At 38.2% G+C, this 72089-nt stretch overlaps 1 protein-coding gene across 1 annotated transcript; it reads left to right on the plus strand.

The window, feature by feature from the left end:
* The first annotated feature begins 4771 nt into the window (after nucleotides 1-4771).
* SLCO4C1 (solute carrier organic anion transporter family member 4C1) lies at nucleotides 4772-38198 on the plus strand. The gene is made up of 13 exons (XM_075078401.1): nucleotides 4772-5089; nucleotides 10302-10565; nucleotides 17138-17332; nucleotides 19985-20081; nucleotides 20910-21031; nucleotides 22419-22534; nucleotides 22834-22978; nucleotides 24866-25061; nucleotides 29385-29538; nucleotides 31897-32084; nucleotides 34131-34195; nucleotides 36034-36171; nucleotides 37301-38198. Exons 1-13 carry the CDS (start codon nucleotides 4849-4851, stop codon nucleotides 37423-37425), a joined length of 2046 nt encoding a protein of 681 aa, XP_074934502.1. The 5' UTR covers nucleotides 4772-4848; the 3' UTR covers nucleotides 37426-38198.
* The last annotated feature ends 33891 nt before the right edge of the window (nucleotides 38199-72089 follow it).

Raw genomic sequence — 72089 nt, forward strand, 5'->3', positions numbered from 1 at the left:
TAAAAGATTATGGCATTGAAATAAAAACAGGTGATGCCTTGAGTTTTCACACTGAGGCGTATTCATTAGACAGTTTAACAAATCATGGGAATAACTATAGGAATTAACTGTAGGGTATCCAGTTTAACCCACTAGCTACCACTAACCAAGTAAACAAACCTGCATACTCTTAAATATATTTCACTGCAGGATAAGTTGGTTAGACTTCCAAGGATGAAAATGGCACAAAAGTAAGAATAGAAGATCCATTACTAAAGTCTTAATAAAGATAATAATTCAAGAAAATGTCTCCTTTGTCATATATTCAAAACAGGAAAAAAGTTGATGTTGCTGCTTACACTGGTGGCAGAATTAGGCACAGGGCAGATAAGAGCTACATTACCTTAACAGAGATAAAGACTCTAAACAAGCAGAGAGGTTAATTCTGTGTTGGCAGAAGCACATGACTACATGAGGTACAATGTAGTTTAGAGATACCTTGAGGTAGTTCCGATCCTACAGCAGAAGAGTACACAGCTGTAGGTTTGCTTTGTTCATTTTCAAAAGAATAAATATGTTCAAAAAGAAACAAAACCAAATCACTATGCATAAATAACTAGAAAACTACACACAGACAATCAAAATGCTTTTTTACATTGTTTCCAAAACAAACATATCATCAGGACTTAAATGGAAATAAGTTTTTAATAGAAATATGAAACAATGAAGACAGTAAAGAAAAAAGATAACTAATGTATCCTGGTTCTGGAAGCCAAGCAGGCAGGCTAATTTCTACTCTGTTATGACTCCATCTGGCTGCTAACATGTCCCAGTCCACATGCCTCTTCAAAACAGGGAAATATACTTGGCAGAGTTGTTCACTGCATCTTTAAATACCATAAAGTAGACAAAATTTCAAGGCCTAAGACTTTTCTTCACTGAAAAAAAAGCAGACACAAAGGAAGATTCTTCATTAAAAAGTTTTTTCACAAATTCCTTTGAGTGAATTCTGATCTAGGCCAAATAACAGAAAATTATGTGGAGAGAGCTACCATAGTAGAGATAAAATAATCCACAGAGGAGAAGGATTTTATTCAGAGTGCCAAAGTATCAGAAATGAAGCTGTAGAAGAATCTGACATCTAAAACTTTCAGCAAACGCTGAAAAGCTGTCTGGAAAAATGTGTTGTAAGGATCCCAGGTAATCTCTCCATTTTATTTTATATCTTGGAAAGTCAAAGGGAGTATTGTACTGACAAAATATTGTGCCATGTTTCTGAGAGATAATCTTTTTACAAAGTGAGAGTGGGTCTGTGCACCACTTGGCCTTTAAATGAGAGGGGATGGCTTTGAGATGCTTTAAAAAAATATTTTAAATATACATATTTTTTGCCTTATCTGCCTTATCTGATGGCAAAACCTCATTCACTTTCGAAATTCAGAGAATGGCGGTTGTCAAACGTTTTAAAATACAACTCTATTTCTTAAGGAATCCACAGGTCTTATCTAGCATTCCTACAGTAGGTTTACGTCTGATCAAAAATGCGACACACCATGACACCATGCAACAGGAGAACTCCTACGACTTCTGAGACTGCAGCTGTAGCTGATCAAATACAACACTGTGAAGTTAGAAGAGGGTTACATTTTATAATGCTTCCACAAATTTAGCAGTTTTTAAAAAATACTTGTTCGTCTCTCTGCAAGGTATTCCAGTATGAATTTTATTATATTCTTCTCAGTTAACCATCAGTTTTTTTCCTACAATATAGTTTCCTGTTCCCACTTTACAGGAACTCTGGATCAGAAAAAGAACTCCTAGTTAATCAGTCCTCATGCCCTTATCCTAGTCATAATTCATATAAGCTCCATCTAAAGTTTTAGAATTCACTAAATCCATTAGAAGTTTGTTCCAAAACTCTCCTCTACTGAAGATTAAAAGCCTTCCAACTTCTAAGAGAAAATTAATTATGGTCAGTTGGCTCATTTGTTCTCAGATTTTCTGTTGCCTATTGTCCTTCTTGTGGTTGCTTACTATTTCATGGAGCGCTTCACTTTGCTAGATTGAACAAGCCTGTTTCTTTCAATTCTCTGTTGGAAAATAAGCTTCTCTAGCAATCTTTCTGCACATTTCCCCCCTTAAAAGTGATTTCTGGAAAGTTGAGGATCCAAGTGGTACAGAGTATGGCAGATAACAGCTTGTAGAACAACTTCAGTAGGTGTCCATTAGCTCTAACAGCAATACACACATAAACTGTAGGTCACTTTTGCCTTCTCCTTGAGCAACTTCCATCTAGTCCAACAGATTACTCACCTCACAGTCTATTACCATTTTTATCTGAGCACTGTAAATACTTTCTAGTTGTATTTTGCCATTTTCAGGTAGGTTGTGTATCCAGTCTTGAATGTCAGGAATTTAAACTCCTTTAATAACTTTAAGTAATGTCGCATATTGATGCAGTTTATAAAAGCTGGTCGGACCTACTGCATTTCCCAGTAAATTGCTTGTTGAGGAAAAACGGTGTCACTCAGGGGACATAACCAGTGCAAAAATATACCATATTTTATTCCCTTTCTCTCCCTGTCCCTGTAGCTTTCTCCTAAATTCTGTATTCTGCTAGCATGGTACATACTCTTGAGAGTTCACTTCTACTTAATTCCCTGGATTATTCAATTCTCTGTTTAATTCCAAGACTAGGCTTAGACCAGACATCACAATGCTACCCTCCCCAATTTTCTAAAAAACTGTTGTTGAACAACAGTTGAATACACTATTTTTCATAGCGAGCTCCACTCACTTCTCTTTTTCCCTTCCCTTCTGTCACCTTCCTGTGATGATAAAACCAAAACCATCAGTTGGGAGGGTAACAACTAAATGAAGATAACAAACTTAGCTGACCTGGCAGATCAAGGGAGGTTTTTATGTCTCAGCAGTATAATAATATAGCAAGTTCATGGATTATTGTTACTACTCTAGCATGTGAGCACTTTAGCTGAGATCAGGGTATTATTTCAAATGACATGTCCTACTTTATTTTAATTAGGGGAAATGAAAAAAATCAATAAAATTCAGACAAACACAGGCAAAAGAAGACTTTATTAATATGCTATTCCTGAAACAGGTTAGTGTGCCAGTTGGCCCGATATATCTTGATAACTGGTTGAGGAAAAACCATTCCAGACTATAGCCTGAAAGAATAATAGTAAGCTAATTTCAGGGTCTGGGTGCTGTCCATAACCAGCAGAGGAATGCTTCACCAGGGAGCAGCTATCTGGGCACCTGCAGGCGCAGGACTGTCACTGCTGGGTGTGGGGCTGGGGCAGCACCTGGACTCCGAGGTGGCTGAGGTGGGGGGTGGGGAAGGGCCAACTGCAGGGAAGCCCATGGCCCTCTAGCTCCAGCCATCACCCACTGGCCCTGCAAGCTGCAGCAGCAGCAGGAGCAGCCGATTTCAGATCTGCAATTTATCTATACAAATATACAGACATATACTCCTCCTTTTTTTTTTTTTTTTTTTCTTTTCTTTCCAGGAGGTCATCTCCATGTAGTTTCTGTGCTGCTGCTGAATACTCAAAATGTGGACCTCTTTCAGAAGACCTGTGACACCAGGGGATGAGAGGATGGTTAGGAATTCAGGAGGATGCCCTGGCTTTCACTGTGAACCGAAAGCCACTGCTGACGTCTCCAGTTTCAGTCTTATTTTACTTGTCTCTAAAACACTTTTGGCTCTTGAAAGGGGAAGGACTTTTCAGGCCAAACCAGTACTGCCCAGAGATTAACACTAGTGATGATGGTGAGTTGATCCCTGGACTCCGTCCCAGCTGCTCTTGTCCAGATGAGTAAAATAATTCCCACTATGTGCAAACAAAGTTGGTACTTCCTTGTACACTTGACAAATTTTCATGGTTGATGTCTGCAACTGAGTAACTTGTTCAATGACTGGAAGCTCCTGTAGGTGGAAATTTCCTGTGGTACATTAGGGGAATAGTATTTCCAAAGGATGACTTTTGCAAATGTGAAGGTGGTTGGTTTTTGTTTTTTTTTTTTAGTTGGAAATGGGTTTCCACACCCAAGCGAGTCATGTGCCAACTCACTTGCCTAAAGTGGGAAAGTACCGTATCTGGAAAAACATCCCTTTCACTTTTTCCAGCACTTGTAAAGAACCTTTTGAACTTCGCAGTTTCTCGTAAGAAACGCTTATGAGGACTTTTTGTCAGGTGCTTGATTTTTTTATTATTTGCTCCCGAGCCAGCGTTGCTAGGCGAGATGGACGTGCCATGTGCGCTGCCGCGGCCGCTGCCGCCGCCGGGTGCGCGCCGCCGGCGCTCGCTGACCTCCCACGCGCGGCTCGGCCCCGTGGGCGGCGGGCTCCCACCGCTCGCTAACTGGAAGTTTAAAGCAGAACTCGATGCGGACGCACGAGCTTGCGACAGCGCGCAACCCAGCCCGCGCCGCGCCCCGGGCTCGCCCGCCCGACGTTAACGTTAATGGCTGCTATTAACGTTACGCGGCTCCCGGCGCGGGGGACCTTCCCCCGGCAGCAGCCCGGCGGGGCGGGAGGCCGCTTCACCGAGCGGCCGAGGGGCAGGTGCGGGCGGCGGCAGCTCCTTCGCCCGGCGGGCTAGCAGGCGACATCACCGGCGCGGACCTCTCGCCGGGCGGCGGGGACGGCGGGACACGGCCTCAGCGGCCCGGGCGGGGCGCGGCGGGGCGGGGCGAGGCGGGCCGCCCTCCTCGGGAGGAGGGGGAAAGCGCCGCCACCTGCCCCCGTCGGGGCCGGGCCGCCCGCCCTGGGGGTACTTACGGGAGCGTCGCGCCCGGGCGCCGCTGGCAGTCGGGGCTGGGCAGTGGTGGCAGCCTTTCAGCGCCATGAAGGGTGGCGGTATCGAGAACCCGGTGTTTGAGCCACCCAGTCCCGACCTCGGCCGGCAGCGCCAAGCAAGCCCCGCCGGGGCAGGTGCCGGCGTCCCGGCGGTGCCTGAGCCTGAGCCTGAGCCTGAGCTTGAGGAGGGGCCCTGCGGGTGGGGCCGCTGCACCCCTAAGGCTCTGCAGCTCTGCAACAACCCCGAGGGCTACCTGGCTGCCTACAGCCTCCTGGCTATCTTCCAAGGTAACCTGTCCCCACCACCTCGCCGTGAACCGCAGGCCTGCAGCCCCCCTCTCTGCTGTCCATGCGGGACCCGGCCCCTGCAGGCCTACCCCTGCCCTGGGCACATCCTGCTCCCCATCTTGGGGTGGCGGGGGCAGCCAGGTGGGAGCCTGGGCTGGCGAAGGCAGGAGAAGAGTTGCGGTGGTTTGGGTGGTGAGTGAGGGGAGGCAGGGTTCCGTTGCTGAAGAGTTACAGTAGTTCTTTTGCTACTGAAAGAAGGTACCTTGTTGCCCTGGATAGGGAAGTTGCTCCTACAGCTCTGTGTTTCACCCTCTTCCTCCTTTTCTTCTTTTCCTGCCTACCTTTCTGACCATTGATGAGTCCATTGTCCCATCAGCTCTGTGCTTCATGCTGTTGTCTGTGCTGTGTCCCCTTTGCTCACAAGGAAGTGGTGCTTCATATGTGCCTCACAGGTTGAGGCATATGATCCATGGAATGGAGCACATGGTGTAAACCAATAGACAAAACGGTAGTGCTCTAGCATGTACTTTGTTACCTGCCTGCCAATTAAAAATGTGCATTGGCATGGTTGGGTTGGACTTTGGGTTATTAAGATGGCTTTAAAAAAATCTGTTTTTTTTTTTTTCTGTGGATTGCAGTACAGCTATCATTGTAATGCTTAACCTTGGGGGTAGTCTGTTTGCTCTTGATTTCTGTTATTCAGCTTCTTGCCCACATTTTTGGTTTTCTGTAACAAGATTTGTTGGGGCCTTGGCAAGCCTTAGGCTTAGAAGGTGGTAATAATAGCTGAGGGGGAGGGGAAGCATTAATGTACCAAATTTACAAACCTGAGGTTTGTAAAGCTCAGATATTTGTCTGTCAGATGGAGCTATTGAATTACTGTTCAGAACCTTTCAACTTTATTGGACTAGCTAGAAAAGAAAACTGTGTTTCCTGAAAAATTATGAGGCCTTAAAGCTCATCCTTGTTGCTCATAAAGAATGAGACTGCGGCAGAGGGGTGGGGGAGATGTAGAAGAAGAGATGCAGTGCTAGAGGAGCAGGCAGCCTGTGCCAAAGACATGTGGGATATGGATGGCTGCATTCCTGCCTGGCACCACACTCAGGTAATGGGGCTGGTCTGAGGAGAACTGAGAAGGAAGTTCTGCTTAAAACCTAGAAGGATCTGACTGCTTTTTGTGTTGCTTAGAAAATCCTTAGAACTAATGTCTCTTAGTATATGTTTCCTTGAACTCTTTTGATTTCGATGTGTTTAGGATCTGGCATACGTGTGTTGTGTTACAAAAGTTTTCTAGAGCGTTTTGGGCAGAGCCTGTGCTGTGTTATTTGAAAGGCCATGTTCCAGCTGGTAGGACCAGGAGGTGATTACTGTTGCAGTTGTCCTGCGGTTAGCTGAAATTTATTTTTCGCAAACAGAGTAAAATAAATGGAGGGGTAGAAGAACTTCTTACATAGCAGATTTCAATTGCAGCTGAGCAGTAGAAGACTTTTGGATCATGCATATATATTTCCGTAGCTTAAGAATATGGATAGGCAATCAAAAATGCCCTGAAGGTGACACTGAAAGGCTTCAGATTATATTACACTAGAGAAAGCGCCTTGAGTATTTCCACCACTTCTAAATTTGCTATAGGAATATTTATTAAAATCCAGTTTGCTGTGCTGATCTGATCGTCTGCTCAGCTGAATAATGAATTCAGTATAATTTAAATTTTATCTCTTTTTAGCAGTATGGAGAGGTTCTTAATCATAAAAAAGTCTTGTAAGAATAAGACAGAGGTCCCCTTAGGATGCTACAGGTGTTAATTATGCTATGGGTGTTGATTGTGCCACTTATCCAGGTCTTGGTCCTGTTATCTGACTGTATGGCAGACCTTAGAGAGGTACCTATCTAATCTAATTCAGATTTAGGGCATTAATATAAGGAAACTTCTGATGCTTTGTTTTGAAAGCTGATGTAGGGATGGCTATTAACCTTGTGGCATTCTTAATGATGTGTTATCTAGGTTTTCTGAACAAGGACCTTTCCTTTGGCTAGATCATAGAAAGGAAATTGGGTACTGAAGACTCAAGTTGTAACTGTTTTTTGAGAAGCAGAAGAAACAAAAATCATTTTCAGAGAAGAAATTCAGTGCTGTATGTGAAACCTTGCAAAAATATTTAGGTCTTGCAGCTGTAGATGCAACTGGGATTTTGGAGTTGTGTGAGCTACTACTGTACTCTAGCTTTGGGTCTAATTATTTATTTAACCTCTGAATTACAGAAACCATCGCTGAGGAAGATAAAATATATCTGTAAAGCTTGATAATGCTAATGTCCTTCTAGGAGAGTTTATTTCCTAATGCACTGAAGAATAATGAAGTCATCCTTAATGCACTTTTGATGTATGTAAGTTGTTGTATTAGACTTTTCACAAAATGAGTGAACATAGTAGGTAGTTACCTGCAGTGACCTGGTACATATGTGTAGGTTCCTGTATGTGTGTATCTAACTGAAGGCATATGTCTATTAGGTTATTTTCTAGCTGCCCTAGAAAAGAGGTTATTGTTATCATTAGCACCTGATTTTCTGTATTTCTGCTTTTCAGACAATTCCAGGTGAAACTTAACTCTTCATTTCTGGCTGTTTCTATTTCAAGTCCATGTGAAACCTGTATTTCCAGAGCAGAAAAGACTTCTTTGCGTAGAACACAGTTACATGACTAATACCTGCTCTGTGTATGGCACTTAGAGTTGCATAAATGTATGATTGCATCTTGTAATACAATAACCGGATATGCTGCAGTTCATAGCTATAGTAGTAAACAAGGTAGAAGTTATCCCACTATTTTGAGTATAGTGACTATAATGATAAGTGTGTCATTGCGTATGACACAATACAATGAGTATTATACTCAGTAATAATTTTGTTAAGCAAAACACCAGAAGCACTGTTTGAGACTGGCCCAGCCTAATCTGTGTGGAAGCTTTGGATAGCACTAATATTTTATACCCTGATTAGGTTTGTTACTGGAAGGACTTTTAAGTATTTTTGTTTGTTTTGTTGGTTTTTTTTTTATTTGTGTGTCTGCAATCCACAGCTTTAAAGCCACCATACTTAGAACAACTATAGAGCACCATTTTTGTTAAATGGATGAAGAAAAAATACTTGCATTTTGTTAGAGCAAATGAAGTTGGCTTATGATTAATCTGGATTTTGTGGGTCAGTACACACTGTACCTAAACTTCTAACAGAACATGGCAGGACAATAAGGTGTTGGATTAAAATAGTTAAAAAAAACCTTTTATACTAGTATTTAAGTGTCGAGAAGTCCTTTAGAATTCGTTTTTCAGATTGAGTTAGTATCAGCCAGGTTCTATCTTTCCTGAAAAGACTTCAGCGATTAATCCCTAGATGATGGTATTGGAGAAGTTATGCTGCCATTCATCACATCTACACTTTTACAGATGGAATCTAATTATACAATAAAATTAACTGCAAGGTTTTACAACTTTTAGGGTGTAAGTTAAAGGTGGCAACTTAAACTACAGGTAAAACATGACATCTTCTAGTTCTGTAACCAATTTGCCACATAGCACACCTACTTCAGGTGAATATTTTAAGGCCTTAGTAAATGTTTGAAGTGCTGGCAAATGGGAAAAACTTGTTTGCTCATTCCTTCATGCTGGTATTGTTCTTTGGTCAATGTTCCTTAAGAAGAAAAGAAGAAAGCTGCCAAATGTATAAATAATAGCAGTGGAGTAACACCTGAATACTACTGTTATTCCCATATGAATTTAAATATGGTGGTCAGACTGACAGGTGAAATTGTCTTCCTTAATAAAGAGGCCATAGTAGGATATTAGAAAATTAAGGCTATGCCAAGAGCTTCCTCCTTATAGAAAGCTGAAGTGTTTAGTTATGGTGGAGATTGCACTGATAAGAAAACAGCTGTTTGATCACAGCACTCCAGGCAGATCCAGTAAGTTCAACCTGTGTAGTTGCATTTGTGGATGGTGCAGTGCTTGTTGAAAACTAACTTAAATCCTTTGCTTTCCCCAGCCATCTGTTCTTCTGTTCTGTTCTTGGTATGACAGCAGAGAATCATGTTTGAATTTGAGAAAGAGGAAGGATAACTTTAGGGCCCGTGTCATGAGATACTCATCAGTCATCTGTGAGGTTACAAAACTGTCTTATTTACAACTGCGTGTGACTCCAAGACTTGCTAACTTTTTTCCTGGGTATATATTTTACTATGGGTACAGTTTAATTAGACTACCATGAAGTTATCTGACACTGTGATGAAGTGCAGCTATTATGTCACTTGTAACAGAATCTATTTTGGGACTGTTAAAAGTAAAGTCCTATAAGTTTACTTGGCGTTTCTCATACAAACGGAATGCGAGGCAGGATGGGAGATTCAAGTTAGTATCTAGAAAAAACACTTTTGTAAAAATGGACAGCATGTATAAGCATGCACTGGTAATTGCAGCTGACTTGCATCTACTTTTGGATCAGTTTTTTGAAGTTGGCCTGTGCCTAAGTAGGGCAGCTCATGCAAGGCCTTTTCTCCAGGTTGTCTGATACTTCTGCTTCAGGGAACTTCAAGTTCAGAGGGCAAACTTTTTTCTGGTTAAAGTAAATAGCATCAGTTGCTCTGAAACAGTTGCAAAGTATTTTTAAATAGTTTTACACTCTTTTATGTTATAGGGAAGGATGGCTGTTCAAAAGTCTGCTTGTATATTCCCTTTGTGATGGCAGGGAGGAAGTGATGCCTTTTTGACAACCATGATTTAAAAGCTATGTCCTGAAATTGATTCAGTCGTAGCTTGTATTCCAATGCAAGTCATTACCTTGACTAATTTCCTTTTGATACAGTATCTTATGAGACGGTAGGCATTGTGTTTGAAATATGTGCTTCAAATGGAACCTGGAACCTTAATACATGAGCAGTGTTTAAGGCATGGTATTTTGCTGGCTTACTGCTTAGAGTGTTGAATCTTTACATGGTAGAGAACAAAATTGAATAGGTCTCTTCAGTTTGGCTGGCTTAAGTTGACACCGTGTCAATCCACTGTATACCTGGATTTTAAGATAATAAATACCTTAAAATGTAGTGTGGTAAATATATTCATTTTAACCCTTCCATCACAAAATGGTAAGTTTACCCTTATGACTCTATCAAATTAACGGATCTTTGACTAATTATCTCTTCTTTTTGTTTTGTTTTGTAGGTATTGTGGTAAATGGCCTGATTAACATTAGTATTTCAACAATTGAGAAGCGTTATGAGTTGAACAGTTCCCTCACTGGCTTAATCTCTGCAAGCTATGACATTGCTTTTTGTATATTGTCACTGTTCGTATCTTTCTTTGGAGAAAGAGGACACAAACCACGATGGCTTGCTTTCTCAGCCTTTATGCTAGGATTGGGCTCACTTGTATTTTCCTTACCACATTTCAGTAGTGGAAAATACCACTATGGAGCTAAACTTGAGGGTAAGCTTATACTTATGTTTGAAAGTTTTGTTGTTTTTTTTTTTAAAATCTCTGTAGTGATGTGCTGCAACTCTTAATTCGGTACAACATAGTTAATATCTGTTAAGGCCCTAAAAATAGAGTATTATCTCTAACATTGAAAATAAAATGATTCTGTGAAATCTGTAAGTTCAAGAGCTGTCTCTCTACACAGTGAACTTTTTTTCAGAAAACACTGGGTGTCAGTAACAATTCTTTTTCATAAGCAACATTTGAATAACATGCTTTTTGACTTGAATTGATGAATGCAATTAAGATTCAGCAAAATGGTCTGGCATTTCTTTGTGAATAGGAATGAAAGTCAGGTCAGTGATGTAGTATAAATGTTAAAGGAAAGCTTTTAGACTTATTGTCTTTTTGAAAGGTGACTGCATATTGCAGTTCTTTTGGCCTTTGAACTATTAATGTCATCTTGAGTAATTCATTAACAAGTTTCACTAAGTCCTTCTAAAATGTTGATTAGAACTTGTGGGTTTCTTTGAAATAAAGAGGGAACAAGCAGTACTGAAATCGCAGGAGTAGCCAGCTCTCAGATCTTCCATATCTTTTTTTCATAAAACAAGACTTTTAAGTACATCCAGATATCTCTAAAGCAGGGTGACTTAATTTTTTAGGATTGCCTTAATTGTTATTGCAGTGTTTAATCAGATTTATGCCTTCAGTGACTAAGTATATTAGGGCTTACAGGAAAAATTTGTAGCTATTAAGCAATCTGATGGAAGGTTCTCAGTCTTCTGGTTGTTGATTCTCAAATTAGTTTTTAAGTGATAGTCAAGTCAGACACTTCTATGAGCTGTCCAGACATTGACCATTAGTTAAATACTTTTGGTATATTGTTTGCTATCTAATAAATGAGGATATGAGGCAGAAGTTAATTGACCTTTTTACTGAACAAGGCCAAAAGAAAAAACTCTTCAGTGTTTGGAGGTTATGAGCAGATGATTACTTGTTACCCCTTAGCAGAGGGGCAACAGTTTATTTGCTCCCGGCTCTATTACAGTCACATTTGTCTACAATTTCAGTTTCAGTATTACCTTCCCTACTTCACTAGTATGAAAGGGAAGCTGAATTTAATACAAAGAATGTTCCAACATGATTGTAGTTTCTTTTTTTAATGAAACAAGATACTGACAGGGTGGGAGTGTGAAGGGAGATGGTCAACTATTGCAAATGATCTCTCCCCCTCTTACCAAATTTGGTTGAAATTTCAAAGAATCTGCTTCTGTTTCATCAAACATCTGCCACTTCATCTGCCATTAAAGATGCTGTAGGTGTTGATACCTTATTAAGGCTCTTGTTCTACATGGAATTTTGAAATCTAAAAGCTGTAGGGAAAATTTTAAGCAGAATGTGTGCTTTCCTCTCCATGGCACTGTAAGCTGATTGAATTCATGCTGTTTTCACAGAATGGTAGGGGTTGGAAGGGACTTCTGGAGGTCATCTTGTCCAACCCCCCTGCTTGAGCAGGCAAACCTAGAGCAGGGGTACAGGAACACACCCAGGCAGGTTTTGAATGTCTCCAGGGAAGGAGACTCCACACCCTCCCTGGACAGCCTGTTCCACTGCTCTGTCACCCTCACAGGAAAGATTTTCTCATGTTTAAGTGGAACTCCCTGTGTTCCAGCTTGTGCCCATTGCCCCTTGTCCTGTCATTGGGCACCACTGAAAAGAGTCCAGTCCCATTGTCCTGACAATGGGACTGGACCCTTTAGATATTTATAGGTGTTATTTATAGATATTGATGAAATCCTCCCTCAGACTTGCTCGAGCAGTTTTAACTGCTGTAATGCAGGTACCTATACTTTGACTGCGGTGAACAGATTTAAGGACTTAAGCTGACTTAAACAAAACAATACCAAAGGTAAATGACTACAGAGTGCATGGAATATCTGCACCATGACAGACTCAATGTAAACCTGCAGGTGTTGTGTAACGGCATCCTTTAACAGTTAACCACAGTACATGATTTTATAGGATGTCTGATCTAGCTAGTGCTGATGTTGATGAAGCATCTTGACTATACATTTAGTTGCAGAATTTACAGCACCACACCCCCAAAAAACCTTCCTTATTGCTTATTTGGATGAGTAGTTTATAGAGATTTTAATGTATTGACGGTAAACTCTTATTTGATGCTCTGTATTAAAATTTACCACCTAATTTACTTTTGAACTGTTCCTAGTTGGTTGGTTGATTGTTTATGTTCATCTGCTATATATAAGTACAGTGAGTTTTACCTGCAGGACAACTTCAAAGTATAGTTCAGTGCAATATTTAATATGGCTGCCAGGTTAATTAACAGGTCTAGCCTGGAATACAAAATACATCTAGCCTCAAGTATAAGGCTTAGAGGCTTGGTGGAAGTTACCATTTTACCTTGAGATATTAACTTACTTTTAATCTGAGTATATACACATCCTACCCTACAAAATAGGATGGAATTATTTATCATAACACTCTTTAGAAAAAGTTTAACCCATTTCATATTGAAAAAGTAGCTGGCCAATAGTCTACCTATTTACAAAAACTTTTAGCCACAGCAAACATGTCTCGTCTAATCTCCAGAACAGCTTCAGACTCAAATTTGTAACATAGATGTAATGAGGTATTTGTTAACTTCTTTAGGTTACACAGGGGCTTCACTGTCTCATCTGGCTCTGGTATTTGTAGTCAGCAACTCCATCTAGTGGTTTGTCTGTAATGAATCTATTCTGTATTCGGTTATATATAAAAAGTACAGAGGACTGTAAAAAATGCAGATGCTATAAGCAACGTACTTTTCAAGTTCTGCATCAGATCTTATGGAAGCATTTAAATTTGTGAATGATGCCTGTCACAGCAAATATGAAATACGGATTTTTCACTTGACACAAGGAAGATAACTTTATTGTGAGGTCAGTCAAGTATTGGAACATTACCCAGAAAGACTGTGCAGTCTGAATCTCTGGGGCTTTTCAAGACCCTTCTGAGTAAAGACCTGAGCAACTTGGTCTGCATTTGGTTTTGACAATGTTTGGATTAGGAGGTTGAACTACATGACTCCCTGATGCCTCTACCAACCTGAATTATTCTGTGAGTTTCTTCAGTATCAGGATGTGAGTGATGTCTTTGGAAAAATAAATACATTTTTTAATAACAGGTCTTAGCCATTGGAGTTGAAATGTGTGTGGTGTGACTTGAGAAGAGGGAGAATGACTTGAACACCTTTCCTCAGTTCTCTGTTTTACTGGAAGCCCAAGGTGATAAGTCATTTAGGGTCTGAGAGTTAGTGAATCTTCTCAGAAGAGTATTTATTTTATCTTCCTTCCCAGAACATGGTAAGGGCAGTTACAGACTGAAGAAGGCTGTGGTATTTGGGTACTAGTGTTGACAGAATATGTGTGATGCCAGCCTCTAATTTGACTGTTTTGTCTTGCACCATCAGTATGCCTGTGGTTTTTCTGTTGCTTTTACTGATTACTCAAATAATGAATAGTGCTGTGGGTCTCTACACTGCTTGGTGTGTTTCTCTATACCACTTAGATGTTCTGCAATACTGTAATATCTGCCTTTAGAAACTGAGAACTTAATCTTCATTCAGCATGTTCATTGAAGCTTTGAGTGACTTCCCCATTCAAGACATATAGGGGAGACAGACTTAAGTTTAAAAAGGAGTAGAAACTAAGCTGTTCTTTTTCTCACTCAACAAACCTCTTTAAACTATTCCCTGCCCTCCAAAAGATGAAAGAAACCCCACACCTACTGGCTGCATTTTAAGATGTGTGTAAAACTAGTCTTGACTTGTCTGTCTTCTAATTAATGTAATTGCTAAAGCATCTCACAGTTGGTTCCACCTTCTTGGCTAGTATGTTGCATTAGATATTTGGGAATATTTTGGCCTTTACACAACTTGAATTCAGGTAGATATGTTAGATTAAAGCATGCACGGATTATAATGACTAACTCTGGATGGTGTTGCCTTTAATACAGTTCTGCTCTTTAAAATCCTCTGTCTCATCCACTGACTTTTAGAAGGCAAAAGAAGTTTAATGAGAAAAGGTACTTAAAAATGGTCAGCCACCCATTTTAAACTTCGCCCAGGGCTTGGCTTTTAGACTTTATTGATCATGTAAAAGTTAGTGCCTTTTCTCTCCACCATTCTTATGAGAGCAGGAAACAGGCTGTGGATCTACTCCAGGTTAGATTTAACTTGTGTCACTTTACCAATCTGCTTAAACCTTGGATTGGTACAACAAGCAGATGACATGCAAGGCTGAGGTAGAGATATTAAACTGATGTTTGATAGCAATTTTGATTTATGCTGGTTTAATCTAATCTAATAGTTTTGTGATAAATTGTCTCAGCTTTTAAAGTATTTCGTGGAAACATGAGATATGGTCCACGACTCCACTGAGCAAGTGCATGTGTACTTGCTGACTTGAAAAAAAAAGTCTGATAGCTGACGCAAATAAAAGGATTATACTTGTATTAAAGTGCATGTTGGTGGTTGTCGTAATTTTGTAGTTAGACCTGATAACATGGTTCTGAAAACAAACTAGCGTGGTAAGCTTCTCATCTCAATGTCAGAATAAATATCCTAGGGCATATAAATTGGAGAGCTAGAAAACTGAAGGGGAGAGGCTACAATTGTTTGGTTATACAATGGCACAGGCTTTTAGATTGACATGAACTGAGACACTGGGAGTGGCGATGGGGACTCATGAAGAACCACAGTCTGTCAGAGTTTGATTGCCATTACCATATCTAATCTTATTTCATTAAGCTATTTCTGGATCTCAAATTAGGCTACATTTTTGTAATTTAACATTGTTCATGGCATTTTCTTGATCTGTGTAACTTGTTTTCTGATGTGTGTACTTTGAGAAGATACTATTATTTGTGTACTGCAATAAAATAACTAGCTAAATACTGTTTTAGACTTGCCCAATAGATATTAGAAGCTAACTTACAACTGCAGGTATATTCTATGTACGTGCTGTACATGAATATGGGTGTGTTAAGAAGATATTATAGGACATGGTGTCCTCTATAGTTAGTGTTAGATGCTGTGCATGTAAATAGTACAAAGTTAACCTGATTTAGGACTTAATTTCCTGCAGAAAAAAGAAATATTCCTAAAGAAAGCAGGTTGACAATAAAAGGAAAATATACTCTAAAAACTTTAATTTTTAGAGTAGCCATTAATAATATGTTCCCCATGTGGCTTCAGTATAGCACTAAAATAAGGATTGTTCAGAAGTGAAAGGAAAGACTATTTTAATGACTTTTCTTGAAGAGAAGCTTTCCCATCACTCTCTGGCCATTTTCTGTGCAAGAGCACCAAATCACCTGTTGTGTGCTACATGACTCCACCACCACTATGGTGCTGTTCCTTCTGGAAAAAGGCATGATATAACCCATGGATGCATTTATGATTACATCAGTGTACACAGTTCTCTTTAAGTGTCTGCTGAGTGGCAAGCACTTCCTTGTGTCTTGTGAGCCCAAAGTGTGGACAAGCTTTCCCTTTGTTTGCTAAAGTAAAAAGTGTCCTCAAATGTAAGAACATCTGAGAAGAAAATGATGTAATAATTTTGTAGCAAAGTGTCAAGAATTAATCTGATCTGTAGGGTGTTTTAATATATTTGCTCAGTATGGGTTGCTCCACCAAACTGATGGGTCCGTCCTCTTCCTTAGGGTTGTATGCTTTTCTGGAAAAACCTGGAAAGAATCACGCTTTTTTTTTGATCTTGTTGCTTAGGACTGTCTGCTACTGAAAGTGCAATGATAGCAAGAGGAGGGAGAAGAGAAAACATACCCCGTCTTCACTTCCTCTTTTCCCTCCTCATTGTACCAAACATTACAGGAGCAGGTGCAACCTTAGGCTACCCTACCTCTGCTTTCCGCTGTGTGTGTGTGGACAAGTGGAGAGGTTTTACATTAACTTATTCTTGAGAGACGGCAGTCTGTGCTCTATGAGAGATAGTAGTGTGGGTTTTTAAGATTGATTTATTTTTTTAGGGAAACACTTTTCAAAACGGTGTATGAAGGGAGGATTCTCTTTGCTTGTGACTCTTGATGACTGCACTTTCCTCTTCAGCAGTCCAGCTTTCAGGTTGTTCAGGCTCCTCTGTCACTTAAAGGAAGTTTTTGTTAGTGCTTCTCAGAATCATTATGAGATACAAAATCAAAATGAAGTTTCTGTTACCTAGGAGTATTCACTCACCTGTTGAATGACCATTTGACAGTTTTTGCATCCATCTGGTCAATAATGCTTTCAACAATCAAAAATGTTTTAATAAGGCTATTTCATCCATCTTTCCTTCCTGGTAAGGAAGTAAAAACCAAGCCATGACGGTATTTCTTTTGGGGTATATGATATCATAGGTTATCACACTGTCATATAGGATATATATGTAGGCCTGAAAATTAAAATGGGAGCCTGGCACTAACAGCACTTCCTATGTAGTTTAGCATTCAGTACAGGTTTTTCTTCAGTTGGACTGTGATGAGCTGGGTAACAAAATTTTAAAGTTGTTGTCTCTGTCTTTCAGACACGTGTCAAATTCCAGGAACAAGCTCTGCTAACTTCACTTGCAGTGCCAGCACGAAGTCTTCGCTTCCCAACTATCTGTATGTCTTTATCCTGGGGCAACTGCTGCTAGGAATTGGAGGAACTCCACTATATACTTTGGGGACAGCTTTTATTGATGACAGTGTCCCAAAACACAAGTCTTCCCTTTATATAGGTAACTTTTAAAACTATTTATAACACATTGTCTGGAGAGATTATAGACTGCAATGCCTTACAAATGCTTTTATGGATTCCTCTAATTAAATCAGTCTTCTCATTGTTTACTTATGTGCATAAAATATCTGTATCAGTTACTATGCAAGTTAGGTATTAGTCTGCTATAAGTGTCAAGTCTTTTCAGTAGTTATTTTACAGAGCAAAACAGTAAGGCTACTTTGTGCACCTTTTTGGTGTCAGTAACTGAAAGTGATTAAGTGTTTAATACGGCCTGCCGGTTAACAACAGAGTAAGTTGTGGGAGAAATTTGCTTTTTACTGTCACATGTATTGAAAACTACTGCATTTCAGGTCAGTATCTACACCTTACTGTACCTTTTAACAGTTGAATTTATTTACCTTCTAACAGTAGGTTGTCCCCTCAATGCAGGGTCGCTCCTGTGTATCATGTGATCAGTGCAGTTCTCTAGCCACATACAAACTTGGCACTTCAGGAGGAAATACTGGAAGCATCTTTCCTTAACTGAAAGTAAAGGAGTTGCATAGAAATACAGAGAATGTGTTTGTCTTACTGTGGGGCTGTCTGAAAGCTAAGGAATACTAATTCTTAGTCCTGATTTTCAATCTTCCCAGTCAGCATTCTCTGGGTTATGTGCATTTTTACTGCTAAATTCATTGTAGTGTAGGTGACTTCTATGGTTATGAAGATATTTTCTCTTTTTTAGGTACAAACTGATAAAAGTATGTTAGCTATACTGGTAACTCACAGGAGTAATTCAAAGCATCTTAGATTCCTGGACTGTTTTCCACACTAAATCAATATTTCAGGGGCAAAATTGAAATAATTATCCATTTGCGTATAATTCTTGCTTAATCATTCCAGACAAGACACTTCAGTTGATGCCAACAAATAGAACAGATGTATATGTTAAATAACAAAGACAGCTTTTAATTTTGCTGTTTCTTTTTATTGAGAGAGATTATTATACTTTTTCTGAGGCCGGTGAAATAAAAAGAGCAGAATTAGGGCTGTCTCTCTGGGGGATCAAGAAGTGGCCTGAAAACTCAGAATGGTGTCAGCGTTTGTACTTAAAACATAACAGACTAATACCATGATTTAATGCTTGTGCAATCTTGAGACAACGCTGAGTTCAGAATAATAGTGTATTCTGCCTAATAAAACTAGAGGACTAGTGGGTGGACAGGTAGCTACACTAAGCCTCAATTCTTTTTCTTGCTTTTATGCAGTGTATTGAGGATTTAAAATATATTGTGTTGCTTTGCCTAATGCAAGAAGGCTTGTTCAAGGCAGCAAAAAAAACCCCAAATCTGATAAGATTTCTGCTTGTGCATGTAAATAGCTGCTGGCATCTTAGACTATAAGCTTGCACCCTGTAAGCTGGTAATTTCTTTTTCTTCTGAAACTGGGTCTGTTTTCATTGTTGTGCTTTTGCTGAACTGAGGCATCTACATCTAAAGCTAATAAAAAGTTAAGCAATTCCAAATAGTAATTTAAACTGAACAGTCTGTAGGAGGAAATAGGCACCACCTAAGCAAAGTCTGAAGTTCTGTTGAATGAATGTAGGGTTAACTCAGTGAGCATGTCATTATTTCCAAAATACAGGAAAACCTGGGATATGTCAGTCAATATTTATTAACTTGTGTCCCCTTCTATGTCCCTTCCCCCTCTTGTACCCTTCCCAACTCCCACCCTCCCTGTCCTGCCCATCATTCCTTCTTGCTGTCTAAAGAGTGAAAGAATACTAAAGAATACTAAATACTCATGCTCCAGGCACTTTGTAAACAAATGGGAAATCCAGATTCTTCTACTTGGGGAGAAGCATAGAGGATCAGCAGTAAGGGTACATGTCGAACCAATTATTTAGACAGGTATAGTTACTATTGGTTGCAAGCCTTTTTCTGCAGAGACAGTGCTCCTGCCAGCGGTGCTAAAGTGCCATAGAAGTCTGGCTGGTAGGCCAGGGAGACATTGAGAAAATCTTGTCCTTAGGCCAGAAAAAAAAATGGATAGGCCTAAGAGTGCTCCCTAGTAGGATATGGTTACACTGGCAACTTTTGGGTTCGATTTTTCTTTGAATACTCAGGAGCCCTGTTTTTTGTATTTTAAGGCTGATATCTGTAAATGGAAGTGCATATGATTGAGTTTTCAATGAACTCAGGTGGCAGATATTACTCCAGTCAGAAGTTTTAATGGAACCCTGGCTTCTGGTCTTGGCAGATCTAAAAATCAACTTAAACATATTACGAAATATGTAACTTCCTAAAGATTGTGGCCATGTAGCATTAACAACCGATGCTTTTAACAACCTCACTTCAGAAACTTTCACGAGCTAGCTTGTGATTGTAGGCAGAAGGTGTGCAAAAGTCAATCTAATAATGCATAATGATGCTGTCTGTGAAGTGTCTTTTGCTGAACCTCTGAGTTGCAGCTTTTAATGAGAGCTGCAAATTTTCTTGTTGAGGGACAAGTACAAATTTTGTCTTTTACACAGTATAGTTGAGGTAATGACAGTGAAAGAACAGGTGGAATTACAGAAACCATTTGGTCTGAAGGTGATTTAGGATTAAAAAAACCAAACAAACAACTGCTTTAAAAATGTATGATGACCTTGATGTATTTTCTCTTCTAGGAATTGGCTATGGCATGTCACTGCTGGGTCCTGCTATTGGCTATGTCTTAGGAGGGCAGCTACTTAATATTTATATTGATATCCAGATCCCAGAAAGGCAAGATACAGCTTAGTCTTTTGCTTTCTATTTTCTTTTCCTAATAATTCTTATTTAAATCTTCAGCTTTTCTCCAAGTGAGGAGAAATTGTGAGTATTTTTCAAGAGCTTTAACTTGGTAACAAGTGTGTGAAAGTTTCTCTGTAGTGCAAATACATACTTTTAGCTTTTTGACATATTGGCTACTTTAAAGCTGATTAACAAAAAATGCTTTGTCTTTTGATTAGTTGCTTGTTTAGGGTTAGATTACAACTATTAATTTCTTGTGGAACAAGTTTTCCTGAGGTGGGATGTGAGGGGTAGGATACTGCTACTTACGTCCTGGGAAAGAGCTTGCTATAAAATTTACCAGTTGAGTAATCATCCACTATTCAAAAAATAATGTTATAAACTGTACTACTCTCCAAACAGCTTCATTTACACTTTATTTCCTGTGTTCTAGGGACTTCGGATTGCTGTAAATGGCATTCTGAACTTCCGTATTGGGTTTCACATAACTCATTGATTATGAAGATTCTTTCTAAAACCAGCTTTTTCAGTATCTTAATGCTGCAGGATCTTGAAATCAGGGCCAAACAGTGGCATTTAAATCAGGATGAATTTGACAGAGTTAAAAACTATATATGATAGAATGCAATATTATACTGGAGCTGATGAATGTGCTTTAGACAAGCAAACAAATTAATAAATGTAGAAACAAGAAAATGGCAATATTCAAAGGCTTTCTGTTAAATCAGTATTAAAAGAAATTCCAGTTCACTGGTATCTAAAATTGCTGATTTGAATTCATAAATGGTAAACCTACTTTTTTCCAAATTATTTTCCCAGTACAAATATGGATCCAGATGACCCACGTTGGCTTGGAGCATGGTGGATAGCATTTCTTGCATGTTTTTTTACAATTTGGCTCCTTATAATACCTTTTTCATGCTTTCCAAAACACCTACCAGGTAAATGTTTAACAATAATGGGATACTTTGGAAGAGAGATTTGTTTATACTTGTGGGTTATAGACTGCTGGACTGAATGATTGGTTACACTTTGATTCTGTTTCTCAGTTAACTGTCTCTAGCTAAAACCTGATGATAAATACCTTGTTTCCAATATGCAGCCTTTTAAAATAAGGTGAATGGGCTAGAAGAAGAATCTTGTTTATGTAATTATGTATGGTAGGCCCAGAAACAGATAGAGAATGGAAGCTCATGGCCAAAGTTTGGAAGATGCTTGCAGCTAAGCACCCAGGACTTTGTTTAAAGCTACTGTGTGTCCACCAAGCATCACAAGGAAATTCCATTGACTTAACACATGCGTTGTTGTCTTTGACTGCCTTATTGTTTTGGGTGGAGCAACAAAGCATGAATCAAAGTATCCAGGAGCAGGCTTCTAAAAAGGATATTAATATCGAATCATAGAATATCTTGCATTGGAAGGAACCCATAAGGATCATCGAGCCCAACTCCCTCCTCCTCACAGGACTACCTAAAACTAAGACACATGACTAAAAGCATCGTGCAGATGCTCCTTGAACTCTGACAGGCCTGGTGCCATGACCACTTCTCTGGGGAGTCTGTTCCAGTGACCGACCTCCCTCTCAGTGAAGAACCTTTTTCTTATTGTCCAATCTGAACTTCCCCTGACACAGCTTCATTCCATTTCCTCATGTCCTGACGCTGGTCACCAGAGAGGAGATCAGCACCTCCCCCTCTGCTGCGCCCCTTGAGGAAGCTGTACACTGTGGTGAGGCCACCCCTCAGCTTTCTCTTCTCCAAGGTGAACCCAACAAGCTCTAAATTTTCCCAGTACGTAACGAGACAAAGACAGCCTGGATTGTTCAGCCTAGCAACATAAAGTCTAAAGTAAACATGATTGCTCTCTATAAATAAACCAAAGTATATACCAATCACAGGGAAAGAACTAAGAATTAAGCTACAGTTTCTGTTCAGGCAGATATTATCTAGGAGTCACTTGGAAGAGCATCTACAGTAACTTACTACGCTTATCTGGAATGAGAAATGATGGAGGAAAAGAAACAATGAAGTAGGGAACTGGGGAGAATGAGGATGATTTAAAAAAAAACCTGAACAGGCTTCAGGATAGTCTGAATTTCTTAGGATATCCCTGATAATATCTTCTTAGTCAAGGCCTTCCAATGGAAGCATGATGCTTTCAGGTAAATTCTTTCCACAGCAATACATTATTGATCTTTTTATAGATCTGTACCAATGAGATATTGAAGAAGACTTAAAATGTCTTAGTTTTCTCAAGGAAAGGAAACACTTAAGTCTAAAAGCACAGGTATTCAATGTTTTCATTGTCAATAAATATGCCCATTTGTAGGAACAGCAAAGATCCAGGCTGAAAAAATCTCTGAAACTCATAATGATGGAAGTGAGGCACTTGTTGAGACTAAGAACATTGGAAAAAGTTTTAAAGACTTTCCCATGGCTCTCCTGGTAAGGAATTCTTGAATTTACTAAAACTGATATATTTTGAGAAGTGAAATTCTTTTTCAGGTAATACATAAGTGTTTAGAAAGGTAATTGCTCCTTTATCATGTTGTGATAGGGAAATCTCCAGTGCTGTTGATAATCTAATGCATATTCATTTTGTTGGTGCTTAAGATTTGTAAAGCAAAAAAGCGTATTAGTGAAGTTTCACTTTAGAGTATCTCCTTTAAAATATATTGACTTCTATTTTACATAGTACTACAATGAAATAATTTCCGCAGTGTTATGCTTATTTCCTCCCATAGATACTGTTGAAGAATCCAGTGCTTATGAGTCTAATAATAGCTAGTTCTTCAGAAGCTTTAGTTGCCACTGGCTTTGCCACATTTCTACCAAAGTTTATAGAAAATCAGTTTGGAAGGACATCAAGCTTTTCAGCAACTCTTGGAGGTAATGTGGCTTTTCATTTTTAAATATTGTGCTCATTAACAGTACAGGTGGAAGCTTATATAGGCATCTGACACATTTGTGAATACACTTATATGAAATGCAGTTTTCACACTAGAAACAGTATATTTATATTATTCTTGCCTGCCCTGTGAAAATCCTGGTACCTCATTCATCAAGGATGCAGAGTTACTTGTATGTTCAGAAGACTTGATGCTCATATTCAAAGTAGAGTGAGAATTTTGTGTGCTGCTGAAACTGTAATTTATTCCTTTCTTACTCTTGGTGAAAAACATCTGATTTTCCTCATTTTAAAATCAACTGAAGGAACATTAAGCCTTAGTCCCTATTAAAGGAGGCAAGATGAAGGGCAGCTGGAAGTAAGGGTTGACTTGGCCTTTCCCTTCTTCAATTCCACTTTAATGTTACAGTGAGGTAGCTTACAGTAAAATGACTAATCAGGGTATATTATAAAACTATTGTGTAACTGCTTCTATAGTTGGCTTACTGTCACTTATTCCTATTATCCGATATGCTGAAGTAACAGGTGTAACGGGAAGGCTATGAAAGGCTGAGTATTGGAGAAACAAATAGAAAACTCTGATGGAAGAGCTGTACTAGGTAGGGTCACATGACTAGCTTTGACACAATTACTTCTGAAGAACAACCAGATTAAGGCAGGTAGGCCAATTGCAGGTAGCTTGAAATGAGCAGACTTAATATTTCTAGAACGTATCTCGCTAAATTACTTCAGCTGTACAGTGCCGCCATATAAGCATATGCTAGTTGAAGTTCTTTCTCCAACAGAAATATATTTGGGAGAGACTTTCTGAATGACTTACTCCCCTGGATAATGCTAGATAGTACTATCACTATTCAGACATCATTGCTTCAGAACAAAGTAACTGCAAGTTTTACATAGAAATACATTGGAATATATGCTCAATTGTTAAACAGTATTCAGCAACGAAGTAGAAAACTGAATGTTCTTTTTTTAACTATAGACTTTGTCTGCATTTCTTTTTAATTTGGGTTGAAAACATTGATAGTGTTAATCAAACCTACAGCTTTAAAGAAATGCCTAAACTAATGTTGAAAGCTAGCTGTACCTGAACTAATGATGAACTAGCTAGTCTAAGTGTTACCAACGACCACATTAACTGTTTAAACTACCTTTGACTATGGGTGTCTGTGGCCTGTGCAGTTCTGCCACTGTACCTGAACTGTTTTTGAAATTAGCTATCTCAGGTCCGTGCAAGTTACACTGAGTTCTGTGTTGTATTGTAGATTAGCCATGTAAGAATTCTCAGTTACGTATCTGGAGTCCTCATAGTGCATAGAGGATAAATCATTATGGACTATATGGGCTATAACAGCAAAACTGACCCATTGAACTAGACTTCTTTTAATCTTTCTGTAGAAGCCTTATTGTATCTTGTGGTGTCTCCTGTATCGTAGTGATTATGTTCTCTTGTTCATAACACAAATATGTAAGAAAGAACATGGACATGTGGAAAAACACTGAAGCAATGAAACAACATTTTCTGTTTTCATGAAGCAGCCTACTGGTGTTCAGATGTTCCTGCCCAGTATGTAGTCCTCTTAAGTAATGTAGTTTTGCTGTGTTGAACTTGGGTTTTGGACAACTGTAAATTACCCTGTCAAGCTGAACTTATGGAAAGGCTAAAGATAATGTAAGGGTAGAATAAATTACACAAGCCAACAGATGCTGCTGGTAGGATGGTTTAAAAATGACATCCCATGGACTGCATCTTAAGATTCAGGTAACTGTTGAGATTTTTTTTTCTTAACATAAAATTGCACTCTGAATTGCTTCACTAATTATATCTCGCATTTTTGTGTAATTGCTGGTGTCTTGTTTTCCTCTAGGGCTTGTATTAATTCCAGCAGCAGCACTAGGCCAAATCATAAGCGGCATCTTGGTTTCCAAGTGCAAAATGGATTGCAAAAGCATAATCAAGTTCATGACAGGCACTTGTACAGTGGCCCTGCTGTTAAACACAGTGTTTTTATTTGCTAAATGTGGGAACGAACCTTTTGCAGGTGTCTCTGAAACATATAATGGGTAAATATATTTTTAATGCACTCTTGGGTTTGATGTTAAAGTTTAAAATAAATAGTCTACATCACAGAATACAAAACCTTTAAAAATGTCGTATTTTGCCATGGTATATGAAATAGAAATGTTTTATGGAACTCAAACCTTGTTCTTGGAGTCTTTATGTAATAGACAGTTAAGAAAATGCTGCGAAATGTTTTAAACAGACTGAACCTGCTTGGCAAAAAAAATTTGTGGCTTCTGTAACTATTCTAGGAGAAGTAGCCATGGTATTGACTACAGTTAACTTTGTATCTCTGGAGAAGTAGTGTGGCTTTTGTATCTTGTTTTATTAAACCGTTCTTGACTTTATTAACCAACTTCCTGGGCAGTTTGTTCCTGGAAGGAGTCTGCCATGTGCAACAATTTCATGAGAGAGCACTGAGGTGCACTGCAACTTAAATGGATTGCAAATTTTTCCCTAGAAAAATAAAGCCATTATTCTAGCATCATGTTCTAGCACATCTAGCCTCCATTTACAAAGGAAGCTTTATTTTTTTCCCTGGTAAAATGGCTGATGGAGGTAAAAATTTAATGCAAAATGACCATAGCTCAGTGACCCAGGCTGAGGAATAAAATGAGTGAAGTAATATGGTTAACTGAAACATAATTCAAAATATCTTTGGCTAACATGTACAGGAAAGACTTCTCTAAACAATATGTACTTTTATTTAAACAACACAATTCTCATTTCTAATGAGAACGCAGTTTATCACACTTTTTAGATATTTGTAATAACTGCAGTACTTCTAGGATGAATGTTTGTCCTGTTGCTGTGAACAAAGCTTACTCTGGAAACCAGTATGGCAGAGGGGAATAAAGGTCAGAAAATTGACAGTAAAAATCAAATAAGATTAAAAATAAATACCTGCAAAAATAAGCATTCTTTAGAGAATAGATTTGTAGGTCCACTTTTAAAACTTCAACACTGAATATATGTGATCACATAGTGCCTGTGCTGTTGATGTTATATAAAATCCCCAATCATGCTTTAGTAAGGAGTTAACTTTAAGATTAGAATGTTTCAGTTCTCACAGTTTTTAAATAGTACACATTTCTATAGCATGAGCAGTGTTTAAAAGGAGGAGTAAGGCTGCTAGCTGTGCCAAAACTGTGTTCCCAGGCGGTAGGTTACTCTGTCATGAACTGACAGAGCCAGAGGCAACTCCAGCTGTTTCAGGGTCTGCCAAAAAGCCAGATGCTGTCATGCAAAATAACTGTAGTAGGCTGGTAGCTAGGGACTACTAGCGGCCATTTGGAAAAATACTAAGCATGAGCAGTGTGCTGTGGAACTGGGTGAATAACTTACCAATGCTTTTTTTTTTGTTGTTTCCCCAAGTCCTCTATTTTAAAAAAGGGTTAGGAACCACAAGCTTGTACAAAAGCAGTATCTGTAACTTATGCTCAAATGCATAAAAAGGCATTTGAACCTAAATCAGATGGGGAAGATGATATTTGCACTTTACTGACACAATAGCACCATGAAAATGCAGAAGATAGGTTGAGGGGGGAAATGGGTTTTGTAGCTTCTAATGCACATGCAAGTTGGTAATTCTTCTAGGAAAAAAAGATAAATAGCTAACCAACAGTTAGGCTTATGTTTGTTTTCACTTGATATTTATCATGCTTTTTGGCTGAATTGAAATGAACATATAACAAACAGAAGAATGGAGGAAAATCACATCTTACTCATGGAGGCAACTAAGTGTGCAAGTATTACAGAATATGAAGGCCACTAATTTTCCTGGTCCTTTAAGGGAATCATTGACAAACGTAACTGAAAAATATTTTTAAAAATTCACAAAAATGCAGAGTGACATGAAAGACTAACCAGATATTGTTCAAGTCACTCATTTAGGTAAATGTGAAAACATTAAAATAGATAACCTTAGGTTAATGGGATAGAAATTCAGAGGGCTTGGAGGTAGTAGTGGTTGAAGGCATTCAGGCTTCCTGTTCTCTAACAGAGTAGAAATTTAATTCCATGATAACTTAACCATTCATTGTATCTCCTTTTCCAGAAGGCATACAAAATGAATAAATCAAATCTCATGCACTGGTGGCTAGAAAAAAAAAATCCTTAGTACCTAAGTTACCACTCATTCTGATTCCATCTTTACAACTTGCTGTATCAATTGACAGTATATTAAAAAGCCAGTGTTGGCATTTGACACTTAAAACGTGGCACTTCTTCAGTGTCTGAAAAATATGCTAGCTGTAAGATTACTGTTGACACTTCAGAAATTAAAATTAAGATGCAGACTTTGGTTGCGAAAAGTTTATAGTTACATATTGAGCAAAAGAATCTGTATGTAGCAATTGAATACTGAAGGCGTTACATAGAAAATAGCATGTGAAACTATCCATATTTCTATACCAGGTCCTGTGATAATGAGCAGCTGGCAAAAGGTACAGCTGAACTGATTTTTGTCTTAATTTAAATGTGGTTAACTTGTATTTAGTAGTTTTGTGTAACTTTGGCAGTTATGTAGTTTAACTGTTGCTGAAGACCTCTTATCTACAGCAATTTGTAGCTAACCAATCCTGAAATAACTTTCTCCTCTCAGTATCCATTACAAGAAAATGGTTCAGTTTTGTCTAATTCACTGTTACATGTTGGACTACAGTTTGTTGGACATGTGACCTGCATCAGAACAGTTAGTGGCACAAATTTAGTGCCTGTTCTGACACTACTTTCCATGAAGGAATAAGCAACTAAGATATGTAATAGTAGCAGCTTTAAAAAATTTATAAGCTTGTGGAAGAATAGCTAAGTGTCTGACTGCTGCTTATATGATTGAACAAATGCTTTCAAAGAATAAATGGTGAGAGTGCTCTGAGGTTGTCTTGGAAATTGACGCAGTTTCATTTTTGTGGAAGTTTTGAAGAAATACTTCATAACAAGTATTCTCTTTATACTGAAAAGTAGCCTGGAGGTGGGGGAAGCTTTTGTAAGTTTAGTACCAGAACCACATGAGTACAGGATCACTTTTGAGTTAATATGTTAATGAACGAAGTATGTTGTTTGTAGTAACTCTGTATTAGGCTATAAGCAGAACTCACATGCTTTACTTCATCTAGTAAACACTTCAAAGAATTGTTTTTGCCCAATTCTTCAAGGAAATACTGAGCAAAAAACTTGAAGGAGCAGAAATGCAGTGACTTTTTCTTTAGTTCTGTTGATTCCCTCAGGTCTCTGGGACTCCATGTTTTGTTTTCCTGTGCAAAAACACCCAACATATAGAGCTGTTAACAACCATTTAATGGTCTCATCTGCTAGACTTCTTTGGAAAAGTGATGTTAGAATAAGTTGTTCAGTTTCATAAGAACCTTTGCACACTACATTGTATTTCTTCTGTATTCTAATATTTCTTTGACCATGCATAACTAAAGGTTCAGTCATGCTTTGTAGGTCGAGGAAGAGAGGCGTTCTGTGCACATGTAAATAGGACAAATGTTGCCATTGAATGGATTAAATACTTCTAAGCTTGACATGCCTCATAGGCTAACAAGGCACTGTATGAACAAACCTGTGATGAGTGAATCTGCTTATGGTGCACTGTAGTGCTTTAAGCCAGAGCAAACTGACGTTGATTCTTCTATGTATGAAGAACGAACTAACATAACTTAGTAGGGTTCAACTGTACTACAACCAAATGAAGTATATAGGTAGTTGTGATGTCCCTAATATTCCCTGTGCAGTCTGAATTCTATGTACGTGATCAGCTTAATTCCTATATTAATTATGTCCCCTCTTAGTATTTGTGACCATCTTAAATTCTCTTGAAGAAACTAGCCTTTTAGGTAATGAAAAGTGTTAAAAATAACAAAAATGCAGTGGGTTTGCACTCCAAACTTGACTTGAATCCAAAACAGGAAAAAACCTTACAATACCATCAGTAGAGTAAACAATACCAAACACTGCTTTTAGTCTTGTTACAGTTTTTCTTAAAACTGACTTGAACAAATTCAAGTGTATAATTGTGTGGGAAAGAGGAGATGAGAATTGAGTTGGGACACAGAATTTCATCATCTGTTTTGTGAATGGAAGTTGGAGGAATAATCTATGGAAGTAATAATAGCACAAAAATAAGTAGGTACAGAATAAATGGGAATTCCCTCTAGATTTGTAACTACTAGGAACATGTCATATTTTTAAACAATTAAGTGCATAAATCACTGGAATTTAATATTTTGAGATTTATTATGCTATAAATACTGCATTACTTATTTGCATATCTGCTGTTTTCAATTTAATTTATTAAAAGCCTATTAACTTTTATCTTTTAGAACCGGCACGCTATATAACTTAACAGCACCATGCAATGCTAACTGCAGGTGTTTGCGCTCTATGTACTACCCTGTTTGTGGCAGAGATGAAGTCCAGTACTTTTCTCCCTGTTTCGCAGGATGTGCATCACATCTTTTTAACAACATGGAAAAGGTACTTTATGCTATAAAGATAGCTGACGTGGTCTGTTCTGGTTTCCTGTAAAATGCCTTCTAGATTGAAAACATTCTTCCCTTAGTATGACAGGAAATTGCACTCTCTGATAGTGGTAGTTACTATGGGAAAAATTGTTGTGGACTGGAAACACATACCCAGGTAGGATGAGTGTTGATATGCGTCAGAGTCGAGTACTCGCTGACCAGGTGCTTTGATATTAAACATTGTACATATTTAAAATTGACTTATTTGATGACAGTTGATGTTACACAGTATTTCTGATGTAGCAGAGTGATACAAAATATACTGAAAACATAATAGAAATGTAAGTTATGCTTAGTGAAATATAGCAACTACAATACACAGTTTAGTCACAACACTATAACATGCTCACCATCACAATGCTGGGCCTCCTCAGTTTTTGGGACACATATGTGGGTTGAAGCCAGCTCTCACCTGTTGCTCTCTTTGAAATTCTGCTAGTTGTCTGGCTTTTTATACTCTACGTTGGGCTGAGCCATGCTCCCCGTGCTGGTCTGGCTAACTTTCACACTCTTTTAATGAACTTGGGGAGAAACATTTACACCGCAAGCTGATCCACTCAGCTGATATAATTGTTTCTTTTCTGAATAGCTTCCTTTGGAACAGCTGTGGTCACTCATAGCCTGCATTGTCTATGAGCTTCATGGGCACATCACCCTTCCCATCTCCTCTGAGCCTTCTTCCATTGTAGAGGTTTATTGGTCAGTCACAGTATGTTTCTCACTTGCGCAGTGTCATGTTGCAAATGTTACTTCTACTAAATTTTCTAATACTGAAAATTCATTAAACATGAACGTACTTATAGAATTGACAATCAGAAAAGTAGAAACCAGCAACTGCCTTGACATAAAACTGCAGTTCTTAACTAGATCTTTAGGCATAATATAATGTTTATTGGATGCATGGCAGCCTGCTGCTGTGAGTTTCCAAACTTTGAATGTCAGTTGTCCCTGATGTAGGAATGTTAGGCCGTGGAAGTGGCTGGTTGTTATTGAGCCTTCCCAGAACAGAGAGCCTTTCTGTGCTTGTCTATATTACTACAATAAACTTTTGAGCAGAGATGTGGGAGGAGTGTAGGAATATCTTAAAGGTAGGCAAGCTGAACCAGGGGGTGCATCTGGGGACTTCATGTATCAGAAGAGGACAATGATAAAAGAGAGGAGGTATTATCCAGAAGAAAATGTAGGAGACTGCCTAGGTCTTGCTGTGAAAACTTTACACTTCACTGATATATATCTTTTTTTCTTTGAAAACAAACATGGGTGAACTTAAATGAAGAATAAAGTTCTATTTTTTTCACCTGCTTACAAAAGCAGTCTAACATTGCTTCTGCTTCCTGCTTAAGTCTTCAGTGTAGAGCTCACCTCTCTTCCTGCCAAGTACACACCAGTGTAAAAACCAGCCTGTTCATAGCCAAGATTGTCAAGCTAGGTGATCTGGGACTTGCCAACATCTCTGAAAAATGTGAACTGTTATGGTTATTCTGCTACTGTTGTAACTGGATATGTATTATCTAAGCTTGAAGAATAAGGCTTGAGGAAATAGTGGTGCAAGTAGATGTGAATCTAAAGAATGAACCCTGTTCAAGTAAGAGTTTTTAGTAGTCAAGGCAGTTAAAGTTCTTTAGAGTATAACTTTTGAATTGTACAGAAATCACCAGTTTTGATTAATAAACTAGGTAAGTTAACATTAGCTTATTTCAGTATTGGAAGAACAGCTTTTGAGAACTGTGGGACATGTCACCTGCTGTAAGGGAGCTGAAGGTTTTGTTTATCCTTTGTTCAGAAGTTATTCTTTGTGACCAAAACCAGTCTCGTGGGGAAAGTGAAAAGGGGCATTTCCTCCCTTCCTTCAACCCTTGACACCCTCGTGGTGTTTAACATTTTCAAAGAGGTGATTTATTTGAAAATATTTTCAAAAGTTTTTGAAAATTTACAGGACAAGGGGTAATGGTTTTAAACTAAAGGAGGGTAGATTTAGACTGGGTATAAGAAAAAAAAAAAATTTACAGTGGGGGTGGTGACACGCTGGCACAGGTTGCCCAGAGAGGTGGTGGATGTCCCACCCCTAGAGACATTCAAGGTCAGGTTGGAGGAGACTCTGAGCAATGTGATGCAGTTGAAGATGTCCCTGCTCATGTAACCCTGCTTATGGTTACAGTAACATATATCATCAGGAAATGGACTGTTTCCCACACTGTAAAGTCAGGGTTTATTCTTGTATTCAGTGTGATGCAGATCAAATGAACATCTACCATATTGGTATCACTTTTTTATTCTTAGAGATAACTTTTGTTTTATAAATTATTTGTAGAAGTACTACAACTGTTCCTGTATTGGGAATCCAAAAAGAGAAAATGGTTCGGAAGACTTCCTCTATGAAGCTGTCCCTGGGAAATGTCCAACACAGTGCAAATTTTTACCTCTGTTCCTGACCTTCTTCTTTTTTGCTGTTGTTTTTACATTTATGGCTGTTACTCCAACAACTGTGGCCATTCTCAGGTATGTTTTTTGCGCTGAACAGTGGGTAGCGTTCCTATGAAAACTCAGATCAGTGAAATACTCTAATTTGTTTTGCTTTGCAACATGGACCAAAATGAATGTGCAAGGTATTTCCTATTATAGTTCTTTGTGTAGTAAATAGGCAGTACTTGAAGCAGAGGACAGTCATACCACTGTTCACTATCTCTGTAATTGCATTTGGTTAGCAGAAGCTGTCTGAATCTATCAAAAATAATTCCTACTTGTAGCAAAATCCCTCTTTTATGGGAGGACTCCTGATTGTTTTAGTCAAATATTTTCTTCATCCAAGCACATGACACATTTATTCCTTCTTGCTTTGACTAGCTTGTATAGCCAGGATTTCAAACTGTACCAAAAAAGAGCAAAATAGGAATCAGTCTTATGCTTAGAACTCTGAACTGAGACAGGAATCAGACTTGCAAAATTGTAGTCTGTCAAGAATTGTAGACTACCTTTCATATGATATTGATGTATATATGGTAGTCATTAATATAAAACATGACAGCATCTATGTGTCTGTTAACCAGTGGCTTGACTGTCTTTCAAATTGCTGAAACTCACATGAATGAAAGCTAGATATTTTTCTTTCAAAAATACATGGTCCTCATTCTGAAAGTAGAGGTTTTTCACTTCATGTTGAAATCTGACTTGTACTTTTAATACTTCTGGAGAGAAAATGTTCATGATGCATAGGCATACATGCACTATACACAGGATGCTTTGGGAGGGTGTCGTTAGACGCTCCTTTTCGAACTTCCTAGGCATGGGGTTGGTGAGAGGGGTGGTACACTGCAACAGTGCTCTGTGGTAGCCTCCTGTCCAGGGTTGCTGTAAATCTGGAATTAACAGCTTGTCATATTAGTGGGTGGGCAGAATAATGTGAAGGGCTGAATTATCCTCAAAACTGAGCTAATAGTTTTATTTAGATAATTCTAAACAAATAACATCTGGAACTTTGAATCCTTGTACGCTTCAACTGAAATGGTGAAATGGTGTTTATGCAAGAGAAGACTGTAGAGCAGTTTAAATGTCCAAAAACTAACTTAAATTGCTAAACGTGAGGTAAGTTACTACAGTGTATTCTGACATATTTTCAGTGGGCTTATTTTGTGCAATTTCAAGTGAAAACCCACGTGTTTGTGACAGTGTTCTAGTGCTGAAATAATGACCCACATTATGCAAAACTCATTCTCCTTCCTCTACTTGCCTTTATGGGCAGGGGGATCGTAACAGTGACTGCTCATAACCGCTCATCATGGATGTTTTTCTATGGCTAATCTCATGCATACTCCAGAATGAGGGAATAATTCCTGAATATTTAAATACTGTCTTTTTTTGTCACTGCAATGCTTCATACTACAGTTTTAAAAAAAATGGTGCTGAAACTAAATTCTATAAATTAATTTGGGTTGTATTTAATCTTTATGGTAGTATCTTAAAGACACTGTCAGGATAAAATGCATGTCACTGGAGAATTATTTGAAAGAAATGGGTAGGAGGTGAGGAGGTAAATTCTGCTAGTTCTTAAATCAGTATATTGATTTGTATAGCATATGCCAGAACCGATTAATTGTAAGGTTGGGTGACTATATGTAAAGGTTATGGGAAATACAAAACCTTGTGCTGTGCTGAAGCCTAGTCTCAATTTGTTTATTACTTCTTCAGGAATAGTAGCTCAGGATTGCATTTTAGCACTGCCCTTAAATCCTTGGTGGTTTTGTGGAAAAAGTATTCAACAGTGTATCAGGGTGCTGCTGATAAGCTAGCTTTTTATTTATACTGTTTTGTTAAACTAGTTAGCTCATCAGGGAATTTTAGGTTTATAGGAGTTGCTTCTATAGTTTGTCTGAATGCCTCCTGAAGTTCTTTGTTTACTTGTTCTGCACAGTGGATTTCTAAACCTCTCTGCAATTAACAGATTAAAAGAGTGTATTAAGAGAAGTCATATTCACTGAGGGTCAAAGCAGAGAAATGGAACAGTTAAAGCTTATTTACAAAGTCTTAAACCGCAAATCTTGTTCACAGGTGTGTGCCAGATAAACAGCGCTCACTTGCTCTTGGAGTACAGTCACTGTTTCTACGACTGTTGGGTATGACTTTCTTGTTGAGAGACTTGCTGAATATTCTACTTACTTGATGTTTTTCTAGACTTAAAAAAATAATGCACCAAAAAGCCTTCAGAGGAACTTAAAGCAACCTGTCATTGGCTTATAGAATATGCTTGTAATAAGGCAGATGCCATCTAGATTCAAATTCCTCTTTAAATAGGGCATGTGTGCTCATTTTTGCCTTTCTTTTCTTATTGGCATGAAGAAAATTCAGGTAACTGTCATTCAGCAAAAGGCACCTGCTTTCACTTCCCCCAGAAGGCAGCCTGTTCTGAAAGTTGAGATAAGAAAAAGTGGTGCAACAGAAAACAGCTTTATGTAGCTAACATCTCAAGTTGCAGAAGTTAAAACAAAGTGACAGTCTCATCCAGTTGTATCCTTATTGGCCATGCCAATATATTTTAAAGTGGATAAGTGGAGTCTTCTCTCTTCTCCCTTCCCTTTCAATTACTTTGGCTAATTTTAGCCTTTATCGAAAATGTAGACAGTTGTACATAAGTAACTACTGAGTTTTTATATGGGAAATCTACTGAAGTTCTAAATCTAAGCATCTGCAGGATCTCAGTAAGATAGGTAAATCACCTTAAATAAAACACAAAGCTAAATGTAGGTATTCTGGGAACCACTCGTGAATTTTCTCAGGCATATTTTGAACTCTTGTTTTCGACTTAAACACTTTTTAAATGATATGTGTAATTCAAGACTGGGTCAAGGCTCAGTTACCTTTATGTCAATATTTAGTACTGTAGCCAACCCCTTCATTTGATATCAAGTATCTAGCAGTGTGGGTTCTGCTTTGCTGTACCTACTGAAACTCCAATTAATCTAAGTCCTACCGGTAAAGCATAACAGGAGTAAACATTCTCACAGGTGGAAAAAGGCTGGGTGGTAGTGTGAAGTGTTGTATGAGGGCTTCTCTGTTTCATTTTACTCAAAGTTAAGATATCGATGGTAGTGTCTTCCCCCTTCACTTCATTGTGGAGCAGAGGGTATGAGAACACTTTGCACCGCCTGTGCTGACTGTGGCTGAAGAAAGCAGCAACTAACAGCACAGCATAACAAGATACTTACGCTGTAGACTTGAGGAATTACACAGGGGTCCTAGACAGAAGAGCTGTGGTGAGGACATAGCTGCTTGTTGGTTCAAGAAAAATTTAGGCCTTGAGGAGGTTAGGCTAACATGCAGTGGTGTACATAGTGTGGTTATATAAAATTGGCTATACCTGGATGCAAAACACTCTTTATAACACACTGTTGTAACAAAAATCACACAAATCTAAAATTCTACACAGGAATAATTTTAAACAGTGCTCATTTTATGTGAGATGTTTCCTAGAATCCTGGCTACATCTGAGGGATGGAAAAAACTTATAATTGAGGATGTTACCACAGTATTTTAGTTCTTTGCATTTGGAACAGGTTAGTGTATATGATCTGAGGAAAGGGACTTCTCTTCCTTCAGTGAAAATCCTGCTTCCTTAATCAGCTGGTTTCCCCTCTAAATTTAATCACACTTTTCTTTTTTCAATGAAAACTGAGGAAGTAACAATAAGCTCAAGCCTTTGAACAAACTTCTTGCTTCATAATGAGAGCTGTGTAACAAATTAACTGACACTCTATGCAGCCTACCTATTAATGAGAGCAATGAGAGAAGCACATTTGCTATGTAATATGAGTCCTGTGATGTTGATTAAAATATTATGCTTAGTGTGTGGCTATCCCATCTTATCTTCCCCACAGCTTGGCATTTCATGGCATGCATTAAGACCAGGTAGGACTATTCCAACTCAAACGTTCTAATGTGTTACTGTGGTTTTTAGGTACTATTCCTGGACCAATTTTGTTTGGTGTTGCTATAGACAACAGTTGTACTCTATGGGATATTAATGAATGTAAAACGAAAGGAGCCTGTTGGGTTTATGACAATGAAAGAATGGCTTATCTGCTGATGGGTATAAGTAAGTGGCTTCTTCATATTAAGTACATGTACAAGGTAATAGATATACTGACCTTGACTGCTAGATGGGAATTATTTTAAAATCTTAAACTTTTATTTTAGCAGCAGTGTTTTTTTTTCAAAAAAACCTCTTTTCATAAATAAGCAAAATACAGTGGAGAGAGCAAGACCACATTAAGTGGCTCTTAAAAATGGCCTATAAAACTTTTTGAATAGCAATAATACAAAATAATTTTGGTCTTTGTTCTTTCTTCATTGTTATGGTTTATTTACTGAATTTTAATGTATTGGCATGCATTTCAGTCTTATCTGGGTTGGTCTATTGGCAGCTTAAAGTCTGAGAGCTTTTTTGCTCCTGTCGTATTTCAGTTCTTTTCCCTAAATTAATAGCAAGATCTCAGATTTCTCTGAACACTAGTAAAAAATTTTCCCAACTTTAACAATCTGTTCCCTTCAAGTGTGTGAGGTGTGTCTGGGGGAGGGAAGGCAGGCTAAGCTTGCATCTGTGATAACTGCTGTTGTCCTGTCTCCAGGCAACTGTGATACTTATGGTGCATAAACTGAACTGCTAACATCTGATCTTGAAACTGAAAAAGCAGGAGTCACAAATTCAGGTTTCAGTATCTCAGGCATATTTGTGATAAAATCCAATGCCTCCTCTTCCCCCCTGTCCTTGCCCCCCTAAGTTGCACAAACACCACTGTGTACCAGTGATGGACCAAAATGGAACAAGTTTTTAAGGTAGCTGAGGAGAGACTACTTCACAGGCTTGTATGTGAGGAGTTTTAGTTTGTGGCAAAGAGAACATTGGTACAATGAAGAATAGTACTGAAACAAGCAGTAAGGGAGACTTGCATGTCAGGCTGCAATGTGGTGAAGAAAGACAGAACTGAAATAATGGCAATAGCTGCTGCAAGCAAGCACTGGCAGGCAGGTGAGGGGTCTGAAGTCAATTAAAAGACCGCCTTTATTTGCCCTTTGCAGTTCATGTAAAATACATTGAAATTCACAGCATCCATTTAAAAGTCTTGCAGTGTAACTCACCATGTGAAGCTTCATAGATGACTGAAAGAATCTTGTCTACTATTGAAGGTGACTGCAGCAAGGACTGTTCTATTCTTTGCATTCAGGTGCTGCTTGCAAAATCATCACGATCATCTTTGTGGTCATGGCAGTATGTTTGTATAAGCCTCCACCAGCAAGTGCAGGCCTGGCACAAAAGGATTCAGAAATGGTATCTTCTGTACACACATAAATCGTGAGGAAATCAGGGCTTTGGAAAGACACCAATAAGAATAAGCGCTGCTACACCACTTGTACCGAAGTTCTTGTACACCATTACCTAAATATAAAAGATCCTATTCAATTCTTGAACAACTTAAAATATTTGTGAATGTGTAGTGTTCTCTAACTTGCTAAACATACTTTTTAGTATTCCATTGTGTGTATCCAAAAAAGTGACACTTAAATTTACAGTCTCATTTTGCATGTCTGATTTATAACTTCAATGAAAAAAGATGGAATACTCTGATTAAAACAAACAAAAAAAACCACAACCAAAAAAACCCAAAACAAAACAGGAAAGTGAGTTAACTCTGGGGTGTCTGTGAGCCCCATTTCCTCCTGCTTATAAAATAATACCTAAGTGAGACTGTAGTGGGAGAAAACAAGTAACTTGGTATATTAAAGGAAACTGTGGATGTTTAAAATGGACTTATTTTAATGTGCACATAATCTGGCCTAGTGCCTTTGTTGGGGATTTTAACTGTAGATGCACTTGGGCATGTGCAAGTATGGACAAGTTTTAAAAATATCTTTACATGTTAATGGCATAAGTATCCTTTTTAGTATTTGTAGAAATGTAAATAGTTATAGGATAGCTGGGTTTCTAACAGTAAAATGTTTGTTAATTTAAGTGCATGGGTTTCTGTCTGGAACATATATGGAAAGTTGCTGTCTACCTGCTTTCTTAAAGCATTGTTAACACTTTTCTATAAAATGTGAAAATAAAACCTATTTTCTTACTGCTTCTGTGTATGCTGTGTCATTTCTAAGTGACTGGCTTCTCAACTCCAAGAATTGCAATGTGGAAAGCTAGCCAAAAATATGTATGCAAGCCTCAGAAGTAGGAAAATACAGCTGTACTTGTTTCTTTTGACTCATACACTGCATACTATTAAAACTGTATTTGTATAGCACAATGGATGTGCTTATTCAAGTTAGCCACTCTTACCAGATATAAACTATATTGCTTGTATTGTGGTTTAGCCCCAGCCAGTAACTCAGCCCCACACAGCCCCTGGCTCACATACCCCCATGGTGGGATGGGGGAGACAGAAGAGTAAAAGTGAGAAAGCTTGTGGGTTGAGATAAAGTTTGAGTTTAAAGGTTGAGTTTAATTAGGTAAAGCAAAAGCCATGTGTACAAGTAAAGCAAAACAAGGGATTCATTCACTACTTCCCATGGGCAGGCAGGTGTTCAGCCATCTCCAGGAAAGCAGGGCTCCATCATGTGTAATGGTTACTCGGGAGGACAAACACCATCACTCGGAACATGTGCAAGTGTCCCCCCCTTACTCCTTCCCCCAGCTTTATATACTGAGCATGATGCCATATGGTATGGAATATCCCTCTGGTCAGTTGGGGTCAGCTGTCCTGGTTGTGTCCCCTCCCAGCTTCTCTGTGCACCTGGCAGAGCATGGGGAGCTGAAATAGTCCTTGATCAGTGTGAGCACTACCTAGCAACAACTAATATATCTCCAAATTATCATAGTATTCAGAACAAATCCAAAACATAGCCCCATACTAGCTATTGTGAAGAAAATGTATTCTATCCCAGCTGTAAAGAGGACAGCCTGTCAATATTGACTGGAAACTTTTAATGAGCAAAATATCCTCTGCACTTGCTTTACTTTGTTAATGTAAACTTCCTTTCTGTTGCACTGGCTATGCGTGTCACTCTTATGCAGCTGTGTATGCCCTTTTTCATCTGGTTACATGGACTCTACTGCTATTTTTAAACAAGTGCTACAGCAAAGAATTTTGGCATATGGATCATGTTTCACCTAATTCTTTAAATGCAGCAGTTAACCTACATAGTTTAACTACACAACTCAAGGAGAGGATCCTCTATAACTATTCAGAAAGAGCTATTCAGGAGATAAAGCAAAACAGACTACACCTCCTGAAAGCACAAGACTTCATGGCTTTTGAAGCAGAGGGGGAAAGGGACAGAATACAACTACTGAATTTATGCTTGCTCTATTTAGTTGAATGTCTATAGTTTTCTGATAAATGGGCTCATAGCAAGATGGGTAATTTCTCTTGAAAGAACTAAATACTGATCTTCCATAAATTTTGGGAATATGGCCTAAAACTCTGAATTAAGTTTTGAGCCCTGACGTGGTTTTTGTGGGGTATAGCAAATCACTTAATCATAGTAAAGACATGTATTATGGTCGCTAAACTGGTAAACTTGCTCTGTATTAGGCTGTGAGATCATAGTTTACAGTTTCTGCTGCTTAATGTGATTGTGTGGGTTACAAAACTTGTAGGGCAGAGCAACAGCAGCTTCCTCTTCTGAAGAGGCTATCAGCATTCTTAGTTGCACTGAAGTGGTTATTTGGGTGGAGAAGGAAGGAAGTATTGCCATGGTATAAAATTACAGTTAATGCTAAAGGCTGTTGCAATTTATAATCTAGCCTATGACTTGTTAAATATTACCCTCTCTAGTTTGGGAAGAGCAGCACAATGATTAGGAGACCTAATATTTGGAACTGGGTAAGTTTAGCCATTTACCTTGTGTCATAGCAATGTTAAATTAATAGGTATAGCTATAGATAGCAAACAGCAGTAGATGTTGTGTCAAAGGTTTTACTAAGTGAAGGTAAATACCACAGACAAGCTGAACAAGCGAGTATGTTAGGTTATTGGACAGGGAGGGTGAATTTAAAACTGCCCAAATGACTGGACCCAGAGGGTTGAAGCACAAAATCTAGTTCAAGTCACTAGTGCTGTACTGCCCAGATCAATACTGGGGCCAATCCAGTTCAGCCTCTCCATTAATGACCTGAATGATGGGGTAGATTGTACTCTGAAGGAGTGACTGATAGAACAGATGGTTGTGGTGCCATTCAGAGGGACCCTGACAAGATGGAGAAATGGGCAAATGGGAACCTCATGAAGTTCAACAAGGGGAAATACAAAGACTGTGCACCTAGGGACAAATAACCCCATGCACCAGTAACGTGCAGGGTACCACCCTGCTGGAAAGCAGCTCTTCAGAGAAGGCCCTTGGGTTCATGGAGGACAAGCTGACCACAAGGCAGTGAAACACCCTTCCTTCAAAAAAGGCCAGTGGTATCCTGCGCTGCATTAGGCAAAGCACTGCCAGCAGGCTGAAGAAGGTGATCCTTTCCCTCTACTCAGCACTGGTGAGTTCACACCTAGAGTGCTGTGTCCAGTTCTGGGCTCTCCAGAACAAGAGTATTACTGACTTACTGGAGGCAGTTTGGCACAGGGCTACAAAGGTGGTTAAAGTGGAGTATCTTTCATACTGAGAGCTGAGGAAACACTATTCAGCCAGGAAAAGAGAAGGCTCGGGGGGATCTGAGCTTTGAAGAGGGGGAAGTCAGACTGTTCTTAGTAATACTCAGCTGAGTGGGCAAGAGGCAGTGGGCACAAACTGAAACATGAAGTTCCCTCTGAACACAATAAAGTTTTTTTTTTTAACTGTGAAGGTGGTCAAACATTTGAACAGGTTGTCTGAGAAGCTGTGGAGTCACCATTCTTGGAGATGCTTAAAACCTGACTAGACATGATCCTAAATAATCTCTTCTGTCTGACCTTCCTTTAGGAGCGGGATTGGACTAGATGATCTCAAGCATTCCCTTCCAGCCTAAATGGTTCGTTTCTGTGAGACGCTCCTCAGTGTGTCTGTTGTCCTATGCACTATATGATGTGTAACTTCTATATGGGTTCTTGCAAGGGAAGACCTATCTGTTCTTGAGAAGTGTCCTTTGGGGTTTTTTTGTTTGTTTGTTTGTTTGTTTGGGTTTTTTTAATATCAGCTTGTATCTCACATGAAACAACATTTAGCAGATAATACTGTGTGTATGTCTCACTAGGTGATATTAGTTCTTTTCATGCTAAGAGTGATAAAACATTTCAAACAGCAGTTGACAGTCTTCTGTGATTTGTACATGCTCTGTGAACTACTGTTTAGAGTGTTTGGACTCCTAATTTCATGGACTCGTATCTTTGAGGTAGTATTAACTACCACAGATTTGGGGTTTAAGAAGAATCCCAAGTATTGTCCAAAATAAAGATGATTTAAAACTTGTTAAAAGTTGCATCTTCTAACTAGCATGATTATTTGTAGAAAGAAATCCTATTACAGATGAGGTTGTCCAACTAAACATTGTAATAGAGTAGAAGTTTTAATTCATCTGTGAGTCAGAAGTAAGCTTCTAAACCTAAGTATATTGCCCTGCATTGTTGGCACAAAACTTTATTGGAGTCTCTGCTCAGTAAATCTGTAGGATTCTAGGAGTTAAGGGAATGACGCACACAAGGGAGTGACAGTAATGAGCTGTTACAGATGACACTAAACTTCTGATCTAAACTTTCTTCTTGTTGTGTGTTCTTTTATCTCAAAATCAAGACTGCATTTCTCTCTGTTCTGCAGAGGAAGGATGATGATAAGGTAATCTCGAGCTCTGTTGGGAGAGTGGAAGCTGGAGCCCGTATTAAAATAAGCTAATTCTTTGTATTTGAGCATTTCTAGAAAGTGAATAGCTTAACCAAAGTTCACTGTGATGGCAAAACAACATTCTTCCTGGCTACGTGAATGCTGAGAAAGGGGAAAACCTGAATTTTATTTTGCATGTGGCTACCATACATGTAATTATTTAAAAGTATGAAGTATTTCATATACATACCTTGCTTGCAGAGTCTCTTTGCACATGATTCAAGGTATCTGAACAAAATGACCTGAAATGGGTTGCCGGTAAACAGTGTAGACCCAAGTATGTCTACTGATATATTATGGACAGGAACATGGGAACCTTAGGAATGCTGCAGCTTGCTAGCTGTTTTTATATGTCTGAAGTTCAGTCGCTGGCCATTACTGAGGTGGTGACAGTGGGCCTTGCACTGCTTCCTGGTCTAAAACATGTTAAAAGTAGACCTGGTGTAAACAAATATAAGAAATTTGCTGAAAAAACATCTTTCAGGTCTGAAGGTCTTCAAAGGGTTTTGGGTTGAGTAGTATGTCAGTTTGGGAATGAATGAGCGTGAAATACCTCTGTAATCTTTTGTTACAGTAGCAGAATATACAGTTGTGATTTAACATGTAACTGGGGGTTTTTTGTTTGTTTTGTTGATTTTTTTTTGAATTTATGTGTCATTAGAGTGCAGAGCAGAAAATATGCATCTTTTTCAAAAATATTCTGTAAATGGAAATGTGACCAGTGTCTTTTGTCTGCTTGATTTGTTTTTTCAGTGGCAGTGACCTACTTCTTGTGGTAAGGACATTAATATGCCTGTTTATGATTTCGTTATATGACACATCTGTGCAGCACTCTATGCAACTCTATTTTTGTATAGGTTCTTATGTTTCCTTTTCCAAAGACAGAAAGGCCCAGGCAATAAGGGTCAGCGTTAGATTAAAGAAGTTTTACAAAAACACAGAGAGAGCCAGTGAATCTTATATCTCAGTAATAAATGATGCAGAACAGGTGGAATACATTATTTGTGTGCTGCTGCCATGGTAAATATACCCAGGAGAGTGAGTCTGCTATACAGAGGGGTCTTATGAATTTGGGCTGCCTAGTCTTGTGTATGCATTTCAAAATCTGTATAACGTGAGTGCTGGTAACTGATTATAAAACACCCACTCCTCTCCTGTCTACAGAATACCTTAGTAAATGCACAAAAGGGAAGTCCCAGGGGCACATACAAAGTTTTTCCTGATCATTGTTAATCTTTAAGGATTCATATTGAGTATGTGAATTTTTAGCATGAATTGGGGCTCCTGAGCAGTGGTGAAATATAAACCAGGAAAATAAAATCCAAGCTGAGAATGGAGATTGTCATTCCCTCCAAATTATTCTGGAACTTCTAATAATGGCTGGGCTAATTTGACACCTGTTTTGCCCCCAGTATTCTGCTCTGAGGTTGTCTTTAAAGGAGCAAAGTGAGGAAATATTTAACTTGTTTGGAAATAAAAACAAAATTATAAAGTAGGATCAGTTGGTCTGAAGACAGTGGGGGTTTTGCTATTTATTTAAAGGCAATCAAGGTACTTAGAGAAATTGCAAGAAAATTGTTTAATATTTGATGCACTTCCTATATATTCAGCAGGAGGAAGTTGATGTCACAAAACTGAAAGGATTTGGTAACCTATAAACCTTGAAAGAAATGACTGAGCTATGACAAAAATGCAAGCTGGAGAGAGAAAATTTGCACTTTTCGGAAGTTCTTTTCCTACCTAGTCATCTTTTAAGAATGTCTCACTTGTTGTGTTTTGATTGGCTAGATGTAGAGATTGGTTTCATAGATTAGGAAAAGCCTACCAATTAATACAAATCCACATCTCCACCTTTGCGCTTTGCTTTTCTCAGGCATCTGTTGCCGTTTCTTTGAATGGCAAACCAAAACGCACAAGTAATTACCTGCAGTAAGTGAAATGAAGCACTTCCAGCAAGATGTTGAGAAATAAACATACTAAACCAGCTGTAACAGGAGACATGAAACAAGGCAAGAAAAATGAGGGCTGAAAATGTGACACATGGAAGGAAATTCATACAGGAGATGAAAGAAGATTGCATTGCTATTGTATTTAATTCTAGTTGAAGTGCATGATCTTCATTTGGAGTGCTTTATAAATCAGTTATTTGTGCCTATGGCAACACAAGGATGTACAGTGGTTGATTTCATAGGGGCATGACCTCCAGGAAACAAATCTGGTACTGTGTGCACATTACAATATATGGTAGGATAGCTAGAAGAAAGAAAGATACATTATCTGCAATTTAAAGAAGTTAAACTTTCTGATGCTGTAAAAATTATTTACCCTCTTGTAAGGCTATGTCCTTCATATGCATACACTAGTCTATTTTTTATTATTTTTGCTTATCAGATAATATGCCAACATTTCCTTTTCAGCTAGCTGTGTTTGTTTGATTTTTAACAACATTCTCTTGAGCATGGCTCTGCTTTTATTTGGGTGTCAGTTACCTTCTTGCTTAAAGCCTCCATGGCCTCCTTGAGAATTTTTTGGCTGTGAGTGTATCTGTACCAAATTTGACAGACACAGAAGACACAAATATTTCAAACTTCCAGAAAAGTTCATCAAACTTCATCAGAAGGGATAGCTGGGTGCCATCACCTAAAGTAAGTTATAACTCGGCCACCTGCCTTTTTTTTACAGCTAGAGATCAGCCAGGTGATTGCGTGTAAATCTGGAGGAGTAACTGCTGCTCATAGATGCCCAGTGAGACAGCATTGGGAAGACCAGGAGGTGTGCTGAGGGTGTAGGACAGGTCCACAGGAAAACAGGCTTAGTTGATCCAAGCTTCTTTCTAGTTGTAAACTCCTTTGCTTTTCTTTCACTTAGATATAGTTTTTATTTACTTTCTTGTGTGACCATATACCTCTCTGTTCTTGTCCTACTCTGATTGTTTCCCCAGAAAAAGAGAATTTTAAGGACCCTGTAGAAAGCAACTTCATTCTTTCAAAATGGGTCCCTCAGAAGTGGAGAACAAAATAAGTTTTCTGGCTTAAACGTGCAGTAACTAATACTGAGAGACATTCAGGCCATTATTTTTATATTTAAAAATTTTCAATATAACACAAATTTCAGATTAACTAAGTTTTAATTCAGACAGGTCTCTGACTTCAAACAGGTACCATTTTTAGCATTACTTAGCATTTACTATTGAAGAACTGTTTCTTGCACACCCTGTTCACTGGAAGAGGTGGAAAGGGTCTTGCCTAGAGCTTTGATCCTTGCACTCAGTGTGCAGATATTTAACTTCAGTCATGTGGTCAGTTCCCTCAAAGTATCCACAGATTTCAAGCTGAACAGATGCATAAATGTTTGTAAGGAAAGTGATAAAAGCAACTCTGCAAGATACTGAGGCAGTGGCTTCTACCATGAAATGGTTTTTCCATCAAGTTCATACCTTCAGACAAAAGTATGCTTTCGTTTAAAGCACAAAGCCCATAGGAAAAACAAAGCTATTAAAAGCAATTGCAAAAGCAATTAGATGTTATTAATTCGGTTCCTGTGTAAGTCAGTCTTTCTTACTTTAAGTATCTTCCTGCATTTGTGAGTACGACTTACTACAACCTTGTGGGGAGTGTCTGTTTTCTCAAACACTTGAGCTGTTATGGAAAGCCTACCTCAGAGCCTTTTGGAGTTAAATTTTTTTTATTAGTATATTGTAAAAAGCACTCTTTGTTTTCTTGCCTCCTGTGTTAATAAGCTGAAGTATATTGGATGTGTTTTGACTACTGAAGCTACAGTCCAGAAAAAGTTAAATAGAAATTTTGTTTAGCCTTTTCTTTATTTTTCAAAAATTTGAGGCTATGCATGTGGAGAGAACTAACAAGTGCCTCAGTTTTGATAAGTTTAAAAATTACCCAAGCCTAATGAAGTTTCCATCCTGTTTAATAGGGAGAGTGAGGCATTAAGACATTGAAGAGGACTAAATGTCTTAGTCCAATCAGTCTAAGAAGCTACTTAAGAGTAGCTTTTTTGTATGTTGTTACTTTATCTCCATTCAAACTTCGAAGTGCTTTACACAGTTGCTGGTGAGCAGTCCTCAGACTAACTGCAGGGATATTGACTAGTGCAATGAAAGTTTTCCTGTATGATGTATCAGTCTATTACTTATTTATTTATTTACTTATTTCAAGGTATGCAAACTGAAAAAAAAAAAAGTTGAGGTTATATGTGAAAAACAAACAATACATGTTTTCTGGAGTTTCCTACATTACACTCAGACAACTTAGTGTTAAATGGTCTGCTGGAGAAAAAAAAATGCCATCCAAACATGCCGTGTATAAAAACTTCAGAGTGCAACTGTCAAGTAGCAGAAGACTAAGCAGGTAAGATCAGCAAGAATTCAGCCAATCAGTAGTAGATGCTAAGTACTTTGATTTTATTTTTTACCCTTTGAATTTGTATGGTATGCATGCTGTGTGACAGACATATATGATTGACAGTATTTTTAAAGCTTTTGTATATCAATTCAGAATTGTGCTGTTTTAAGTGAATTGCTGTAATGGATGCATTTCGGATGATACAGAGGTGTGGAATGCACGATGTTGTTAAGTAACAGTTCCACTTACCTGACCGAGCTTTGAATTCCTTTGTTTTCTTTGCTATGCACAGTTTCATGGTGTTTTTTTTCTGGTTTGGGTTTTTTTTTTCTTTGTTTTTGTGTGCAATACTGCTCGTAGCAGCTAAGATGGCTGTTGCTGGAGACTGCATGCATTAACTGAGAAATAAACTTTGCCTTTTTTCCCTCCCCCTTTTAATTAAAATAACAAACATGAAGCTTATTGGAACATCATGAGGACTTTTAACAAAAATTTCTGTAAAACTTGCATAATAAGCAGTGTCACGATCCAGTGTTGGGTTAACAGTTTGGCAGAGGTTAAACTCCCTTGCCTTCCAACCAGCCTCAGATATTTCTGGGAGGTTGGGGGTGGCCGGGCTTAACCTCTGATTAACTCCAGTGTGTTATCGTGATTAGCTTCCTTTTACATTCTTGGAAACAGAATTAAGACTCAAGATGGAGTCAAGTGTCAAGTCACTTTTTTTGGCCAGAAATAGATACAGACTGCGGTCCCTGTGGTCTGGGTGGTCCGATATATCACTGAGTCCAGTGTGTGTGTGTGGAAGTTCCAGAACACTCCCTGTCTAGTTTTCCCCTTTAATAGGGTTGTCCTACTGCATAGTCAGTAACTGTTTGGCATATTCGGTGGTGGGGCACATGCCCAGTACTGTCACTAGAGGGTGCTTGAAAGTTCTAGAGGGTCCGAGCCCCACCATATGTTGCCAGTTGGCCTTGGGCCCGGGCGTATGTGCGGAGGACGAGTACTCCGAGATAACGGTGCGCACATTCCTGTCAGGTTGACCTTGGTGATTAAACAGTTCCGCTCAGCTGGGGTAGTGATCAGGCTTTGGTAGAGAAACTTGCCTGCCAACAACATTGAGACAAGCTTCTAGTCCCTGACAAGCAGCTGCTATGATCACTGCATGAAGCACAACCATTAGAAAGATGTGCTGGTTAGGTTTATTGTTATTTGCCTGAAGAATAATGTCCTTTTAGCATACACCATAACATCACTTGTAGGTGGTAAGAGAACATTATTAGTAGGCCAGCGTATTACCTATTTTAACATGAACATTGCTAGAAGGAGCTGTGTGTTTCATTGTGGAGACTCTTCAGAGTGTCCAGGGGAAGCTCTGCTGAAAGTTTTGTGTCCTCAGCATTCTGAAAAATAAGGCCACTTAATGAGAGACCTGAAGGGGCTATCTATATGTCCAGCTGCAGTAAAATTTAAAGGTACCTGAGCTCCATTTTAAATTCTAAAGGTAGAAGCTTCTGCATGGACTAATTTGTCCAACATTTAAGCTTTTACACTTCATAAGGCAACTTTAAGTGAATAGACGTCTTCAATGTAGACATCCTTAGGGGATCCTAAACTTCAATTTGCATTAAAAAGCAAAGACAGCTATGATCCTCCTATCTGGCATTTTAAGTGTTCATTTGTTGCTTTCACAGGGAGCCACGTCTAGTTGTCCTTGAATGAGCAATTTCTTTTTAGAAAGGATATTAGGAGAGGAAGAGTAATTCACATAGATAAAATGGGGCACTGAGGCCCCTTTCTTTCCCTCCGTCCCATATGCTTCTAAATTATTTTATTAACTACACTGTAGTGACTACATGATTTAACAACACAAGTATGAGCAGTTTCTGCCCTTTTAAAATTATGATCCTAATGGGAGGTTATTTCTTTAAGCAGCAAATTCATTTGCTGAGATCAGCATATTGGTAGCAGAAAATTAAAATAAAAGTAGAACTGTAACTGTCAGCATCTGGTGCAGAGCAATACACTAGCAACCATTAAATCTTATTGTTTCTCTGCAGAGGGAAAGGGATGATGGTGATGACTATTTTTAACACTTCCAATTCAACCCTGTTTCAGAGCCTGTTTTTTTAAGAATTATGTACCTGTGCAAAATGCCCTTTCCCTTCTACAGTATTAGCCTCAGATTTTTGAGTGTAACTTTTCCTGATAGTTCTCATGGAGTGTCCTATTCCTATCGAGCTTCTTACAAGGTTAGGTTTGATTTTTTCACAGACTAAAAAGGAGTCAAATCTGAAATGTGCCATGTCAGCTGCAGCATGTTAGAAATATTTTCTGCCTTTGTTTCCTCGACAAATTAAAATATTATTGTTACCGTGTACAGTTCAGCAATGACCCAGTGCCAAAAATCTTGACAGACGCTTCGTGCAGTACTTGTGCCTACACACAGAGCAAGAAGGTGAGCCTCTCCTGGGCACAGTGTGTAGGGAGTGCAGATAGCTCTTGAGAAGCTGTGGACGGCATCACACACTGACCCTGCATGTTTGGCAGTGATTGAAAAGGTCTGGTTTGCTGCATTAGCAGTGGAAACTGGGATGTTGAATTATTTAAGGGTCCATCGGTATAGAAATTTTACAAGCACAAGCCCTATGTTATACTGTATTTTTTACATAATATTGAAATTAATTTTAGAGAAAATAGTAAACCTTTCAGAATGCCAGGTACCTAGTTAGCCTATTTCTGGTCTTGGGACAACAGATAGAAAACTTATCTTTTCCTAAATTGTAGCTCTTAAAAAATGTGACTTTGAGCACTGGAAATATATGCTAAAAGTTAGAATAAGACTGCTGGTGCCAGGCTACAAACATCTTTTGTAGGTTACTATACCTTTTTGTTTTCAGAGTTGTATCCCATTACAATGATTGCTGAGGTCAAAATAATAGGCCTTAAGGTGACAAGAAAGTACAAATCTGTAGCTGTTCCTGTCATGCTCAAAACAGTAAGCCACTCCATCCTTTATGTGCATAGGTTGAGTTTTTTGCCCCTTGCTTCGTTCTTCCCTCATATCTTTTATAATCTCCTGATTTTATCTTCAGGATACTGCAAATGTAATCAGGCTAGTAAATGGCTACAACAACCTCTAGGTACTATGGTGTTGGAAACAACATGATCGCAGAACTAGATTAGAGAAACGAGCTAGAATGTGGTCTTGGTTGTAATATGTCTCTCCTAACCAAGTTCATTAATGGCTATCTTAATTCATGGGTGATTTAAGCCATCCCATGAGGGATAATTTTATACCTTTAAATGCAGACCAGTTCATAGTATCTGCATTTTACAGTAGATAACACTGTGCTTCCATGCCACAAGACAAAGTTAGAGAATAGATATGTGGTTTTTGTTTGGGGATTACTTCCTTCATTCTTCAGTGCCACTCACCCACTCATCTCATGCTATACTTGTGGAAATATAATCTGGGCTTTCATCATCACTGGGGGCAGCCATGGGTCTGTCTTTGTCTTGGGTCACAGTGATGGATCTGTTTTAATTTTCATGCTTTCATCCAGTTGTACATATCACATCTACAGGAAGGTTCACTGATGGAGGTATTCACTTCCTTTTTATTGTAGGGAAAACAATAAAAACATGAAAGCAGTTTTTTTGTTGCCATAATGGCTTTAATTGTTGCTGTAATTCAGAAAAACCATTGCCCATTTCAGAAAGGCACTCAGTACATGTGAGCAGCCACACACATTCACTCTGAGAGGAGAGCAATGTATGCGCAAGGCTGTTAACACTGAGCCAGAGGTAGGACCTGCAGGAATAAATTTGTGTTTGGGACAGAAGTCCAAATTTTAGATTCTTGAAAACCTTAAGAGGCTGCTGTCTATCTCAGGAAATTCATGAAGTCTTGAGGCACCTCTGTTTCTGTTTGCAAGCTTCTCCCTATGCTTAAGGTATGCTTAAGACACACCTTTGGGTAAGTCTCATAACTTCAGCTAATTATATTTCTGTGCTAATTGAAGATGGAATACATGTCTTCTACCTTCCAGCTAATTGTTCTAACAAAGGGTTTAATGAACACATTGTCATGGTGTGTTGCAAACAGCCGGAAACTAGTTCTGCTCCTGTTCTGATTTGACCAAAAGACATATGACTTTAATTAATGTAATGCTAAACTCAAGTTAATAAGCTCTCCTGAAAGAAAACACATTGTAGCTCAGGCTCAGCACCGTGCTAACACGAACCATGTGGCTTAATGCATATGGAGCATCTTATATGTCTACAGTCCTGGTATCTCCGGTTTCTCTGTGCAGCAAATACTGAATGGTTCCATACATAGGGGAGTATGCTGAACAGGAAAGGATTAATATACTCTATCTGCTGCAGACTTTCTTTCTTTTGTTTTTTTCTCTTCGTATTTCATGAATAGGGAAACAACTTTACTTTTAGGAGAAAATACAATACATAAAATAAAACAACAAAGAGAAGAAACAACAACATGTCTCTAAAACAAGCATGTAAACCATGGTTTCAAAAATATTTCTGTGAAAATGACATCTTGGTGCCTCACATTTATTTTCTGATGAAGCTTCCAGATCAGATATGCTCAGTTAATAAGTCAAAGCAAGATTTTTCTAACAGCCCACACAGTATAGCCAGTGATTTTTCTGAAATTCAAGCTGTGTTCATCCCACTTCCTACATTATCACTAACGTAAGCAGTCAGGAGTCAGAATTTCATTGGCAACACTGTTGATGCATTTTGGAAATGAAACATCTTTTCCTCGGTTATTTTGGCTCTAAGACATTGGCAGTATACATTACCATAAACTTGATATGGACACTGAAGTAAACAGATATATCTCAGAAGGCAGAAAAGGAGAATATATGTGCAAACAACAAGGTTACTGTTCTTCAAAATCATTTGATCATAACTGCAAAACCGAACAAATTGGTTTGCAAATGGTATATAAGAATCTCTTTTCAGTGGTTATCCTAACTTTAGGTCTACCCCTGTTCAAAATCAAACTGAAACTTTTAATTTATCGTGCAGAGAATGACCAAAATTTCAGAAATGTAGCCTAGTATTTCCTCCCAGTCAGTGCCTGGAAGTAATGAGAATATTTAGAAGGATGGTGGTCATTGTTATATATAAAGTAAATCTTGATGCTACTTTTAAAACATGATACAATATTATCTTTATTATACTGCAATAGTACTGAAAGACCATGGATAAGGTTAAAGCACCTTTTGTGTGCAAGGAGGTTCAGTCCAATATTGAAAGACGTATAGGGCAGAGCTGCAGTTTTGCAGTTACTTTAAGCTTCAATCGTCACATTCCCCAAAAGTTTACCTCTGTCTCGAATGAATAGTTTTAACCTGGTCACTTCCCTGGCTTGATTTCCTGACCAAAAGGTTATGCTGGCAAAAAGAAGTGTCTGTTGCAGGGACAAAAATATGTGGGGTGGAGGGGTGAGTGGTGGGGATGAAGGGAAGACCTTCTGGTTGTATTTGATGGAGTTAGTGTCTGCTCATTACACGAGTGGAATGATGCCCCCCTGTCGTGGAGGGAGGGAAGTCCGGTGAGCATTAGTGCTGTATCTGACTGAGTTGAGATGTAAACTTGTCCATCTATCATTTAACATTGCTTAATCTTATTTAACTCATGACTGTTCATTTATATTTTAAGAACTTCTACTGAAACAGGAATAAAAGTGGACGGAAGTGGCTTTTCTGTTCTATAGGGGGGCAACTAAAATGCACATTCACAGGAATAAAAAAAACTTTATAATGAGAGAAGGCAATGACTCTGAACAGTTAGTTTTGAGAGGCTGTGAACCCTTGAAGTTTTTAAAAACTTGACTGGCCAAGGCTGTTAGCAAATCAGTCTAGGTTTTGAACTAGGTTTTGGAATAGGAATTTGGACTAGGTGACCTCCAGAAGTCCTTTCAAGCCTAAGATCCTATAATAAGGAATATATAAATGATTATATATTAAGGCTCTGGTAAAATTTGATGTTTTTTTTCCCCTGATCTCCTGGAGAAAACATGTCTTACAATTCAGTGGGAGATGGTCTGTATGCAGTCTATCCATTTTTCTTTACTAAATGATCTGAACCTAACCATTAGAATTTTTTTTTCCTCCTCTTTAATCCTCTTTGATAGTTCCTGGTTGGATATTCTGGAGCAGGCACATATGCCACGGATCTATCAGGCAGAAAGTTTGTTTTGGTGAGCTCCAAATGCTGACAGCTTAATGATGATGATTCTTTGCGGATGGTGATTCTTCTTTCTTTAATTGAAGTAAAAGAAAAGCTAAATTACTTGTGTTTAATGTTTGGGTGTGAAGAAGGAGACTTGGTATCTAAAGAGCTAAGTGAATGATTCTTAATCACAGTTGGATCCTTGTTCTTTTGCCAGTTAATGACCAGCTGGGAGGAGTTAATGGCCCTTAGTTGCATCTTGGACCATTAACCACTGAGGCGATTGTTTCTTAGTAGGTGCCTGCTGTTAAGAATTTTAGTATTACAACCTAAATGTATTTTAATGTCTTCTGAAATACTTGTGTGTTTTTTCCCTGAACTTGCTTTGCATATGTGATGTCATTGCTTGGACTTAACTTTTTATGTGATAACTTAAACTGTCAACAAAGAAGGCACCAAAATGAAAGATCCTTCCAGTTTAAAAATTGAAGGAGTCAATACTTGAAAGTATTTTCTGCTCTTGTAATTGAAATCCATTCTTTTTAATCAACTTGAGTAAGGAAGAAACTTGTATAAATCCTAGTTTATTTCTGTCCTTCATGGTGCACTTGGGAATAGCATGAGGACAAGGGTGGTGACTACATGTAATCTCCATAATTTTAGCAGTGTTGGGTATGTTGAGTATTGCGATTGTGCAGTATCTATGATAACTCTTTGGGAGATGAATACTGCACATAAATGCACTCAATGTATTATAGTTTTTTTCTTTACATTCATCTTTATTTATTGGCAACAGCAATATAAATGAGTTCGGGATGAACGATCATGAAATCTTTGTACTGTCTCAAATCAATTGATGCACCTAATGTCAGAAAATATTGGAGTGGGGGGGAAGTCTTAGATGTATTAGTGAGTTTATTCTGGAAAATTACCCACATAAATCAAGTACCTTTAATATAATTAACATTTTTACCTACTGGCCCTGGAAATTGCAAGAGCTCTAGAAATTACCCATATTATCTTTTTGCCTCCATATTACAACTTTAAAATCTTATATCCTTCTTTTTTAGTATAAATGGAAGTATTTCTACCCCATAATATTACAGTATGTCTACTTGTAGCAGAATTCGTAATGAAACAGCTTCCATGCTTCAGATTTTTCATAACAATTTTGAAAATGTTATGGCAAAATGTAGTCCCTGACATTCTTCTCAGTGACTTGATCTTCACAGGGGACCCAACAAACTGATGGTTTTTGACAAACAAAATATAATAAAAGACTACTTTGTAGTGGAAGTTCTATGCTAAGCTTGATGTGTAAAGTTGTAAAGATGTTCTTTAAACACTTCTGCCCTGACTGGGAAGGAGGTATAGTAATTGCTTTTCTTTTACTATAACATCTAAGAAACTCTGAAAAACAGAGCTGCTTCAGATTAGAGAAGGCCTGTTCAGTGTGGTCTGCTTCTGTTTTATAGCTGATCTGAAAACACTTAGCTTATGAAAAAAATATCTTGCTATTTGGGGTTGAAGCTGAACATGATATGCCTGGGCTATTCAGCGTTCAAGAAGTAAAACAAAATCTAGAAAGGAGGAAATGGGAACTTTTCTGCTAGAATGTCACAATTGGTTGGGCTACTAAGCAAAATGCTGACAAATGAAGGCACATCCTTGCTGAAGGACAGGACTGGAAGAATAAAGTGAGTCAATGTACTCTTCTGCTGCCATAGGTATAAAGGCAGAAATTTAGACAGTCACCAGAGAGAGTCTGGTGAGCTTGAATTAGGTAGAAAACATTAAGAGGAAAAGAAGGCAGAAAGGTCACCAAATGGACCTGAAAGGTTGGAATGGGACATCTAGGAACTGACAAGAATGTTGTTGTACCTGGAACCTACTTGATCATATTTCATCCCCTTGTATCGTAATGTATCCTACTGTGCTATCTGAGGGAAAGAGTAAAGAATTTATCAAGACACCGTAGAGGGTATTGCAATGTAAGGTTTGCAACTTTTTTCAAAGGCATTTATTTCACTCTGTGATCATGTCATATCATTGGTTTCCTTGTTCTATCTGCATCTGACAGAAAACTAAAATGTTCTGTAAGGCAAATGTTCTTTAAGACAGCCCTGCTGGGTCCAGCTGTGTTCCCTCTGCTCTCTTCAGTTTTTGTCCAAAAGTGGACACGTAAAGAGGAGCAATAGGACTGGAAAAAGACAGTACAGCAAACAGTAATGCTTCTTACTGGCTATTCCAGGCTCTGGCGATTTTCTGACTCCGTGTTTATTAGTAGATGAGTTTTCCATTAATTTGTCCAGTCTTCCCTTGACTTCTAGAAAGCTTTTGCATCCATGACATCCTGAGTTAAGTAGCTTATGGGAGAGTCTCTTGCTGGAAAAAGGGCAAATTTTATGTGAGCGGGCTTATGGATGATCAAGACTGAAAACTTCTGCGTTTGTTTAAAATTAAATAATTCCGCTGTGTCTATGTACAAATTCACATAGCAATAATGTAGCTTTTCAAATTTTCTTTGTATTCACAAATTCCTTGGAAGAGTTGCCATAACCATCTTTTGTTACAACCAAAAAAATATGAAATTAAAAAAAGAGAGTGATACACTTTGTGAATCTTGTTTTGCGTTTACTATGGTACCTTCGATAGCATTATCAAAGTGATAGTGGAGATGCTTGAGTATTCAGGGAACACCACAATGCTTCTACCCATTGCCCAGCTGCCTTCCAACTCCTGCATCTTCCTTCTGCTCATCTTCTCGGCTTGGCTCTCTAATCCCTTAGCCTTTGCAACTAGCCCTAGTGTCACCATTGCCGTACTTTCAGAGAAATGGCATTAGGATCTCTGTAATGTGTAATTATGAAAATAACCAAGTAGGAGCTGCTTCTAAAACCTTGACATTCCTAACCTTTAACCCTTTAGGACAGGAGTTTATAGACTGGTTTTTATCTTCTTTAACGTAATAGAGTTGGTTTTGTTAACTATATCAGCACCTAGTTTGTTTTGAATCTCACTAAACTGGTTTCTCTGCTATGTCGTGGTAATGAATTCTCAAGTTATCAATTTCAGTTTCAGAGAATGTTGCTTTCTTCTCATTTTATGACAGATCCACCTGAATGCTTAAACTCATTGTCTCTTTTTTTTTTAAATTCATTATTTCATTTATGTCTTTAAATACCTTTTTCTTCAATCTAGTTGTTACATTTAATCTCTCTTCACAAGAAAACTTTAATGTTTGTTGTTGCTTTTACTGTGTATCTCAAACAGTTTTACTGTCATGGAGTTTTCTGTTGGGGCTAGACTCAATATTAGTTTTGCCACTGATTTATATGAAACTTTTTCAACATTAGGCTTGTATATATAAAGTGATAGAATATATTGCATATCGGAAGGCACCCATAAGGATCATTGCGTCCAAATCCCTGCTCCTCGCAGGGATTATTCTGTTCTCTAAGCTGAACAAACCAAGATATTGGAGCCACCCCTTGTAAGCCTAACCCTTGAGAACCTTCACCATCTTGGTCTCCCTCGTCTGGACACACTCTAGCAATGTGTACTGCAGGACACAGTTGGCCCTTTTGGCTGCCAGGGCACACTGTTGACTCCTATTCAACTTGCCATCAACACAAACGCCCAGATGTGTGTGTGTATACATATTTTAAAGTGTTTTCTTTTTTGACCATCCTCTGTAGACTGAACAGTTATTCTTACTGAGTTGACCATGGCAATGCAGTGATGTTATACAAGAGGAGGAATTAAAGCTTATTTGGGATAGGTACTTAATACTGTTGAGGTACTTCAATGTTACTGAATGTACTCATATAAAATCTCTATTTCTATTTCACTGAGAGCGATAAAAGTACAGTTGGTAAATACAGACTTAGGTTTTATTTTATCCATCATTTTAAAAACTAAGTTTGTTTGAAGATGCGTAATTAATCATTTGGCTATGGGTAGCTACCAGGATTTCTGTTAAAAGTGACTGTCTTTTGCGTGTGAAATATGTTCATATACTTCAGCTTTTTGGAGTTATTGGTGTCTAATTGACAGAGATTGCTGTATGTTTTATTAACTAGGAGTTGCTTCTTGCCAAACTGCAAAGTAATGTTACAAACAGTACTTCAAGGGATATAAAATTAATTATTGCTTGTCATATTGCTTAACTCCAATTCTAGTGTTAGTGTTACCTGTTTAGATTTACTTCTACCTATTTTTGGAGATAAAATTACTATATCATGATTAATATTTTATACAGCTTATAAACTTGACTAATTTCATGTTCATGCTGACTATACAAGGCTTGGGGAGATAGGACCCTAAACCACAATGCAAAACCCAGCAATGACAGGTAATTCTCTAAAACCACTTTAGCTAAGTAATACAGTGCAGTTTATTCAACAGAGCTGGTGCTTAATTTTGTTGCATAGCATGAAATTTAATAAGTAAGCACTAAACTGGTACTGCCAGAGGTCCTTCTGTAAAAGATGTTGTGGACTCTATATAAGGTCAGATTGTGATACCCTAGGTTGTGCTGAAAAATATTTTTTATTTTATGCAATATGACTTCTTATAAAGTTCAAATACATGTTGATATATGCTTGAAGCTTGGCTTTTTTACACTTTGTGCATTAAGTTAATGGATACATTTTATACAGGCCTGTGCACTTTGAAATTTAAAATTTAGTTTCTTCCCAAATGCACTTTTTGCTATCAGTGACATTTTAAGGAGCAATTTCCGAGATTTTAGAATGAAATAATTAGTGAAATACAAGAACCTTTTTTTCTGGTAAGGAAATTTTTATCTGCTTTCATTTGCATTTTGTTGAGTAGATTACGACTGCAGCACTGGAATGCAAATCTGTTCAAAGAGTCTGACTTGCTGAAAATAGAGTGCATAAAGGAGACCTGATATGTTATCTGAGAAAGTAATAACATTTTATGGAGAAGTTAATAATGCAGAATGTTATTACTTCATGCACAGTTTCTAATGGCTGATAACTTTGGATGTTCTGTTTGTGTATACGTGTATGTAGGTGTTAATATATAAAAATGTATCTTGCAAAGCAGCTCTTGCTGCTATGGCATATTTATTGTCTGAATATATTACCACCTTGATGATTTTCAGAATTTCAGCCACTAGATGGAGCAGGATATTGGGAGTCCCTATGGCTAGGACAAGCTGTCAGACAGAGTTTTGGAAGGCATTATTGCTTCTTTATTTTTGACTCGCAAGTCTAGAGAGAGCAGCGTTTCCTTGCCCATTGAATTCTGTGCTATGGAAAGACGTAGCTTATATTATTATAATTACATTATATTAAATTATAATTAAACAAGATTATGACACAGATTTTTGTCAAAACTCTGTCTGTTCCTCTGTGTTGTATTGCTGTTCTGGAAAGAATCAGGCTGTTACCTGAGGTGCCAGTATCAGTAAAGTAATATATTTTTAAAGTGGATTTCAAATGGTATTTTAAAATTCTTGCAGTAATTGAACTAGACTAAATTTTCATCCTTGTGACTTTTGTTTTCTTGTTTGTTTCTTTGTCAGTTTTAAACCCATAATTTTTAGCCAGTGTCCACTCCCAGGGAAAAATTAATTTTGAAGAAATTAATTCTCTAAAATTCATTTTAGAGAAAATTAGTTCTGTTATCAACAGAACTTGAAACCCTGCAGAAGCTACAATTTCTCACTTGCTGAAAGGCAGAGGTCACATATCAGCATTTTTTTTGCCTTTGGTTTTAGTAAGAAAATTAGTTTCAGTTTTTAAACACCTTATCCTGCCAGTGTTATAAGACTTTAAATGTTCACTTGATTAGTAATCCAGTGATATCTCCAGCAATATTAAAGTAATTGTAGGACTACTAGCTCAAAGTGTACCATAGAAAGTGGTAGATAAAATACCCTTATTGACTTTAGTATTTTGTATTTAGGACAGGATTTGCAAAGCCGCCTGAATTTCCACTTTTCAGGCAATAGTAGCAGCAGCCACTGCATATCTGTTGTGGGAAGAAAAGCTCTGCCACATTTGTTTTGGATCTCTCTAATAAGGAAAATCTTATCGTGAAACTTTCACGTTCAGTCAAAACCAATAAAAAGGAAATATTCATTTATTGGCTTGTCCATAATTTACATGCTGAAACAGTTTCCATAGATATTGTTAAGGAAGTGACATTTTAGAGTAACTATGACTATGTGAAAGGGCTGAAATCTTCATATACAAATGCACAGAAGTAAATTCATTAAAAAAAAGTTAGCGATGTATGGTTTGCATATTTGTAGGTGTGTAAGCTTTCCAGAAACAGGGTTTGTACTCCTATGATAATGCTTTATTTGGCTCTAAACATCAGAAGTGTCTAATGTCTGCATGTGACATACAAGATTATCTCTTTGCATGTACTAAAATGTAAATAGCAAAGTGCTATGAACAGTTATTTTAATATTTAGAGATATGTAGATTCCTATACTCCTTGTTACCAATTGGTGACTAACCACCTGCTTCGCTATTCTAGCAGAATCTTCTGGAGTTCTACAGAGAAGTAAAAAAGGTTGAGCTTCACATCCAACAGCCGACAGTGTATGTCCTACTGAAATAATAATGGGATATGAAGGTGATACTAATATTACATTAACGTGCAGTGACTATCTAGAAAGCACTGCATAACCTAACAAGCTGACATGTCAGTTATATACAGCAATCATATAAACCACTGAATTAAAGGCCCTGAACTCCCTTGAGATTAGTTGGTGCTGAAACATCTTCCGCTAAGCAAATAAGAGAGCTTAAGCAGAATCTAAATAATCTTTTGTTAGTAGTGGTTTATTTTGTCAGCTTCAAATGATCCAAAGACTTTGTAATTAAAATGAGAAGGTATGTGTTAGGGGAAATATTAATGCAGAACTACTGAACCTTGGTCTTGATTTTTTTTCTCTTTTTTTTTTTTGTTGGTAAGCAAATGCTGATGGTGGGCTAGATTTAGGAACATGCCAAGTACATTTTTAAGCAGCTAGTCATAACAGTCTCATGCTGCTTAAAGCATAGGAGACTCTCTAGTGAAGTTAGATTGCACAGATAATCAAATGAAGGTATGGATCTGCAAATTACTTTGTATTCTCTACCATGGCAGTGAAATAGAAATGCAGTAATGAAGCTAACTCTAATAGATAGCACTGAAAGGTAGGCTGCTGGCAGCTGGCTTTGCTCCAAACAGTCCATTTAGGCTATCTCAATATACAGACATTATTGTGCTTCTACTTACAACTTTACTTAACTCCTCTATAGACTTCTTTACAGCATAAGTACTTACCACATTTTAAGAGCAGTTGGCTGTAATGTATGTCCAATAATGTAAAACTAGTTAGGCTGTAGCACCAATAATTTTATTTTATGGATTTTAAAGACCCCACTGCCGTCTAAAAAGTAATTATTGCATCATTCAGGTTAGAAGTCTATAGCTTACAGATGTTAAGGCTGCCATGGGCTCATTTCTAAAACAGTAGCAGAACCACCATAACTTCTTCATATGATTAAGTAATCAATTCCATGGCTAAATTCATGCACCAGATTCTGTGTATCATTCAGCATAAACTTCCGGAAGGTTTTTGGGAAGAAGTAGTGATGTCTTTTCACTCTCTTTGTAATGGCTGAGGAGCCAAGATATCCAGGTTAGCAGAGGAACTGAGGATCTCCCTTACTGATTGTTTGAAAGTTGAAAATTGATTCTAGTAGCTCTGTGTCAGCTCCTATGTAGCACTATGTGAGGACCGCTGGCATGCTTTTTACTTCTGCTATGTGTTTTCCTCTTGCAGCAGCATACATCAGGAAATCATCAGATCTGTGCCAGGAGTTAAGAAAAAGGTGAAACAAACCTACACCCTTCCACCTGCCAACCACACACATTCTGTTACAAGGATTTGTACTACTTGAGGAGAAATCATGGGAGAACCTGAATACAGAATTTTCCCACACAGTCATGATGAGTCATTGAAATTTGTATGTTTTACATAGTGTTTTTTGGTTGGATAAAGTGCCTTCAAATATCAAGCAATGTTCTGATATATGCTGGAAAGGGGGATATATACTCACCTCTAGGGGGAAGCTCTGATGAATCCCTGACCACCTGGTGGCTCTTGATTCTTGCCCTGTTTCACATCCCCTTCATCACTAGGTGTTTTCACTTCCTTCCTGGGGACTGTTACAAACTGAGCTCTGAAGAGCTGAGGGTTTTTAGCAAGCACGCCTCAGGAGCAGCTAGCAAAAGATAGTCCTGAAATTTGAAGTTCTGGTCTGCCAGGACCCGGTGTTGTTGCTGGTGAGAGAGGCCATCTGGACAAGTAGGATCCCATTGTTTTCACTTTTGCACAGTCCTTCAGGACTGGTATTTCACAGACATGAAAAGGAATTATGGCACAGAGTGAAACAATAAATGTCCTCCACAAAACTGCACACTGAATGTTTGTAACAAGGATGCCAAAGGATTTGTTGAGCATGGAGTCTTGTCTTATTATCATGGTTTAGCTGGCAACTCAGCCCCACACAGCCACTCGCTCACTCCCCCACCGGTGGGATGGGGGAGAGAATCAGAAGGGTAACGCTCGTGGGTTGAGATAAGAATAGTTTAATAATTAAAATAAACAACAACAAAATAATGAGAGGCGCAAAAACCACTGAAACAAACTGTACACGACACAGCCGCTCACTGCCCACCAACCCGATGCTATGCCTACCTGAGCCGCAACTGCCCCCCTTAATATATTGGTCATGGCATCACATGGTATGCAATGAACATGCCATTGGCCGGTCGGGGTCAGCTGCCCCGGCTGTACCCCCACCCCTCCCAGCCCCCCACCAACGCAGCAGAGCGCGGGTAGCTGGAAGGTCCCCGACCACCACAGGCACCACAGTGAAGAGAATTAACCCCTTCTCAGACAAAACCAGCACACTCATCTAGAGGTGAACCTCTGAAAGGTATTGACAAGAGACCATTTAAAGGATATGGAAAATATTGGTTGGAAAATATCTATGGAGAGCAGATGCTATCTTCAATTGTATTGACACGTGTCCCTGCAATTCCTTGTTGTGACCCTACAACTTGCAACAATGTCCTGTTTTTCAGGGAAGTTTGTTGCAAAAATGGGGTCCTTTAGGACTGAAATACCCAAACACGCACACCTTTTTTTTGGTGAAACGACTCATCTAAAAATATGATGGGTTTAAGTTTCAGCTGCCTTTTCACTGGGACTGAGATACTCCTCCATTGTCTTTGAAAATGAGTGAACTGCCAGAACAGATTGGAGGTGAAAGTTGGCCATTTAAATCAAATATGTTTTAATGAACAAAACAACGCATGCCATTTTAGTTAGCTCAGATGTGTTCTTTAATAGCCTGACCCATTTTGTGAAGGAAGACTGTTGTGACTTGGAGAAAGCTTGTAAGTATTTGCTACACCAAAAAGCTCAGTTTTGCTGCAATTTTTTCTGAAAGCAAACAGGTCTTGACAGAAGGCATTTGATTCACTTTTCCTTGGTGCAATGGCACATTTTTCAACAAGGCTGAAGTAATTAAATAGTAATAAATGCAGGCCAATGTAAAAGAGAAAGAATGGAAGTATGCCAATATTTGTGGTCTTGCAACTAGAGTCTGTTTTCTAGCTAGTGAAACATACATTCTTCCTTAATGTTCAGCAACAATGAACTTTATAATCTTTATTTATTTACAGAACTTGGTGAGAAGATTTTGTATTTTATACACCCACTAAAGCAGATAGATGAACAGAAGTGAGCATTTGGTCATATCAAAACAGTTGGCTTTCATAAATATTATCTTCCCAACATTTTTTTTTTTTTTTGCCTAAGCCTATTACCCTGACAAAAGAATAGGATGATTTTGCAATTTATCAAAAGAATTGAGGTTTGGGATGACGCTCTAAGGTCTGTTTCCAGAATTTTGATTTGCAGAAATTGTTACCAAATTATCCTGGGGAAGGGCAGTAGAGAAAAGGTTATGATCAGCAAATTTCTTATCTAATAACCTAAATTTGATGTATATTTTCCTGCCCTAGCTTCAAAAAGTGCCATGCAAACCTGTCATACTTTTGCTTCTATTTCCTCACAACTAGTTCATATACCAATTTAGTACATAAATCGACCACAAAATTAGTGTAAAGTCAGGTATAAAATTGTCATATTTTGAGTTTCTGAAACCTCTCATTAACCTCTTGGTTACACGGTTTATTAGATTTAGAGCATAAACTTGTCCTTTTTTACTTTCACTTGTGCTCAGTGCTATGGTAGTTGCAGCACACACAAAACATCAGAAGCTCTGCTGTTTAGGGTTTAGGTTCCACAGATTCTGTTGCTATAAAATTATTAAAATGAGTAAGATCTAAGATTATGCATCTTGTGAATCAAACTTCAGCTAATTATTTTTAAGAATAAAAGATGGGTAGTCCAGAGAAATAGTGAACAATCATTTATTATTCACCTTCTATACTTTCTATATATTTGTCTTAATTTTCCTCAGTCATCTCTTTTCTAGTTTAATGGGGACTATTTTGCTTAGTCTTTCCCCTCAACAGATGTGATCGTCCTCTGAACTTTCTCTGGTTACCCTGTCAAGGGCTATCAACATCACATTTCCAAGTCTCAATAGTAAGGCATTAAAAAATAGCCATGCACTCAAATGCAGAGAAGCCTTTATGGGATATCACAAACATGGATGTTACAAACATGAATTTGCAATGTTTTACAGCACAGTCATGCTTTTATATGTCAGAATCTACTTCAAATAATAGTAGGTCTATTGCCAAGAAAGATATTCAATGAAATGTACGATGAAATTAGATTTAACAAGGCCAAGTGCCGGGTCCTGCACTTTGGTCACAACAACCCCATGCAACGGTATATGCCTGGGGAAGAGTGGCTGGAGAGCTGCCCAGCAGAGAAGGACCTGGGGGTGTTGGTTGACAGCCGGCTGAACATGAGCCAGCAGCGTGCCCAGGTGGCCTAGAAGGCCAACAGCATCCTGGCTTGTATCAGGCATAGTGTGGCCAGCAGGAGTAGGGAGGTGATCGTGCCCCTGTACTTGGCACTGGTGAGGCTGCACCTTGACTATTGTATTCAGATTTGGGCCCTTCTATACAAGAAGGACAACAAGTTGCTGAAGGGTGTCCAGAGAAGGGCAAGAAGCTGGTGAAAGGTCTGGAGAGCAAGTCTTATGAGGACTGGCTGAGGGAGCTGGGGTTGTTTTGTCTGGAGAAGCAGAGGCTGAAGGGAGACCTTATTGCTCTCTACAACTACCTGAAAGGAGGTTGTAGCGAGGTGGGGGTCGGTCTCTTCTCCCTAGTAACAAGTGATAGGATGAGAGGAAATGGCCTCAAGCTGCACCAGGGGAGGTTTAGGTTGGATATTAGGAAAAACTTCTTCACCGAAAGGGTTGTCAGGCATTGGAACAGGCTGCCCAGGGAGGTGGTGGAGTCTCCATCCCTGGAGCTATTTAAGAGAAGGGTAGACGTGGTGCTTGAAGATATGGTTTAGAGGTGGACTTGGCAGTGATAGGTTAGTGGTTGGACTTGATGATCTTAAGGGTCTTTTCCAACCTTAACAATTCTATGATTCTATGATTCTACTCTAGTGACTTTTGAAATCTGTTTTGGATAAATAAAACTTCATTTATTTAATGATCTGAGAATTTTACAAAATTAATGCTTGCTGACAAAAGTTTCATTCAGTGTTAGTTTTCTCAGTGTTATATTTTATTCTTGTTGATGTGATGTCTGTGCTACAGTTAACTTAATGTAGCAGTCAAATAATTACTGGCTGTGTATGCTTCCAGTAATGGATCTCACACAGTATTGTACGTCTATGGAGACACATGGTCTTCATAACTTGCACCATCATGAATGAACCAGCTTTCTGAGTTTTTTTCTAGACTTAAGTTAAGCATTGCTTACTCAACTCCAGTTAGTGCTTATCAGTACTTAGGCTTTGTAGTCACCATATATATGAACCTGACCATAAACAAGTTACTTAACTACCTGTACTTTACTTTTTGATCAATAAAACAGTGGCAAAAAAAATTTAAATCCAATTAATATAAAAATGCAAAAATGAATGGCTATGTTTTTACAATAGCAAGGCCACTAATTTGCCATTATTTACTTCATAACTTGAGGCAGCATGTTTAAAATTATTAATATGTTTATATTTTGAATTTTTATTCTGGGGGCAATTGAGGGCAATTCCACTTCTTTCTTTTCAGTGACTCTACCACTGTAGTTAGCAAATGGAGAAAAAGACCAGTTGGAGCGAGAAGAAATTTTTCTGTGGTGTTGAAAGATTCAGCACTACTTACTTTACAACAAGACGAAGGATGCTGGAAAAGTTCAATGTACAGTTTCTCTTCCTACAGAATTACATTTTCTTAAACTTGATTTGGGCTTTATTCACATAGGTGACATTACATACTTTTTTGTAACTTTAATATAATTCCTGCCATTTGAAAATCTTGCTGATCAGATATGTAATTCATAGCAGCACTAATGGGAGTATATACTTTATTGAGGGGGTATTCTAGATCTTTAGTGTCTATCTCTTAACTCCTTGTAAAGATGTGAGAAAAACGAGGCAAAACGATTTCATAAGGCAACAAAAAATAACTTGTTATGGGCTTACGTGGGAAAGCACCTGCTTAGCCTTGCAACTGGAATATGTCAGCTACAGAAATATTTGAGCTGATTGAAGTCTACAAGATTTATAATACAGTGGTGAAAGGCACCTTGCAGAGGTGGTGGGGAATGATACCTTCACTGTGCATGAACTCAGCTCTATCCTACCTTAGGGGCTGTGCAGCCTCATGGCTTTGTGGCCTCTGGTGTGTGGGAGGGAAGACAGTCTCCACGTCATGCCAGTAAAGGTGAGAAAAGAAATCCTCATAAGTCTTCATATCTCCCAAACTGGCACAGACAGTCTACATGGCAGACAGCATCTAGTCTGGGTGGATTTGCTGTACCTGGTTAGTTCTGTTAGGGGCTTTGGACTGATAGTTTCCTGCTGCTTTAATGGTGTGAAATTCCTGCAGTCCTCTGGTGTCAGAAATAGTTGTCTTCCTTCTGTCCAGCTTCAGTGTTAATCTTGACATGGTATCACAGATCCAGTTTGAATTTGATCTGTTACTGACCATTTCACTTAGCAGTTGATGTACTAACATGAAATGTCTCTCCCTGGGAGCATCTTGTTTGGCACAGTTAATCAGCAGAGGAAAGCTGGTGGGTAGCCCTCTGCATTTGATGTTTAATTATTGATCAGGGACTCAGTTATCACTAGGGATGCAAGTACCTTGCTTGTGTTGGTAAGAACAAAAATTATGGTATTCATGATGTTCAAATTGTTCTACCACAACTCATAGATTCCATCATTAATTTTGTGTCACTCATATAGCTATTCTTCAAGATCTATTTACTTTTAATGAGGAGTTTAGTATCATGCCTGGAATTTTTATTGTTATCTGAAAAAAAATCTGAAATTACTCTTAGTCTTTTATTTTCCTTCCCTATTAAATTCCATGTTTAAAAATGTCTTATAGATGCAGAAATATTTTATAATGTGTAAGCATTAAACAGGCTCCAGATCTGGATACAATGTGAATACATTTTGTTATGGATCTCTATAACTGTAACAAAAGAAGACTGAAATGCCTTCTGCACTAGTGAAAGCAGGACTGGAGTAGTCACAGCCAGTTTGGGTCCAGCCTGCAGGTTTGTGTGGACTGTTCTGAAGACTAACATTGCAGTATGCTCTTCCTTATAATGTATTGCTTCAGAGAAATACCTCAGCTAAAAGTAATGGGTAGCTAATCACTTTCTTAACTCCTGATAGAGTAAGGGAAAAGCAATATTCCTGGGTGTGGACTTTAAATGCATGAAGAAACTGATGTAAAATAAACTTGAAATGTGAAGTCTGAAATATAATTATTAAAATCATCATCTTAAAGAAAGTTTCAACTAAGTGTTCATTCTAATATATCTAATATAAGAAAAAAATGCTGAGTTTATTATTTGAGCAGAAATAATAGATTCAGAAGAATACACTCATTGACAAGTGAGGGTACTGTTATATACCTATATAGATGGTGATACAGTTGCAAACCAGTGTTCAGTCTTTGAGAATTCACTCTTCGAGTATTAACTTAAATAATTCAATTGTTACATTGTCCTGGATTTCAAAATACAGCTACACTGTTCATCATCATATAGTGCAGTAGGTATTGGTGGGTGCTGAGATTTGTCTTGCTATGGAAATCTCTGACTGAAAATTTACTGACTCTGTTTTGCAGGTTAAAAACTGAAGGGATCATCATAGAATTTGTATCAGTTTCTAAAGTTATGGTCTTTTGAACAAAATCTGGAAAGAATCTGACTATTTCAAGCTATGTCTTACATTTCAGTGCAGTTTAGCAGTCCCTGTGTTATTTCAGAATACTGTATTATGGAAAAAACCCCACACGTGCCTTCCCAAATTTCCTATCAGTTTACATACTTGGAATGTGTTCAGAATTGTAAATGGGAAAATAATTTTAGACATTCTTTCTCTTCTCCTTCACATTTTTTAAATTTCTTCATCTGAATGTCTGTGTTTCTGACAGGAAGAAGAGACTCTAGTCCTCATGTTCTATTCTCCTGGTGCATGTTCCTCTAGGATTGCTCTGTTTGGATCTCTGTTTTCCATCACTAACTATTGACTTCTATTAAACATAATTCAAAAATTTTGCCAAAGACGTTCTAATTAGGAAAAAAAAAAGCCTTATGCCACCCCCAGCCCCAGTCTTTAGTTTCTGGAGTGGTAATCTACATATATTGATCTGTAGTAGAAGATTCACTGATGATTAATAAATACCTTTTAATAAATGGCCTTGTCTTAGTCTATAGAGGTCCTAGGAGTTTATCATGGTGTGGTCTTAAGTGACAATGTCTAATATTTGTAGGAGAAATTTTGCTGTGGGAATTATGTTCAGATTTCCAAGGAAATCTGAGTGGCTGACTTGTCCACCACTGATGGAAATCACTGAAGAAGTCATTAAACTTTTTAGTAAGTTTGACCTAGGATATCTGTGTTTCTGTGTCCTCTAGAAAAATGTTCCCAGCTTGTGGTCTTATAAATTAATAATTTTTCCAGAGTATGATGAGATCCCTAAAGCTGCTTTTTTCCTTTGCTAGTAGTTTGTTTTTATCTTTGGCTATTATTGGTGATTGATCCAAATGAAAGATTAATTCAAATTAACTTAAAATGTGATATTTTTCATGGGGTCATAATGATATCCTGAAGAAAATTGAATTTTCCACTAAGCAATAACAATGAACCATGTGAGGCTGGCAAAACAGAATCTGACAGCCAGATTAGGGAGCTGAAAGGCAGGGAGGCATTTGTTTTATGACTATAACCTTGAAGAAGAACTGAGGGACTGATAAAGTGGAAAATCCCATCTCAGAAGACACCAAAAGCTGAGTGATAAAATACATGGTCAGGGAGGACAACTAATAGGGATGTTGGTAAGAACGAAAACTAAGTGTCCTGTAGGTGAACTATCTTCTTTATAATATTAAAAATCACACCCATAGGACAGAAAACCCCCTCCTCAAATAGGCCCTTTACTCTCCGAGCATGTGTGGTAAATTTAAAGGGAGTTGTAGCTTTAAGAAGAAGTGAGAGAGAAGCTAATCAATGATCAGCTGGGAGGGGCTGTGAATATTACCTGTTACTGACACATTTAACTGTATAAATAGCTTGTAGTTTCTTGGTATTGTGGCTAGCTTTGTGGAGTTACCAACTAGCACCCATCTTTGCGCAGAAATGAAACGAATAAAATATCTCTGCTCTGTGTGTAGTTTGGTGTTTTGCACACTGGGCGAATGCTTTTTGGGAAAACAATAATGAGGAATACATAGATGTGGAATTCACTTTGAACTACCGCTCCCAGCTATTCACTTTCAGTTGTAAACAGTATGTACCTCCTGTTCCCTGAGCGCTCTTTGAAGTATAATTTGTATGTGACCATTGGGTGTCACTGTTGCTGCTTTTTATGAAGACCTGTTCTCAACACTATTAAAAGAGTAGGCCTGAGGATTAATTTGGGGAAAAGATCTGCTTTTTCCTTTTCGTAGCATGGAAAAGAGTAAGACAGAAATACAAACAGCAGTGACTGATATCAGTAAAGGAAAAAAGCTGCAGTAACCGAGAGGTAGTTTCCATAGATACTCTGCAAGGTCCAATGTATATAGTTAAATGCAATTGCTCTGGAGTGATATTAACAAAATTATGATAAATTTTTCTATTAAGGAACTGGTTTGATTATTAAGGGGATAAAGGAGTACCATGTTGCAGTTCTTAAAATAAAGACAGAGTTTTGGGTAAAAAAAAAAAAGAAAAGTTAAAATCCTAAAAGTGTAAAGCATCATCTTGTGATGTAAATGTTTCTAATGAGATGGGAAGTTGTCCTACTCTCTGTACTTTAGAAAAGTCCATGTTCAAAAGGTTCTCTGGCCAGATCTTGTTAAAGAAACCTAATAATAGCTCACAGCCTTCCTGCAACTAAGTTGTGGGCCCCTGTGTCATCAAAATCTGGTAATAATCAATATCCCTTTGCATTTTCATGCTTATTATGAAGAAGGCCTATACTCCAGGCTCATTTAAATTTTCGAAAAAGTGTAATGAATCTGTGATTCATATTAAAGTGTTCACAAGATGACAAGTTATGATCAGTGTCTCTTCATATGAAAGAAACTGTAGAGGTCTCAAAGTTTTTTGTGCTAGCAGGGCGTCACAGTATCCTAGCGCTTCATTAACCATTTTACTTCAGATATATTGCACTTCTTAATTTAACTTGGCAAAATTCTTTCCTATTAGTCACTCAGTATGGGGCCTACTGGCATATGACACCACATCCAGAATGTTCAGGATGACTTCCCGCAAACAAAATGAGTACAGGATGATCCCTGGAAGAAGGGAGATGTGCTGCCCACAGTAGAAGTCTCTACAGATTTTGGTACCCACCTTGCTTAGGAACTCAGCTGTGTGGTGTTACTTTCCTTTTTCCCTTCATGATACACTACCCTGCTCCGATCTGAAAATGTTTGGGTATGGGGCCATTAAACATGATTTATCACCTTAGAACATCTGAATACATCAAAGGTTTCTCTACTCCTATTTGATTCAAACAAGGTCTACTGTGGCATGTTTTCAAGGAGTCAATTTCAGTAACGATCTGTTAGGAGGAGGATTTGCAAGATTCTTTTGCTAAACTGATTATCTCCCTCCTTCCTCCCTCATGCATACGCTATTCTCTACCGCTTCACTCCTTACTTTAGAAGCAAGGAAGAAAAGTCAGTTTTTCTCTCTGCTACTTTGTGCATGGAGGGCAGCAAAGGTATATGCAACATGACAAATGTGATTCCTAGCTAGGCTGCTACTATATGGTTGGGAAAAATAACTAATTTCCTAAATGGCCACTTTTAATAGCAGGGCTGTTTATTTATTTCAGCCCCAAAAGGTCTTTTTCTTCAACAGCTCCATACACAGAGTAAAAAAGATACCATCAGGAGGTAGGTTAAAGCCAAGGAGCATGGATGTGAAAGTCCAAGGAAATAAGAAGCCCCCAGGAGTAGGATGATGAGAAAAGAGGGCTGAAGGCAGGAAGAAGACATGAACGAGCAGAGAGTAATTAGAGTATAGAAAAGTAGAAGGTAGATGTTGCCCTGAAAGAGGGTGTAAACTCTGAAGCTGGATCACTGTTAATAGCTTCCAGAAATAAAATGTAATATAAGAGATTAGAAAATTTAGCTTTTGGTATTGTAGGCTTAGGAGTGAAGACTTCTTGAACCTATCATTAACTAATCTTGGAATGTAAACATGAATTTTTGAGGGTTTTGTTGTAAAAAGAACATCTTCATTAGCAGAAAGTTGGCTACAGCTGTGTTAAAATTAAAGACTGTATCTATGCCTAGAGAATTACAAACCTATAATTATATTAAAATTCAATTAAATGGATTTTAAAATCAATAAAAGGTTTAGGCTTTTATAATTTAACCATATATAAAATCCTCAGTCCAGTAAGCAAAGTTGGGTGTTTTGAGAGAGCCCTCACCGTGTTCATTGTGCCCAAGTTCAGTGTTGTGGTAAGACTTAGGTCAATGGTCCTGCATCTTATGTATTTGAATCATTGTCCCTACTTGCTCATACATACAAGGGTCTATAGCTTTTCTTCCACTGAACCTCTGTAAAGTTGAGCTGTCTCTCATCTCTCCTTTGCTATTGCAGGCAACTATAAGCAGAGAGAGACTTACTTCCTCATGCACCTCACAATGTGTTGTTTTGGTAGGGGAATGATATTTGGTTAACACAATCTAGTGTATTGCACTATTCAATCTGACCACTGGCCATTATTGCCACTGAAAATAATTCAGCATGAATTATTTAATATATCATTGGTAGTACTATACTGCAAGACCCTTCATGGTTCTAAGTAGGACCATCTCCTGTAGCTTACTGCTATGGTTTACATGGCTTCTGTTGTCATTTTACTGCTGTGTTGAACATACATTTGATGACTTCTGATAGAGTAAAAATAATACTCAACGTGTAAACCCCAAAATTTTCCAGCAAGCTCAGCAGAAGGTTAGATTAGAAAGACCTTGGAATTCTAACAGCAGATTTGTAATCACTAGTTGTGTGGTTTAGCTACAAAATGTAAATATATTTTTATTTCCTCTACGTATAAACCAGGCAGATTAATATTTACTGCTCTCATGGTGTAAATTGTAGCTTCAAGTATTAGTGACTACAACGTTATAAGTTTAATGAACAAAAATTTTTGTATGTTTGGGTTCTGTAAATATGAGCTAAGCAATGTTAACTACATATTTCTTCAATTAAAATATATATTACCCATACATGGGTCACTATCAAGCACATTAATGGGAAGTGACACTTCAGCTGATGACACTATGAACATTATAAACTATGTGAAACTGGAACAGAAAACCTTGCTTCAGTGATAAACTAATCGTAAAAAGTAGCTGTTGAGCTTTGATGTTTTGAAGTATTTGTTCACCTATTTTAAAAAGTTCAGATAAAATGCAGTATTTCAAATGTTATGTGCAGCAACATGGAAGATAATCAAACAGCAAATGTTTCCATTCGGCAGTTCACACACAAATGTATGTATGTGCAATTATGTCTAATTATACAGAGTGGGAAGAAGATGGAGGCATATGATGATTGCAACATCATTATTACAGGCAGTTATTTAACATGTACAGTTTTCAGCCTCTGCTGCGAGTGTCTTTTCTGATGAAGAATGAAAGACATATTTGGTTGCTTTTCTCCCTTTGAAGCAGGCATCACGCAAAGATAGATTCAGAGTTCTTTTCTCTCTAACAAAATGTGTTCAGTGACTTGTTTTTGAGGTGACAAAGGAAAGCTAGCGAAGTGAAACTGCATCAACTATACAGCTATATTTTTTTACTTTTTAATGGTACTGTAATATGTATGATTCTTCACTTGATACTCTAACCCTTGACAAATACATTTATGACTCCTAGATGGCTGTTGATTCCT

This window comes from Phalacrocorax aristotelis, chromosome Z, assembly GCF_949628215.1.
Source record: "Phalacrocorax aristotelis chromosome Z, bGulAri2.1, whole genome shotgun sequence".
In the NCBI taxonomy this organism is placed as follows: Eukaryota; Metazoa; Chordata; class Aves; order Suliformes; family Phalacrocoracidae; genus Phalacrocorax; species Phalacrocorax aristotelis.

Coding starts and splice junctions, on each gene's coding strand:
- SLCO4C1 (XM_075078401.1), top strand. CDS start 4,849: ATGAAGGGTGGCGGTATCGAGAACCCGGTGTTTGAGCCACCCAGTCCC. Junction 20,082..20,909: donor GATATCCAGATCCCAGAAAG/GCAAGATACAGC, acceptor TTATTTTCCCAG/TACAAATATGGATCCAGATG. Junction 32,085..34,130: donor ACAACTGTGGCCATTCTCAG/GTATGTTTTTTG, acceptor TCTTGTTCACAG/GTGTGTGCCAGATAAACAGC.